Raw genomic sequence first — 72089 nt, forward strand, 5'->3', positions numbered from 1 at the left:
CCTGTAACCCTGTAACTGAGGTGGCGGAGGCCTAGGTGGCCGTCCGAAGTACTGGGTCCTATAACTACCCTGAGATTGCTCCTGAGACCTGGGAAATCTCATCCTCTTACGTTGCCCTTGCTCAGCCCTCTCTGTACCCTGCTGCCGACGCCTACCCCTTTCTATATTCTGGGCGAATGCCTGAATCCGAGAGATATCCATACTATCCTGCAATGCAGCGGTGGCACATGCCTCGGTTAACTCTGGGGCTAACCCTGCTATAAACCTGTGAATCCTGTCTCGCATAGTAGAAACTATGGATGGTGCATATCTGGCCAATGAGTCAAAATGGAGACTATACTCTCGAACACTCATATTACCCTGCTTGAGGGCTAGAAACTGATCGACTCGAGACTGTCGGATCTCCCGCGGTAAGTACTAGTCAAGGAAAGCATCTGAAAAATTCTCCCAAATAGCTGGAGGTGTATCACGTCCCGTGGACCTCTCCCATCCCTCATACCAAAGGATGGCTATATCTCGGAGTCGAAAAGCTGCTAGCTCAACTGCCTCTTTCTCCGTGGCATGCATAACACGAAAGATCCTGTGAAGCTGATCTATGAAATCCTGCGGGTCCTCCCTCTGATCTGTCCCCGTGAACTCTGGGGGACTCAAAGCAATAAACTCTCGGACCCTTGAACTCCCAGACCCCTCAGAAGTTCCTGCACTAGCTGATGCCCTAGCATGTTGCTGGGTAGCTACCAACTGTGTCAACAAATGCACCGCACTCCTTAAGTCCTGATCTGATGGAAGTGGAGGGGGAACTGGATGTGCGGTTTCCCTAGGAATCTCCGTAGTTGGTGGAGGAGCCGGTAATGGCTGAGTAGGGGTCTCCCCTTGAGCCTCAGACTGGGCCCCATCTACTGGGGGTACCCTGCTGGTCCCCTCACCTACTACTGTATCTCTCCTCTGGCTAGCCGTAGTCTTCCTAGTCACCGTCATCTGTGCATGCAAACACCAACACATAAGTTTAATTCAAATTTCCTATAACTCAGTTCTATAGCACGATTTAGATTTCAAAGAAGTGTAACCAACTCCTAAATGCCCTGTAGTTCCTTGCTTATATAATGTGGTGCACAACACATCTATAAACAAGACCCTACTAGACACGGCTTGTAGACTCCCTAGGACAGAACTGCTCTGATACCAAGTTTGTCACGCCCCGAACCTAGGAGCGAGACAAGCACCCCGTGCCTCACCTAACCTGGCGTACCAAATTGCGACTAAGGGACTCTGAACACATAATGTCATACTTTGGCCATGGGGCCACCTTGCAAGACAATTTGCGAAGCAAAATATAAAACTGAATGGAAACTAGCACTAACTAAATATCAATATAAAGCTAGGCCGACAAGGCCGTCATAGCTACTACAGCTGACAAACCACCAATTTATACAAACCCAACATACTGCACTAACCAACAGGATATGCCTACAAGCCTCTACTGATAGATGTACTGTGATCGGAACAGGGCCCCGACCTACCCATAACATATATACAGATATACATAAGATGTACACAAAACTCTAGTCCTGGCAACTCCGAAAGACGTGGAGCTTACCGATCAGGCGGAACTCGGAAAACACCTACTGAGGAGGTCTACCCGTCTGTCTGTCTGAACCTGCACGCATGAAATGCAGCGCCCCCAAAAAAGGGACGTCAGTACGAAATAATGTACCGAGTATGTAAGGCAATAAAATAACTGAAATCTGAAACTGAACTGATAATATGATAACTGAAATTAACTGGGAGTCAAAGATGATCTGGAGATATACTTACCTGCTGATACTGACTCAACTCCTTCAATATAGTAAGTAAAATAATTGTACGGCCTTATAAGGCTCGGTATATATAACTGCTCTGCCATAGTAGGCTCGCTCATAGGCGCTCGGCCATACTAGGCTATGTATCTCGACCATGCTGGGCTCGCTCATAGGCGCTCGGCCACAGTAGGCTCGGTATATAACTTTCCATCTGATCAGAGGTTGCCCAATAGGGGCCTGCCCACCGATTATAGCTCGATGGTGGTGAAAATAGTGCAATACTGTACATATATATAGACCCTCTGCTCTCTTGACTGAATAAAGACAAAACTAAACTGAAATGAAGTCCCGATAAGGAATAATATTGTAACTTATGAGACTAGAATAATATGAATAAATTCATGAATATGAACTTCTCTTTTTGTCTCATTACTAACACATGTAGCTACGAGATCATGCCAAAATGAAGGAAGGCTTAGCCTTAACATACCTTATCACAATCTTTCCAATCACCAAGTTGAACTCACCTCTTCGCACCTTAATCTACAAGAATGATAATAATACTATCGTTAAGTTACGAAAGGTACAACTATCGCACAACGAACGACAAACCTATTTTGTATTAAAACGGGCAGCATCTCCCCTATAATATGCCCTTCCTCCAAATTCAAGATAACACCAACAATACAAGAACAGAACAATAACAACATATATACATCATTTTCCAGCCCTATATACACCATCAAATACTACAAAATAGCCCAACACACCCCAATCTCTTCGTACACAAAACGACCACCGTAGTAGTGTCAAACGACCCGAAAATGTTATGACGAACGACCAGCCAACCACCCTACATTTATATGGTATTTATAAACCCCCTTCCTCCTCCAAAACTCCACAAAATAGTAGCAAAAAACACGCAGCCCAACAGCAATACAAAACAGTCCACAAAACAGTCCGCTACAAGTGAATAACTCGAACTCATGGCTTCCGATCACCGTCCCGTGAGTTCTTACAAGTATAGAACAACTTACCATGAATTTACAGCAGAAAAAATGGATGAAAGAGAGCAGTAAACTCACCTTATTTGTTGGATAACTCAGCTCCTATCTTGGTTCTTCAAACTCTAAGTTTTACCTCCAATTGGAACTTGAAAGGGAGAGAAAATCAATTAGGGTTTGTGGGAAATTTTTGGGAGGATTCTTTGCAGAGCTTATGTCTGGTTATTATGCTCTATTTTAAGTCTAATATATGAAGAAAATAGGCCCTTAAAAGGCCTCTTTGGACGACCCGAAATGGCCCATTTTTGGGCTTTCATTTAAGCAAGTAGGTGACACACCTACTTGTCACCTAGCAGCTTGCGCAGTATCGCAAAAATGCACATATCTCTCTACTCCGATGTCGTATTGACAAATGGTTTAATGCGTTGGAAAATAGACTCATAGATCTTTAATTTGATGGGTGGAACACCCCATAACTCTAAGTATATTGGGAGAAAATTGCAGTTACATTTGACCCAAAGTTTCAGTAAAACTTATGAATGTAACTTGTGATGACTTTCATCGACTTTTGTTCCACAACTCGCTTGACTTCAAAACATAACACACGGATGTCATACGACTAATATAAATCATAACATAATCTCCTTATCATGTTAATCACCCTAGTCTCACCCCAAAGGTACATGTTATAACATTCCCAACTTGTCGACTTTCGACGAAACATTGTTTTATTCAATTGCTTTAGCTTCTGAACTGTCCAACCCTCTTTGTACTTGTTGTTCATGATCTTCAATATTTGTAATCTCAGAGGTAACATTATTAACTTACTTTATACACTTTTAAATATTATCTCATTTTTGGTCCTACATTAGTTTGCTTACGACGCATTTTTACGTATGAAAATATAGGGTGTAACAGTTTTGTAGGTAAAATTAAATATTAAAGAGGATCAAACGAATGTATGGCTGACAAGGTCACATACAGAAGTAGCCTAGAACACATTGGCTAAGCAGACTTGAGTCCAGATTATTCAAATTAAACATAAGCATGTTTCGGAACTGACAACATGCTAAAGAGACTTAAACAAGTGTAAAGCTAACAGAGTTGCACGCAAACACATCAAGCCATGAATTTTAGAAGTGAGAATACATGCAAGTCACAAGCGCATAAAAATGAAATTGAAAAAGTCAAGTGACTTACCAGTTAAACGGATAACAGTAAAGAACAAAATTCCACAAGAATCCAGAAGCTTAATGCGTCAAAGTTCCCATGGGCTTCAAAGGAACCCTGTGTAATGCTCGCACCAAGAAAAGGTTGAATAATCGAATCTTAGCGGCTTTGGCTTCCAGCCGGCCAAGAACCCAGGTATAGAACAAGAGAAAAAGAGAACAATAAGGTGATAACTCTAGTTTTTAGTGAAAGACTAGCGATTCCGGTATCTCTCAAAGGAAAATGGGAAGGGGTTTATATAGTAGCAAAATTAAACACTTGCAAAAAAGGAAAAACAGTCAATCAATCATAAAAAGGGAAAGAATTGCATGCGAAATTGATTGAGAGTCAATTTAGGAGAAGTCAAGCAAACCCTAAATGGAGTCGGATTTAGGGCAAATCGTTCACAAGCCTCAATCTCGCCAGAATCACTGGAGATATACCATATACAAGAGAAATTTATCTTTTTTAAGTGTATATAACCACAATCGCACCCAAAATTAAGAACCAAAACCAGATCTGGCTTACCATAAGTGAAGTGGTAATGAAAGTTACCATAAAACGAGTAATGGTAACAAGAAAAGGCAAGTAAATCCCACGTATGGATGCGTATAAGGAAGGAATAGGTAAAACTTTCCATGGTCGGCTAGGGTTTAGGTTTGGGAGATGATGGGGGGGGTGCTGAAAGAGTTTAGGGGAGACGATTTAGGAGGAATGGTATAGGGTTTGGGTTATGGTGATATAAGGGGATGGGTTGGTTTATTTTGGGCCGTTGATCATTGAAGATCAACGGGCAGGATTGAATAAGAAATGGGGTGGGTTAAATGCAATGGGTCGCGATCGGATTTTAAAGGGGTCGTTTGGTTGGGCTCCTGAAGAGTGAAGTGGAGTGGGCCAAAGTTTTGGGTCTGATTTTGGTCCGTTTCGTCCGAAAATTAGCTTAAAATTGGGCCAGATTTTAAATAAGAGATTAAAGGGAAATAACGTAATAAATGGTTAAACAAAAAATATAAAAAATGATACTTATGCAACTTAATAATCTAAAAAAATAGTATAAGATTATAAAAAATGTAAAAAAAATATTTTGACCTTGAATAAAATGACAAATACAATAAATTACAAAATAAAGGCTATTATTGCAAGATTGTGTAAATAGCCTAAAAATACTAATATAACTATATGAAATAAAGTAAAATATTTAAAACATATGCAAATAATAATATGGATGATTAAGTCATCACAAAAAATAGTTGGTGAATATTCAGGTAAATTAAATGCAATAAAATTAATTTTAAATCTCTCAAAATTATGAAAAATTTATAAAACTGCTCATATATATCTTGTAAATTAAATAGTGATGCAGAATGATATTTTGAAAGTATACATGCTATTTGAAAAATATGAAGGAAAATTGGGTATCAACAGGGGTCCCGGAGGCCTCGAGTGAGTTTCGGATGCTTAACGGATCGATTTTTGGACTAAGGAAAATGCTAAGGCAATTAGTATCTGGTGTAACCCCACCTGCGAGGTTTTGTCCACAGGTGCGGAGCCGCAGAAGCGGCCAAGAGGGTCTCAAAAGCGGTTCTGGCTGGGACCGCAGATGCGGTCAAGTTCCTCAGAAGCAGGACCGCACATGCGCACGAAGAGCCGGAGAAGCAGAGACGCAGGAGCGTTGCTGGGTCGCAGAAGTGGGAAATGTTGGGCTGAGCTTGAACCTCACCTGCGATGGAATTTCCGTAGTTGCGGAGCCGCAAAAGCGGCTATTGGACAGCAGGTACGGAGATCATGGCTGGGGCAGTGTTTTCTTTAAAACGAGAGTTGGTTTCAATTTCACTTCATTTTGTCCATTGGAGCCAAATTTGGAGCAGGTTTGGAGTGCCATTTTCATCCTCTATTATGGGGTAAGTGACTTCTTCTCATTTTGGGTTAAATACATGGATTATATATGGATTTAAACATGGAAATTAGTAGATATTTAGGATTTTGAAGAAAAATCTAGAAATTGGTATTCTTGAATTTTGATCACTAATTTGGGCATGAAATTGAGAATAAATTATATATTTGAGCTCGTAGTGCTATGGGCAGTGATTATTTTCAAAATTTTCGGAATCCGGGCACATGGACCCGAGGGTTGCTTTATCGATTTTTCGAGCGGAGTAGGAAATTGTTATAAATTGATTAATTATGAGTATTAGAATATGTTTCGATTGGGTTGCATCTTATTTGACTAGTTTTGGATCGGCGGTCACCGGTCCAAGGTGTTAGGGCTGTGTTGGAGCCGGTTTTAGAACGCCGAAGTGAGGTAAGTCTCCTGTCTAACTCTATGAGGGGGGAGCTACTCCTAGGTGGTATATTTGATGTGTACAACTTGTTGCGGTCACAACCTATGCACGAGAAGACGAGAGTCTGTACATAGTTAAATTCATGCTATTGTCCGGGTAGACTTAGGTTCACACCATGCTGTACTTGTACTATAGGGATTATCCTTGCTTGTTTAATTCCTTATTTTACATTTCTACTTGAGACTATACTTGCTATTGTAGAAACTTCACAATTTCACGATTAGTCACCGAATAACTTTACTCCCCCTACGGTATGTTTTTATATATATATATATATATATATATATATATATATATATATATATATATATATATATATATCGTGAGTGGGGTCAAGGACCCATCAAAGCTTTTTATTCTAATGGGATCGGGTCGTTCGCCTCGCCAGGATTATGTATTTTACTCTTATGGGATCAGGCTGTTCGCCTCGGCAGGATTTATGTACCACACTCTACCACACTCTCATGGGAGCAGGTCATTCGCCTCGGCAGTTTAATAGATGTATCTATGGTTTGGGCTGTTTGACCCTCGACAGTGCACAGTTCAAATATTTATATTGGATCGGGTCGTACGCCTCGACATTACCTATATCATATTCTCATGGAAATCGTGTGTAATATTTGGCAAGAAGTCGGGGTATCTGTAAATTTCCCCCTGATTCGAATTATAACAACCTGCTTGGTGAGATCCAATATACATATATATATATATATATATATATATATATATATATATATATATATATATATATATATGCTCCGGTTGAGGAGGAATTTGCTAGTTAAGAGCTTGAGTTTATTGTAAGGAGGATAATTGTACCACATATTTATACTTGTTTATTTCATTTATTTACTTTGCCTCGTATTTGCTCACCTCCTTACTGTACTTAATATTGTTGGACCACTAGTGAGTGTCGATGTCGACCCCTCATCATTACTTCTCCGGGGTCAGGATAGATACTTACTAGGTACACGTTGATTACGTACTCATACTACACTTGTTGCACTTTTTTGTGCAGGTACATATGTGACTAGTGGCCTTGTGAGAGTAGAGGCACGTATGCATGCGGGGACTTATGTGAGCTGCATTCCATATTGCGACCCGCAGCGAGCAGAGTCTCCTTCAGAGTTATTTGTATTCTTCCTGTCTAAGTTATATTTCGGACAGATAATGTACTTTATTTTTACTTCTTAGTTGATGCTCATGCACTTGTGACACCAGGTTTTGGGGTGATTATGGGTTGTTCTGTATTGAAATTGTTAAGAATATTATTATTTACACTGTGAATTCCATCTTTTACTATTTAATTGAAGGAAAATATGATTTCAAAAATATTAAAAATGAGAACCAAATCAAGTATTTATTTTTGACTTGCCTGATGGCGGTGTCTGACACCATCACGACCTTAATGGATTTTGGGTCGTGACAATATGGTATCGGAGTGCTAGGTTCACTTAGGTCTCACGAGTCATGAGCGAGTCTAATAGAGTCTTGCGGATTGGTACGGAGACGTATGTACTTATCTTCGAGAGGCTACAAGGCTGTTAGGGGCACTTCCCTTATTTATTCCTCATCGTGCGAAATGATTTTTGAGGCTTGTACCTTTATTTATTTCCTATTCAATCTTATGCGACGTTACGAGCTTGTTATAAATTGGGAATCGAGGAATTGTAATGGTACTACAGATGTGGTGCAGGATGTGTCTCCCTGCGTATTTGATTGGGCTAGAGTCGTCGCGTGGCGGAAGGCCGTTCTGTCGTTTCAGCTCAGTACCAGTATTATCTAAGGTTTTGAGATTTGGCATTGATTGTTATGACAATTTATGTGTTGCTATCGCACAGTATTTGTGTATTGGTAGGACGCTTGCCTATGCGTCGAGGCAACGAATAACTTGAAAGGAGGTTTTACTCAGTGCATGATTCAGAGATTCAGTATTTTATTTCCAGCGGAGGAAAGGCAATCAAACTGATAATGTTCAGGTTTGGGTTGATGGAGTGACGAGACTTGGTATTTTTGAGCGTGGTGGAATTTTCATCTGTGATGTGGTGTCATTGTCCGTGTTGAACGCGCTAAGGTTCACTGTTGTTATGGTCTTCTTCAATTTTCCTTCAAGGCAGGGTGTTGTGAAATGGTGCCTGAGATGCGGTTGTCAGAGATAACGGAGTGTAGCGATTTCGGAATCGAACTGGTTCTTCTAGTATTGATGGCTCGAGAAAGATGATCTTCTAAGAGGTTTAGAGTTGGTGGCGACTCATGTGATCGAATGTTACAGAAATGGATTCAGGTTTGGAGCAACAATTAGGCAGTGAAGGATGAGGAAGGACATGTGGGAGGTGTCTTACGGTCGTTGAATTGTTAGGAGGTCTAGTGTGAAAAGTAGAAGTCGAGGAGTTGCCTAAGGGAGAGGGTTTGACCAAAGTGGGAGAGTGGCAGAGTAGCATATGGGTTATGTGGTAGGATAGCCACACTCCTTGAGAGAAGCTTTGAGCAATTTGGGAACCGTGACGGGCAGTGACTAGGACCATGGATTTTATTTGGATGCAACATGACTTTGAGTTTGGAATGTGTTGTTAGACTTTTAACTGATGTCAATGGGGAAGGAGAAACCTTGGCGGGTCCCAGGGTTATGTAATTGTAAATTCAAGCTAAGTGGGAGAGCCCCACCGTCTATGATTGGATTGTGTAGTTGTCAACTTGTGCAGTTTCTGGTTATCGGTGTATTGGTGGGTTATTAGGACTAAAGAAAGAAAACATCAGTGGTAACTTAAGCAAAGGATTTGAGGAATGTATGCTATCTTTGGCCTTATCGTTTCATGTTCATGTCTTGGGTAGACTCAGAGTCTATGCTTCATGTGGATGTAATGTATAAGGAAAGGAATTCAACCGGTTGCTTCTTCGAGACGGTGTTCATGTGCTAGCAGATCCTTGGAGTTTGATTATATTCGGGGACAAGTCAGAGTGGGTGACTCTCAATAATGGTTCTAGTAGGTTCAAAAATTCAAAGTGCGGTGCCTAAGGATTTCGAGTCCGTGGTATGGTTAAGTATCGAGTTTTGGCAGCAGATTATGGAAAAAGGGACTTGGAATGTTCTATGTTGTCTATAGTCTGCGGTGAAGCATCGGAGGAACAAGAGAAAATAACTTCGGATTCATGGAAGAATTTTCAGAATAGGTGTACCAGTTGAAGATGCGAATATGCGCATAAGGAGGGTGTGAGATGGCTCGTGGTTTTTGGAGACAACGTGGTCTCGTGAAATAAGGTCACTCGGGATGAGTGCATAATTGGGTTCATGATGTTTTGAATGGAGCTATTATTATTCCTAAGGCAAGTCTAGAGTAAATTAGAAGAAGTTGGATTCGGTTAGCAATGGTTGAATTGGCATGATGGTGGCAATGATCAGTTCCTTCAGTGTGTTAAGTATACATATGATTTGTGGCGGTACGTGCGAGGTTTGATGGTCGCCGTAATTGATCTTATTTGGAGGCATTCGAGTATTATGGCCTATTATGTGTAGATGGAGCCCGAAAGAATTATGGTGGTTTAGGCCACCACTCGAGGTTTGTATTTTCTGCGGTTATGGGAATTCAGTCACGTGTGGCAATGGTTCTCCTGAAATGAGTTAAGTGAAAAGTTTCTATATGATGAAGTGTGTACCATATTGGTGGTTTGGGAGTTATGATGAAATTCTTGTACTCTTGCGTATTGGTATGTTAGGTGCAGTGAGCGGCATGGGAATTGGAAAGTTGAGGATCAAGGTTGCAGTTGATGTCGACAAGAATGTCACGAGCTCGGATAAGCAGGGAAGAATTCAGATGTTTAGCGTAAGCTGGTATTGTCCTTTGCTTCACTGAGATCGGTGTCCTATGTAAGAGGCTTTCCGTACTGATTTGCAGCTTCTTGATTTACTTTACAACATTAGTGTGGTCGGTGGTATGGGTGTGCATACTTGTTACCTGATGCGGAGGGTCGTGGGAGTGTATCCCACAGGAAGATTGTATAAGTGTGACATGTAGTCACTTGACTGGTTAAAGATTTAAAACCAAGTATGGAGATTGTGGTACTATCGCTAATGTGAGAATTTATGACTGAAGGGCGCTCGATTTATTTGGTTGTGGAATGTGTAAATTTGTTCCGGATTTGATGGTTGTTCATATGTATCGTGAATAGGTCATTGTGGGTCCTTGAGAGGCTATTTAGCCAAGCATGGTATGATCAGAATCGGTTTGAGGTTAGTGGATGGATCTAAATGTAAATGTGGGCTCTATATCAGGCCGGATGTGCTCATCTCAGCATAGCATTGTTTACGGAAGGGTCTTCGGGCCTTGGATGTTATTTCTGTTGTCAGCTATTCCGTGTAATCTATATTATACCAGGTGGGTTGTGAGGTGATTTGATTATTCGAACTCGTATTGAGGTCCCGTATGGTTTGTAGTATTATGTGAGCAGGAAGGCTCTCGAGATGCAGATCATATATCGCACCTTAGTTGTGCTTACGTTTTATAGCGCGCTACGCTACCCGTCTCCCCAGGATTTGTATTATGCACTTGGCGTGCTTGTGGTTGATATTCGGGCATTTCATGAGTATAAGCGTTACGGCCCGATGTATGTTTTCTTTAGATTATTATGTGTGGATCGGGTGGCACGCCGCCACGGGTATATAGTTGGATCGGGTGGCACACCGCCACGGATATGTTGTTTGGATTGGCTGGAATGCCTCCACGGGTATCATGGTTGGATCAGGTTGTGCACCGCAATGGTATCATGTGTGGATCGGGTTGAACGCCGCAACAGTATGATATTGAGTACATATTCCCATATCTATCATTGTGTGTTTTGCTTCTCATTTCCTGAGAAAGGTTCATAACATCTTTTCGGTTGTTTAAATTAGTTACATGGGTTTAGTAGATCTTTCCAGAGATCGTTTCCTTATGTATCACCTTCGAGTTTGTAGCTTGTTCGCACATTGTGGCATCATATGAGACTTTTGGTTGTGTCTGAGATGGCTTACTACCTGAGCAGCTTGTATTAGGTGAGACGAGATTATTGGACCTGGGATCAGTGCGATCAGATTTATATGAAGCATATTAAAGAGTAAATATTGATATTCAGTCCAGAATGAGGTAATGGTTCTTGTCAGGAGGAGAGACTTCATAAAGTGTGATTCGGTAGGTGGTTATGAGTTCTATACATCTTCTCTGTCGTGGCAGTATTGCGAGAGTTAAAGCAAGGCTTAATTGGTCATGAGGTACACCACGGGCTTCGGGTAAGTGGAAATTTTAGTTGTTGTGCCTTGGAAAGAGTGCCTTAGGCAAATGAGTTACGTGGTGCATTGTAATAAATTAGTATGGTTATACAATCATATGTTGGTACACCATGTAGTGATGGATATGGTGTTCTTATGTTGGAAACAGACCTGGTAGAGAATTTCAGATGTTGGAATTTTGCTCTAAGGCTTATTTGACAGATAAAAGGGAGGATTTTCAGGTTTGCTCGAGCAAATGTGCTCAACTGGGTTGTGATAGCACGGGTAGGTGCACGAGGTGTTAAACAATAATTTCAGACAACTCCAGAGCAGTTCTTAGCACGTTCGAGGACAAACGTATGTTTAAGTGGGAGAGAATGTAACGACCCGACCGGTCGTTTTGAGCTCTAGCGTGCCATTCAGCGGTTTGACTTATACGTGTGGTCCGAGTAGAATTTCGGGAAGTTCGAAGTTAGTTTGGGAAGAAAATTTTAATATCAGAAACTTTAAGTTAGAAGAATTGACTAAGGCTTGATTTTTGAGTAAACAACCTCGGAATCGGGATTAGAAGGTTCCAACAGATTCGTATGATGATTTTGGACTTGGGCGTATGTCCGGATCGGGTTTTGGATGACTCGGGAGCGTTTCAGTGCCTATTATGGAAGTTGTCATTTTTGGAAGAATTTCCTAAATTTGGGTTGAAGTGCATTTCAATATTATTTATGTCCGCTTGGGATTCCGAGTCTGGGAATAGATCTGTATGGTAATTCTGGTATTAGGAGCGCGTCCAGATGTAGATTTGGAGGTCCGTAGGTCATTTGGCAAAAGTTGGAATTTGAAGGTTTTTGGAAGTTTGACCGGGAGTTGACTTTTTTATATATGGGTCGGATTTTAATTCCGAAAGTTAGAGTAGGCCCGTAATGTCAATTATGACTTGTGTGAAAAATTTGAGGTCAATCGGACGTAATTTGATAGGTTTCGGCGTTGATTGTAGAAGTTTGAAATTTCGAAGTTCATTAAGTTTGAATTGGAGGGTTATTTGTGTTTTTAGCGTTGTTTGATGTGACCAAAAGGCTCGACTAAGTTTGCATGATGTTTTTAGGACTTGTTGGAATGTTTGGTTGGGGTCCCGGGGGCCTCGGATAAGTTTCGGATGCTTAACGGATTAATTTTTGGACTTAGGAAAATGCTAAGGCAGCTAATATCTGGTGTAACCGCACCTGCGAGGTTTTTGGCCGCAGATGCGGAGCCGCAAAAGCGTCCAAGAGGGACCGCAGATGCGGTCAAGTTCCGCAGAAGCGGGACCGCACCTGTGCACGAAGAGCCGCAGAAGCGGGAAATGTTGGGCTGAGCTTGAACCGCACCTGCGATGGAATTTCCGCAGGTGCGGAGCCACAAAAGCGGCTATTGGACCGCTGGTTCGAAGATCGTGCCTAGGTAGTATTTTCTTTAAAACGAGAGTTGGGTTCAAGTTCAGTTCATTTTGTCTATGGGAGCCGATTTTGGAACATGTTTGGAGTGCCATCTCCATCCTCTATTATGGGTAAGTGACTTCTTCTCATTTTAGGTTAAATACATGGTTTATATAGGGATTTAAACATGAAAATTAGTAAAAATTAGAGATTTTGTAAAAAACCCTAGAAATTGATATTCTTGGATTTTGATCATGAATTTGGGCATGAAATTGAGAATAAATTATATATCTGAGCTAGTAGTACTATGGGTAGTGTTTGTCTTCGAATATTTTCGGAATCCGGGCACATGGACCCGAGGGTTGCTTTATCGATTTTTCGAGCGGAATTAAAAATTATTAGAAATTAATTAATTATGAGTATTAGAGTATATTTTGATTGGGTTGCATCTTATTTGACTAGGTTTTGATCGGCAGTCGCCGGTTCGAGGTGATAGGGAGGTATTGGAGCCGGTTTTAGAACGTCGGAGTGAGGTAAGTCTCCTGTCTAACTCTGTGAGGGGTAAGCTATACCTAGGTGGTATATTTGATGTCTACAACTTGTTGCGGGGACTACGTACGCACGAGGTGACGAGAGTCCATACGTAGTTAAATTCATGCTATTATCTGGGTAGACTTAGGTTCACACCATGCTATACTTGTACTATAGGTATTATCCTTGCTTGTTTAATTCTTTATTTTACATTTCTACTTGAGACTAGACTTGCTATTATAGAGACTTCACGATTTCACGATTAGTTACTGAATAACTTTACTCCCCCTACGGCATGTTTTCGTGATATATATATATATATATATATATATACACCTTATTGAAAGGTTTTTGTTAAAGAAATTAAAACTCACATGTTTATTTGTGAGTGGGGTCAAGGACCCGTCAAAGTTTCTTATTCTAATGGGATCGGGTCGTTCGCCTCGGCAGGATTATGTATTTAACTCTTATGGGGTCGGGTTGTTCGCCTCGGCAGAAATTTTTATTTCACTCTTATGGGATCAGGCTGTTTGCCTCGGCAGGATTTATGTACCACACTCTCATGGGAGGGGGTTGTTAGCCTCGGTAGTTTAATAGATGTATCTATGGTTCGGGCCGTTCGACCCTCGGCAGTGCACAGTTTAAATATTTATGTTGGATCAGGACGTATGCCTCGACATTTCCTATATCATATCCTCATGGAAATCGTGTGTAATATTTGGCAAGAAGCCGGGGTATCTATAAATTTCCCCCTGATTCGAATTATAACAATTTGCTTGGTGAGATCCAATATACAGTATATATATATATATATATATATATATATATATATATATATATATATATATATATATATATATATGCTCTGGTTGAGGAGGAATTTGCTAGTTAAGAGCTTGAGTTTATTGTAAGGAGGATAATTGTACCACATATTTACACTTGTTTATTTCATTTATTTACTTTGCCTCGTATTTGCTCACCTTCTTAATGTACGTGATATTTTTGGACCACTAGTGAGTGTCGATGTCGACCCCTCGTCACTACTTCTCCGGGGTTAGACTCGATACTTACTGGGTACACATTGATTACGTACTCATACTATACTTGCTGCATATTTTTGTGCAGGTACATATGTGACTGGTGGCCTTGTGAGAGCAGAGGCGCATATGCATACGGGGACTTACGAGAGCTGCATTTCATATTGCAACCCGCAGCAAGCAGAGTCTCCTTTAGAGTTATTTGTATTCTTCATGTCTAAGTTATATTCCGGACAGATGTTGTACTTTATTTTTACTTCTTAGTGGATGCTCATACACTTGTGACATCGGGTTTTGGGGTGATTATGGGTTGTTCTGTATTGAAATTGTTAAGAATATTATTATTTACACTGTGAATTCCATCTTTTACTATTTAATAGAAGGAAAATATGATTTCAAAAGTATTAAAAATGAGAACCAAATCAAGTATTTATTTTTGGTTTGCCTAACGGCGGTGTCCGGCGCCATCACGACCTTAATGGATTTTGGGTCGTGACAAAAGGGTAAAACTATCTTTTCGTATTAATTTAATAAAGTAGTGGCTATTTTTGCTCACATTAAAAATATTGAATAAAAACTAAATAGCACATTAAAAAGTGGCTACCCCACACCATTTCCACTCATGAGTATGACCATAGGCCCAAGTCTAATATATCTTGTTAAGACGAACACACTTCTTTAATTTGGGCGGGTGCATCTCATCTAGATGTTGCTATTTAAAAAAAGGGGGCATTTGCACATATATTCACTTTTGGGACAATCATTGAACTTATACTCGTATTATATAATAAATTGCAAAATTTACCCACCGGAATCTAAAGTAGTTTTGTCTCTTCAATTCAATATCAGAAATCAAATCTTAGGTTCTTCCATCTTTCGAATGCAACTTCATAAATTCAAATCTTAAGTAGTACAATCTCTTTAATGCAACTTCAGATTTCGAATCTTAAGTTCTGAAACATAATATGTTCTGAAACATAAATCTGTTCTTCGAATTTCAACAATCCAATACACATTCAATACCCAAATCTATTCCAAATGAACTCAAATTCGAAAAGTAACTTTTAAATATCATAAAGAACAAACCCCAATCATCAAATTGTCAAAACAACAATAAATCTAACAAACCTATTTTGCAACCAAGAAGAAGAAAAAAGCATAAGCACAACCAACAGTGGTGTTTTGCAATTAAGAAGAAGAAGAAGAAGAAACCAAAAGTCTCCTGGATACATTGGACATGAATACATGTATACGGTAAAATTGGTTTATATTAAATGCTCGAATGATTACATGACACATGGAACCAGAGGGGGGGGGGCAAAAGATGAAGCAACTAGGAGCCAAGACTGAGGACAACAACTCCGGTTGGTATCGGGTAGATCCCGAAGGGAACGCAGTCAACATAGGCAAACAAATGTTTGTCATCGTATGACATTTAATGAAGAATATCCTTATGTATTAAATATGCAGCTGTTGCAGAGAATTTTGGCATTCATGGCCTGCCGTTACACATTCGTCAATGGCCCCCATTATTGTCATTTAAGAGGGGTTTGATCCTAGGATCTTGTTCCCTAGGGATAGCTATAAAAAGGTACTTGAACAACCATTGTAACATATGAAATCCTAGCAAAACTTATGCTACATTTTACTATCAAGCTAAATAATACTCCCTCTGTTCCAATTTATGTGAATTTGTTTGACTGAGCACGGAGTTTAAGAAAAAATGAAGACTTTTGGAATTTGTGATCCTAAACAATTCAAAAAGGGGTCCAGAGTATTTGTGTGGTTATAAAAACTTCTCATTAAGGGTAGAATTGTAAGTTTAAGCAAAATTATTTCCAAATTTAGAAAGGGGTCATTCTTTTTGGAACGGACTAAAAAAGAAATAGGTTCACATAAACTGGAACGGAGGTAATATAAATGTATTTTTTGTCTAGTATTGCTCTTATAGCGCTGCCTTTGGAAGCCTTTGGAAGTCTTGCTCCCGGAACCTGGCTTGCTATTTCTTTAGATTTACAACGCTAAGTCTTATTTGCAAAGAGTTGAACACCATACAGATAAACTATAGACTAGCTTGAAACTGAAAACATAGTTATTAGATAAATTCACCAGCTTAGTTGTCGATTATGTTTGTTTCGACGTAAGAAAATTTATAGACATTTTATTGTCCTTTAACCTCACAATCCTACAACTACGGTGCTCCTAAATTTATCACTAAATTATACTACTGGTATAACTTCTTGTTGAAGAGACCATAGAACATATAATACTTTTGTGCAATATATATCCATAAAATGGCTAGAAAAGTTAACAAAAAAGGATTAAGAGGACTAGAAACAAAAAGGAAATAAAGAAGATGGAAAAAAAACTCAGGATTTTCAGGAGTGGTCTTCCCACAGCATGCTTTCCCTTGACTTGAAATCTATTGGATTATACTGACCTGTAAACACCACAGAAAAGGAAAGACAAAAAGTAAATCATCAGTTTCTGTGTTTTTTCACAATATATATAGTTACTTACTTTATCTATTTTATTTTACGCGACACTTGTTCCTTTTTAGTAGGTTACAAAAAGAATAACATATTTTTATATTTGAAAAAACTTAAATAAACTTCCTATGTCATCTTAAACGACAAAATTATTTTAATAGCCATACAAATATCATGACATGTTTAAGACCATAAATTTTAAAAGAATTTTTTTTTTCCCAATAAATCTGTGCAGTCAAATAGGTTGCATAAAATGAAATGAGAAAATAAGAGTCAATTACAGATAACTTTTTCTATCAAACATTATTTTGTGACCGAGTAATAACCTAAAGTTAAAATTACACTGATAGCTTAAAAACCTTTAAATTATCGTTGCATATATATTATTTAAAACGTTTTAAAAAACAAAAGGATATGTTAAGGTGCTAGGAATAGATACCTGCCAGAAAATATTGTTGGTTGAATTCATTATAGGCCTGTGGTTGAGGCACAATAACTATAGAACCATTATTATTTTCTGTTCTTAATTTTTCAATATTCTGGACGTGATGATGTAATGGATTATTCTTATTGTTATACGATGACCAAGATTCCACAGTGGAATTCTCATTTATATATAACAAGTTATTCTCATTCCTCTTATTAATATTCCATCCATTAATCAATCCTTGTGCTGTTGTTTCATATGCCATGCCATTATTATTACTCCCTTGGCTAATTGGCATTTGCAGAATTTGTTCATATTGGCTTTTGTACAACTTGAGTTCCTCATAAATCCTTTTGTACTCTCCATAAGGACCAAAAACTGGATCTTTTTGCCTGCAAAATGCTTCCCAGATTAGGGATTCGACGGCTTTTCTCCGATCATGATCTTCCTTTAGATTTTTCACTATTTTTGTGATGTTGCTGACACCAAAAACCTTATGTACTGCCTTGAATTCTCGGCTTTTTTCAGCTGGGAAATAAGGAGCTAATACGCATTTTTCTGTACATTTCTTTCTTTGATGTTTGCATGATGCACATGCAGCTGTTCCACTAGTCTTTTGCATCTTATATATATCAAAATGAATTCAATCAAAAAGATTTAAATTTAGTTTGATAGTGTGCTTTAATTATATAATGATATGAGGGAAGATTACAAAAAGGTATTAAAGACTGCTTATATATGTAAATTGTTGTAAAGGTGCAAGAAGAAAATTTACAAGTAGTTAGGAGCACGAAAAGATGGCCATAATAAAAGAATAGAATAAAAAGGACACTTGGTTGATATATAGGGTTGTATATAGGTAAATCACATGAATAGTAAGTGTCACCAAGTTATTTACATTTGAAAATTTGCAGACTAATCTTGATTTGTATTAGTAAATTACTTCTTAAACAAGATTCGTAGTTAGAGATCTCCTTTTCATGAGAGGGAGAAGTATACTAGATATTGTTAGTGAAATTTGATGAAGAGATGACTTTGTTAGGGAGGAAAACTTCTTCCATTCACTGGATACCAAATGATAAATACAATTAGTTAGGTGCCAAAGGTAATTCTGAACTTACTTTTCAATTAGACTTATCACCTAGAAAATACAAAAGATAATTTTAGATTAGGGATAAAATCAAGAGTTACCAACAATGCTTGCATGTATAGAAAAAAATATAAAAGCTTATCATACAAGCCATGTGGACTCACTACGTAAATGCAATTTAGACATTCGAATGTAGTATCTTACAAAAACAATTTAGCATTTTTGATGACTGGCTGTGCTCCTAAGTCTGTTTCAATTCTCCTTGGAATTCCTTGCTTAAAAAAAAATCTGTTTCAATTTATACGGTGAAGAGTATGAAATTTAAGAAAAGAATAATAACTTTTAATATCTATATTCTTAAATATGTCATAATATTTGTGGGCTGTAAAAGTAAACTTGGGAGTTTAAGTTAAGTTGATAACAAATTTAAAAAGATATCATTCTTTTTAGAATGAAATAATAAAAATAATATGGAAATGAAATTACTTATTAATTAAATAAACTGATTCCGTTACAACTTATATTAAAGTAGTAGCACAACAAAATGGGCCACATTATCGGATATAATATTCCACGTCCATTAGTAGTATGATGCGCCAAAATCTTGAATTTCAGGTGTAGCAACGCATGGATATCTGATCCCATCCAATCCATAGCTTTGTTGCTGCAGTCTTGCAGATGAATATTGGTATCTTGTGCGAGTCATAACCCTAATAGCTGGACTCCTGATCAAATCCATTATTCTTATACTGTTTTTACATGTTTGTGTGTTTCTATACATGTTCATTTCATCACACAAAGGAATAGTTTAGAAGAAACTCAACGCTTTATGCCTTACTACACTTAGCTTAAAGTTGAAGTGACGGAGACCAATTGGTTTAGTAGAAAACTAAATTTCTTGTTAATTATCATATCTAGTGCACCTATGTTTATTAAATGATAACAAAAATAAGAGATGCACGAAGCATCTTGCATTCATGTAGGATTCGGGGAGGGCTGCACTCGGTATGATGTAGATAGCCTATTCTAATATTGTAACGACCCGACCGGTCGTTTTGAGCATTTGCACTTCGCTCGGTAGTTTATGGGACGTGAGTAGCTCTGTATGATGTATTTTGACTTATGTAAATCGTCGGTTTTGATTTTTCAGGTTATTCGGAATCGAATTGGAAGAACGGATGTCATGGTAGAAGCTTTAAATTGGGAGAGTTGACCAAGTTTAACTTTTTATGAATTTAAACCCGGAACAAAGTTTTGATGGTTCCCGTAGGTCCGTTGGGTGATTTTGGTCTTAGGAGCGCGTCCGGATTGTGATTTGGAGATCCGTAGTGGAATTTGGCCTGAAATGGCGAAAGTTGGATTTTGGAAAGTTTGACCGGGAGTGAACTTTTTGATATCGGGGTCGAATTTCGATTCCGGAAGTTGGAGCAGGTTCGTAATGTCGAATGTGACTTGTGTGCAAAATTTGAGGTCAATCGGACATGATTTGATAGGTTTCGGCATCGGTTTTGGAAGTTTGAACTTTCAAAGTTTATTTGAGTTGCGATTTATCGTTTTGATATTTTTATGTGTGTTTTGAGGCCTTGAGTAGGTCCGTATTGTGTTATAAAACTTGTTGGCATGTTCAGAAGGGGTCCCGAGGGGCTCGGGTGAGTTTCGGATGAGGCTCGGATCATTTCATTGCATTTTTGGATTTTTGCGAGCTGCTGGTGTGGGTGTGATATCACATGCGGCTGGTTTGCAGGTGCGATGGTCGCAGAAGCGACAAATGAGTCGCAAAAATGTGAAGGGGAGCTCGGCATGATGATCGTAGGTGCGGGTGATTGGACGCACCTGCGCAACCGCAGATGCGGTTCAAGTGCGCAAAAGCGCGATTAGAGAAGCGGCTTCAAGACCATAGGTGCGAGGGATTGCTGGGTCAGTTGTTTTCGCAGAAGAGAAGATTTACCGCAAAAGCGGTGGTCGCAGATGCGACGAATTATCCGCAAATACGGAATCGCTCAGGCATAAGCTATATTATCGAGGATTTTGGTTCTTTCTTCATTTTGAGAGCTATGGAGCTCGGATTGAGGCGATGTTTGAGGTACATTTCAACATATGAATTGGGGTAAGTGTTCTCTACACGGTTTTGGTTATATTTCATGAATCTACCTTCGTTTTTTTATAATTGGATTGTGAATTTTATAGAGGAAATTGGGGGTTTTGGCCTAAGGTTTCATAATATGAATATTTGGGTTTTGAATATCAAATTGGGGTCGGATTTGAGTGAAACCAGTATGGTTGGACTTGTAATTGAATGGGTTGTTGGATTTTAAAAATTTTGTCGGTTTCCGAGGTGCGGGCCCAGGTTGGGGTTTTGGCCAGTTTTGGGCTTTTGATTCAAGCTTTGATCTTTTTTGATCGGGATTGATTTCTCTAGCATTGTTTGAGGCATTTGAGTTGTTTTTGGTTAGTTTCGAGCCGTTCGAAGGTCGGAACGCGCGTGATGGCATCTTTGGAGCATCACTTGGCTAGCTCGGTGTTGGAATTGGCTTGTTCGGGGTAAGTAATTCTTCTAATCTTAGTACTGAGAGTATGAAACCCCGAAATGTGTGTTATGTGATTGGTATTGAGGTGACGCACATGCTAGGTGACGGGCGTATGGGCGTGCACCATGTGAATTGGAACTTTATTATTTCCATGGCACTGTATAGTGGTCCCACTTTGTTGATATTCGTATTTTCACCATGTGATAAGGTAAATGTCAATCATGCTAGATATCATGTTTAGGCATTATGCCGACACTGTTTGGACCCATATTAGTCATTTCTTACTGTCATCTCACTGATATTTCATACTCAGTCATATCCATGCATTCATACCATATCTCAGTCTCAGATATTATTTATTGATACATCATATCATTGTTGGCGGGCTAGATTCATGACATTGTGAGCCTCTGAGTGAGACTGAGGAGATTGATGGCTGAGTGAGGCCGAGGGCCTGAGTGAGAGTGACATTTTGGGATCGGGCTATATGCCGCAACATATTATATTGATTATATTTTGTATGGATCGGGTTGCACGCCGCAACAGGTATTGTACAACGCTGAGTGATTGAGTGTGCTGAGCGTTGAACATAGTGAGAGAGAATGCGAGACAGTGAGATTGAGTACTCTGAGAGTGTGAGTACATGAGTTCATCATTGAGATGCATTGCATTTGACATGTGTACTTGAGATACATGCATAGAGATGTATTTCCTTCTACTACCCGGCGTTGGTGACATTTATGATTTTACCTGTATCTTGGCATGCAGGCATAGAGACGTACCTTCCTCATGCTATTTGAAAGTGAAATATCTTACTTATTATTGAAAGGAGTTTTGGGAAAAATCACAGTTTTCAAACTTACTCGTATTTTGGCATTTTCGGTAAAAGATTTGGTTTTTCACTAAGATACTTGAAAAGAAATGCCTATTTTTCTGGAACTGTGATCGAACTGAGCATTTTATTTCTGAGATACCTCTTTTATTACTTGTACTATGTTGTTATGAACTGTTGTGGGATACTGGTGTTGGACCCGACCTTCGTGTTAGCTCGTCACTACTTTCCACCTAAGGTTAGGTTTGTTACTTATTGAGTACATGGGGTCGGTTGTACTCATACTACACTTCTGTACCATGCGTGTAGATGTTAGTTGTTGATGGTGTTGTGTTCGATGGGAGCTGGATTGAAGATGTACCTGCGTCCCAGTTATAGCTGCCCCTTGTTCGTGGTAGCTTTATGTTTATGAAACTCTGTTTATGTACTTTTCAAACAGACGATGTATTTTTTTTATTTTAGCTTTGTAAATTCTATTCTTAGAAGCTCGTGATTTGTACTACCAGTTCTTGGGAAATATATAAGATTTAGATAATTTCTTTACTTAATTGCTTTATTTATTGTTATTGGAATTGGTTAGTGGTTAACTAGCTTACCTAGCTGGTTGGGTTAGGTGTCATCACGACTAGTTGGATTTTGGGTCGTGATAGGTGGTATCAGAGCTTTAGGTTCATAGGTTCTTTAATTCATGAGCAAGTGTTTAGTAGAGTCCTACCGATCGGTATGATGACGTCCATACCTATCTTCGAGAGGCTACAGGATATTTAGGATATACTTCCCATCTTTCATTTCTTATCATGCGACATTGACTCAGCTTGAAGCGTAACTCTTTCAATTCCTTCCACACATTTGTATGTGCATGTGAGTGCTCGGTATCAGCTGTGCATTCGCCAGCTTCTGATTCTATGAACGGTGTGTGAGATGTGATTTTAGTATACTGATGATGGGCCAGTCTGAAGGAATTGAGGCTGGGTTTTGACTGTGGCTTGAGCGCAGAGATGTTGATTGTGTGAGCATATGCTTTTGTATATATATGCATGGTAGTATCCCTATTAGTGGAATTTGTGGCTGGATGGCACGTGATGAGTATGATGTGACTATGAGATGTGTTCATGTGGTTTGAATGTGAAGAGAAGAGTTTACTTGAGATGTAGCAAGAACTATTGGGTGTTTGATTTTGGTCTTGATTTGGTGTATGGCCTCGAGTTATGGGTGTGTTGAAGGACCTCTCATGTTGTTTTGTGATGACCCAAAAGGTCATCATATGTTTTAGAACTCGAATTTGCGCTCTTAAGCTTTAAAAATCTCATTTTTACCCTTTTCGATTTGCGTGAGCAGTCCGGACATGTTTCCGGAAAGCTTTTATGATGAAAACTAATGAAAATAAAAATATTTGCCTTAAAAGTTAATTTTAGTTAAATTTGGTCAACAGTTTTGGTAAATGGGTTCGGATCCGTATTTTTATGGTTCCGGTGGGTCCGTATCAAATTGTGGGACCTGGGCGTATGCCCGGAATCTAATTCGGAGGTCTCTAGCTCAAGTTATGAATTTTTGATGAAAATTAAAAGTCTGAAAATTAATTATTTCTAAGAATTGATTGAAGTTTGGCATTGTGAGTACCGGGTCCGTATTTTGGTTCCGGAGTCCGGTACAGGTTCATTATGATATTTAAGACTTGTTTGTGAAATTTGTTGAGAAACGGAGTTGATTTGACGTGATTCGGACGTCCAGTTGAGAAGATAGGAATTTTAAAGTGTTCTTGAGAATTTTATTTGATTTGGTGCTAAATTCGTAGTTATAGGTGTTATTTTGGCTATTTAATCGCGTTAGCAAGTTCGCATGATATTTTTAGGCTTGCGTGCATATTTGGTTTGGAACCCCGAGGGCTCGGGTGAGTTTCGGATAGGCCACAGGATGTTTTGGACATTTGAAAAATCTAGTTTTCTGTAGATTCTCGTGTTTGTCATATCCTTCGTTGCGTTTGCGAAGGTCCTCTCGCAAACGCGAAGAGTAAACTGATGAGGCCAGAATTTCATCTTCACGAATGCGAAGGCTTGGTCGTGAACACGAAGTGATGGGGGCATTACCCTTCGCGAACGCGACAAGCCCATCGCGAACGCGTAGTGTTAGGCACTGGGTGGGGAGGGGGGGAGTCAGCCTTTTCTTCATCGCGAACACGAGCAATGTCTTGCTAACGCGAAGGCCCGAGGGGTAGCCTACGTGAATGCGAACACTGTCTCGCAAACGCAAAAGGCTTGGCAGCCAATGCTCTTCGCGAACGCGATAGTGGCCTCGCGAACGCGATGCACATTGTCGCCCAGCACTAAACAGAATCCAAACACGGGTTTAAGCCATTTCTTCAATATTTTTCAAGAACCAAACGAGTAGAGGCGATTTTCAAGAGTCATTTTCTTCCCCAAAGAGTTGGTAAGTGATTCTAAACCATTTTCTTTCAATTACCCATTACATTTCATGAATTATCAACCTAAAATCTAGAGTTTTCATGGTAGAATTAAGGTTAGGGTAGAAACTAGGAATTTTGGAAATTTGGGGATTTAGACCTCAATTTGAGGTCGGATTCCAAAACCAATTACATATTCGGGTTCGGGGGTGAATGGGTGAAAGGATTTTGGTATAAACCTCGGGTTTTGACCAAGTGGGCCCGGAGTCGATTTTTTGACTTTTTGGAGGAAAATTTAGAAAATTTAATTTATGCAATATAATTGATTTCTTTAGTAATATTTGATATTATTGAGTCATTTTTGAATAGATACGAGTGATTTGGAGGTGAATTCTAAAGGAAAAGCTGTGATTGAGAATTGAGTGGCCTTCCGAGCGAGGTAAGTGTTGTGTCTAACCCTGATTTTAGGAAATTAGGAACCTTAGACTATTTGCTATGTGAAATTCATGTGAGTGGCGTATATGTGAGGTGACGAGTACTTATGCGCCGCCAATTTACCTATTTTCCATGTTTCTCTATTTTTCTTATATTATCTTTTTACTATGCCTAATTGTTATGTGTTATACTAGTATTGTTCAATTTATCATTCTTATCATGTTTACTGATTTTTTGGTGATAATTAAGTATTTATTTCAAAGTTGAGATTGATATTGTGGTACCAAATGTTGAAGTAAGGTTTGTACTTGTTATTCTATCTCCTTGTTGTTAATTATGTATTGCATTATGGTAAGGGAGAGTGTTAAGGCATGAAGGGTAATGTTGTGCCATATTATGAGTGTTAATGCACGAAGGGTGATGTCGTGCCATATTGTGAGTGTTAATGCATGAAGGGTGATGTCGTATCAGATTGTGAGTGTTAATGCACGAAGGGTGATGTCATGTCATGATATGAGAGTTAATGCATGAAGGGTGATGTCGTGCCATTTCTATTGATTTTATGGTGAGATTGAGAGTAAAAGCATGAAGGGTGATGCCGTGCATTTTTCCTTCACTGTATTTGTGCTCCTGTTGATTCGTAGTATATTGGTTGTTCCAGTTATCATTCTGATGTAGTTCATTATTTCGTATTCTCCCCCAGTATATTTCTCCCTCCCGATAATTCTTGGCTAGCTCTTCATTACTGCTATTTGTATATACACTGTTAAATTGTACAAGTTGATTTGAATGTGCCTTGCCTTAGCCTCGTCACTATTTTGTTAAGGTTAGGCTCGACACTTACCAGTACATAGGTTCGTTTGTACTGATACTGTACTCTGCACTTTCCGTGCAGATTTTCGTACCGGCTCGGGTTGATAAAAATTCTGCTATTGGACCACTATCCGGAGACTCAAGGTAGATCTGTCGGCATTCACAGACCTTGAAGTCCCCGTCTATCTTTTCTGTTCTACTATTTCTTTCATTCAGACAGATGTATTTCTTCAAACTATTATTTGTTGTAAAATTCTAGAATGCTCGTGAATTGTGACTCCAGATCTGGATGGTAGTAAATAATACAGTTTTTATATTATTCCGCACTTATCATATTTCATCTTAGTTAATTATTATTATTTACTAAATGAAAATAAGGAATTGATATGATTTTCTAACGTTGTCTTGCCTAGCAAGTAAAATGTTAGGTGCCATCACGGTCTCGTCGGTGGAAATTTTGGGTCGTGACATGTTTAGTTGTGGAGTGCAATAGATTTCATGTCCTGTTATGAGTTCAGACTCATGAAGATTAAGTGATTTCGTAATAGTTATGACTCTGGAAAAGTGTAGAGAGATGTCAGCTTGAGACAAAGCAGGTGGGTTATAACCTGCGAGGTAATCTACGGATGTGTGATTTTATAATGTTGTGTGGAGGCTTTCTTTTCTACCAGTGGGTTATATTTGTTCGATTTGAGGTATTATATGGTTTGTGTTCCACGAGTTTATGAAGGATTTAGTTGAATCCTATTGCGGCATTATGCCAGTATGGGGGTGACTATTGTAAGTTATTAGATGCTTTATTCCTTGGCTTTGAGCCAAGTGAGGGAGTCTGCTATTGAAAGTTGATTGCACAACTATGTGTTGTATTGGTTTCGGTTTGAGGTATGCTGGTGAATCAGCTATGACTGCAGGGGTTGAGATTTAGGATGACTTGGGTAAAGGAATTCATGATTACGGGTTGTATTACACTCTATGGGTATGTGGGAATTATGGAATGATTGAGTGGTTAGTCGTGAAAGATGTAGTGTGCATGGAGTAGGAATTTGCTTGGTTGCATTAAGGTGGGGTTACTCCTTTGGGTGTCGTCGTGCCAATGGGGAACCAATCGTTTGGCCCGTCTGGGGCGGTGTAATTAAGTTTTGAGCAGAGTGGGTGACTCTCGAGAATGGTTCTAATGGATCCAAGAATTATATATAGCGATTTGGAATTTTCAAGATTGGTATATGGCTAGAAACTAAGAGTTACATTGGACGGTGTCGAGACTTGTGGCATTTTATATCATTATGGATTATGTATTTCGGTATCAAGAAGGTGAAGGAAATAGTATTAGGTTCACATAAGGTCCTTTTAGAGTGGGTGTCACGGTTGTGATGCTTTGGGTTGCTTAAGAGAGAAGTCAGCAGCTTATGGGCCTTAGGGCGTTGTAGTTTTATACTAGGGTCTCTTGTGTGGTGAATTTTGGTTAGGGATCGTGGTGTTCCAACAAGGAGAAGTATCAATTTGAAAGCAATTTGGAAGGGACTTGGAGAAATAGGACAACGTGGTAGTAGGTTGGATCAGCATAGTAATGGATACAATCAGTTCTTTGTGTACTTATGATATGGCTAGTCTCCACAGGTGTTTCCTAGAAATGCTCTTGGGTATTGGCGACCTGCGTGGCTGGGTTGAGTTAGAGAGATTTGGTTTTGATAGCTTGGTTGTGTGCAAATGGGTTTCAAAGAGTTCTCAATGGTTTTTACCACGGTTCGAGGAGTATATTTCCTACCGGCGTGAGGAATACATTGCGTATTGGGATTTTCTCCGGGATGAGATCAAATAGAAGGTTTCTGACTGATCGGGTATGTATTCTGCTTGTGACTCATGTGGGATTGAGATTATGATTCGGTGTATTGTATGGGATTGAGATTTGCATGTGCAAGGTCTCGGTTCAGTTTGGAAGAGAAGGGCATAGATTCGTAGGCAGCATGGACAGTTTCAAATGACTAGATAACTGACATTACTAATCGGTGTGGCTTGATGAGAGTATACATTTCAGAAGAGGGAAATGTGCTTTGGTTTATGGATACTTCATTGGCATTACGACACTCTTCTGGTTGATCGATTGCTGATATTTAAATTTTTCTAGTTGGGCACGGAAGAATTTTAGAAGTATTCCTCATGGGATGATCATGTATGAGAGATGTGTTAGACATTTTGGCGGTGGAGTTGGGATCAAATATGGTGCTTCGTGTGTTCTATGGATTTGGAGACTGAGATTTCTCAGGAGCAGATTATTTCATGGTTGTGGACTGTGAAGTCATGGCCGAAGCTAGCCCAATTAGGATGTGTATTCTACACTGAGCCGGATTGGTTGCCTCCATACTGCTATTATTGAGGGATGTGCCATTCGGTTGTTGTTGAGCTTATTCATGTTCTGAGATGATCTGTGAGTTACTCTTCTATGCTACGAGGAGTTGTGATTCGTTAGTTATATGCACATATGGTGCGGTTCTATTGGGGCCTTATAGCGGAATTTGAGCGAGAAGAGTATTGGGTATTGCTTGGTTGATGGAGTATTGGTTATGTTCTTTCGGGTTTAGTGTGATATTGTGTCATTTGCTTCTCTGTTGTTATGGTAATGCACTTTGAGTACTTGATGTCAAATTGTGCATGGTTATTGAGTTTTAGTAGGGTGGCTTGAGGTATTTCATATGGACCAGTATTTGGATAGGGTCACGCATTGCAGCGGAATTATGTGGAGATATGATCCCCCCGTGTTACATTTGTGTATCTTTGTTCTATGGTGTGTGATAGGTTCTTAGCATTGTGTTGTGGTGGTACTTGTTGAGCTTGAGGAACAACTCTCCCGTCTGAGTCAGTTTTCCATGATTTGAGTATATTTGGAATGTTGCTTATTGGTGCACGGATTGCACGGGTTATGACTTTAGATTGTATTGATGTGGCATGTCACTAGAGTGGTCGTGTTGGATGAGATGAGATCATTGGACCTAGGATGGATACTATCGGAATTGATTACAACATGTTTGGAAGGATAATATCGAAAGTTGGCTTAGAATTTGCTATAGTTCTTGTCGAATGAGAGGGAATCCCATGACTGGTTGATCTGATGAATGGTTATGAGTTCTGCGTGTTTCTTTCATCATCGGCAGTGTACGAAGGTTTTAGAACGAGGTTTTGTTTGGTATGAGGTTTATTACCGGCATTGGGTTTATTTGAGCAGCTACTGTGATTAGAAATCATTTCTTCAAACATTTGAGCTATGTGGTATTTGAATTTGAGTATTTGAGTTATGGTTACGACTTTTGGTACAACTTGTTCAGACTTATACAGTATGTAGATGCAAAATTCTGATCTTATAAGAAATTTCGGATGTTGGAAATTTGATTCGAAGGCTTGTGGGCTAGGTTGAACTGGGAAATTTCAGTTATGTTGTGTTATCAGACCTGTATGGGATAGGGTGACGTGGGATCACCCTCGGGTATGTGCATAGCAAGGTTATACGGCGGTTTTATGGCTTTGAGAATAACTCTAGACACGTTCGAAGATGAACATATGTTTAAGTAGGGGAGGATGTAACGACCCGACGGGTCGTTTCGAAAATTTGCACTTTGCTCGGTAGTTTATGGGCGTGAGTAACTCCGTATGATGTATTTTGACTTATGTGAATTGTCAGTTTTTGTTTTCTAGGTTATTCGGAATCGAATTGGAAGAATGGATGTCATGGTTGAAGCTTTAAATTGGGAGAGATGTTCAAGTTTGACTATTTGTGAATTTAAACCCGGAACAGAGTTTTGATGGTTTTGGTAGGTCCGTTGGATTTTGGAAAGTATGACCGGGAGTGAACTTTTTGATATCAGGGTCGGATTCTGATTCCAGAAGTTAGAACATGTCTGTAATGTCGAATGTGACTTGTGTGCAAAATTTGAGATCAATCGGACATGATTTGATATGTTTCGGCATCGGTTGTGGAAGTTTGAAGTTTCAAAGTTCATAGATTTTGATTTGAGGTGCAATTTATCATTTTGATGTTTTTATATGTGTTTTGAGGCCTTGAGTAGGTCCGTATTGTGTTATGGAACTTGTTGGCATGTTTGGACGGGGTCCCGAGGGGCTCGGGTGAGTTTCGGACGAGGCTTAGATCATTTCATTGCATTTTTGGATTTTGCTAGCTGCTGGTGCTGGTGTGATCGCACCTGCGGCTGGTTTGTGCAGGTGCGATGGTTGCAGAAGCAACAGATGAGTCGTAGAAGTATGAAGGGGGAGCTGGGCGTGAGGATCGCATGTGTGGGTGATTGGAAGCTGCGCAACCGTAGATGCGGTTCAAGTGCGTAGAAGCGCGATCGCAGAAGCGGCTTCAAGACCGCAGGTGCGAGGGATTGTTGGGTCAATTGTTTTCGCATAAGCGAAGATTAACCGCAAAAATGGTGGTCGCAAATGCGAAAAATTGTCCGCAAATGCGGAATCGCTGGGGCAAAAGCTATATTATCGAGGGTTTTGATTCTTTCTTCATTTTGGGAGCTATGGAGCTCGGATTGAGGCGATTCTTGAGGCAATTTTCACCATATGAATTGGGATAAGTGTTCTCTACTCGGTTTTGGTTATATTTCATAAATCTATCTTCATTTTTAGCAATTGGTTGATGAATTTAAAGAGAAATTTGGGGGTTTTGGCCTAAAGTTTTATTATATAAATTTTTGAGTTTTGAATATCTACTTAGAGTCGGAATTGAGTGAAACTAGTACGGTTGGACTCGTAATTCAATGGGTTATCGAATTTTGTGAATTTTGTTGGGTTTCGAGGTACGGGCCCGGGTTGGGCTTTTGGCTAATTTTGGGCTTTTGATTCAAGATTTGATCTTTTTCGATCGGGATTGATTTCTCTAGCATTGTTTGAGGCATTTGAGTTGTTTTTGGTTAGTTTCGAGCCGTTCGAAGGTCGGAACGCGTGTGATGGCATCTTTGGAGCATCACTTGGCTAGCTCGGTGTTCGAATTGGCTTGTTCGGGGTAAGTAATTCTTATAATCTTAGTACTAAGAGTATAAAACCCCGAAATGTGTGTTATGTGATTGGTATTGAGGTGACGCACATGCTAGGTGACGGGCGTATGGGCGTGCACCATGTAAATTGGGACTTTGTTATTTCCATGGCACTGTATAGTGGTCCTACTTTGTTGAAATCTGTGTTTTCACCATGTGATAAGGTAGTTAAGCTGTCAATCATACTAGATATCATGTTTAGGCATTATGCCGATACTGTTTGGACCCATAGTGGTCGTTTCTTACTGTCATCTCACTAATTTCATTGATATTTCATACTCAGTCATATCTGTGCATTCATACCATATCTCAGTCTCAGATATTATTTATTGATACATCGTATCATTGTTGGAGGGCTAGTTTCATAACATTGTGAGCCCGTGAGTGAGACTAGAGAGATTGAAGACTAAGTGAGGCCGAGGGCCTGAGTGAGAGTAAATTTTTGGGATCGGGCTGCACGCTGCAGCATATTATATTGATTATATTTTATATGGATTAGGTTGCACACCGCAATGAGTCTGAGGGCTGTATGTATATGGATTGGGTTGTACGCCGCAACGAGCCTTAGGACTGTAATATATATATATATATGGATCGGGTTGCATGCCGCAACGAGCCTTATGGCTATTTATATGTTATAGGATCGGGCTGCACGCCGCAGCGATATAGCGCTTGGGCTGAAGGAGCCCCTATTGAGTATGCACACCCCCAGTAAGCACAGTCGACTATATATATGTGGATCGGGTTGCATGCTGCAACGGGCCTTATGGTCATATATGGATAGGGTTGCACACCGCAACAGGTATTGTACATCGTTGAGTGATTGAGTGTGCTGAGCATTGAGCATAGTGAGAGAGAATACGAGACAGTGAGATTGAGTACTCTAAGAGTGTGAGTACACGAGTTCATCATTGAGATGAATTACATTTGACATGCGTACTTGAGATACATGCATAGAGATGCATTTCCTTCTGCTACCCGGCGTTGGTGACATTTATGATTTTACCTGTATCTTGGCATGTAGGCATAGAGACGTACCTTCCTCATGCTATTTGAAAGTGAAACATCTTACTTATTATTGAAAGGAGTTTTGGGAAAAATCATAATTTTCAAACTTACTCGTATTTTGGGATTTTCGGTAAAAGATTTGGTTTTTCATTGAGATACTTGAAAAGAAATGCCTATTTTTCTGAAACTGTGAACGAACTGAGCATTTTATTTCTGAGATACCTCTTTTATTACTTGTACTATGTTGTTATGAACTGTTGTGGGATACTGATATTGGCCCCGACCTTCGTGTTAGTTCGTCACTACTTTCAACCTAAGGTTATGCAAATGTTGGTTATTGATGTTGCTGTGTTCGATGGGAGCTGGATTGATGATGTACCTGCTTCCCGGTTGTAGCTGCCCCTTGTTCATGGTAGCTTTTGGTCTATGAAACTCTGTTTATGTACTTTTCAGACAGATGATGTATTTATTTTATTTCAGCTTTGTAAATTCTATTCTTAGAAGCTCATGATTTATACTACCAGTTCTTGGGGAATATATAAGATTAAGATCATTTCATTATTGAATTGCTTTATTTATTGTTATTGGAATTGGTTAGTAGTTAACTGGCTTACCTAGGGGTTGGGTTGGATGCCATCACGACTAGTTGGATTTTGGGTCGTGACAAACACAAACCTCAATAGCTGATACCATAACTTGAATCTGTGAGCTATAATAAGTCATACAGAATTAACTTGATTGTTGATCTAACAATCCGGTTGGAAATTAAACCAAAATTAATTATTATTCCTAAGTTGTCTAGGATTTAGTATTTACTAGGTTGCTTAATTTATATCTAGTTATGTTTTGTTAGTCTAGTCAAATTTGGTTTGTAATATTATAAATAGGGGTGCAAATTTGGTTTGTAATATTATAAATAGGGGTGCTACTACATATTTTATATTGTAGAGAGGTAACTATGATGTAGAGAGATTCAAGAGTTTATGAGTTGTGAAAAAGCCTCATACCACGTTCTCTCCCTAATTTAATAAATATTTTCTATATAATTTTTGTCAAATTTTGCTTGTGACTAAATTATCCTTGGGGTATTTCAATCCTTCAAATCCACTTCGTTAAATGACAACTACTATACATATACATAGACATACATATATTGGGAATATGGGGGAAAGGTACAAATAAACAAAGGGATAATGGCAAAAAGGGACACCTGCCCTACATGTGAAGTTAGTTTGGAGACAAAGTGAAAGAAAGCTTAGGATCGTGCATAAACCATTCACATGGCTTGACATGATCTTCTTCTTCCCCCTCCTATCCCTTCCCATTCCACAGCTCATCTTCCACACATTCAACTTTCCACACGATATTCCAATAATCGTATTCGTACCTTTGTACCCTCTTTTTTTTTTTCCTTTAAATTTTGTTGGTGAAAAAAAAAAAAAAATTCTCTGAAATTTCTGACAAAAATATATCCCTTGAAAATTTGTTCGTCGGAAATGTTTTGGGATTTTCCGTCAGAAACCATATTTTCGACGGCGTGTCCGTTGAAAATTCATAATTAATGAGATAGCGTTAAGTGGTAAAATTTCATTTTTTCCTATAAATTTCTAGTCTTCAAATTAAAGTAACCTGCTCACACATAAATGGTTTTATAGTCGGGTGAAGTATCTAACTAATTACTTTGGCATATACAATCCATTTTCTTTGAATAAAATCATCTTTATTGATGGGACGTTAGGCGGACCTCTACCCATATAAAATAAGGGAAGAGTTTTAATAATTTAAAGGGAACATGTTACCTTACCTTCTGCATATATGTGATATAAACGAGCTAACAGATTCAAATTATTAAAGATTCAAGTCGGAGGAGCTTTTTATAAGCTGCTTCTTTTTATAGAAAGTAAATTAATTAATTTATCAAGAATAAATGAGAGTTCTGAAAAACATTCAGGAGAATGATATATTGTCCTGCACCATCGAAGTTGGAACAAGCAAACTCATAAATTTTAATTCAGACTTGAATTTATCTAGGTAATATTTACCGAAATTATTGAAAATACTAAATTATAAACTTCAAACTCAAACAAAATAGTTAGTTTTATAATTAAAACTCAAGTCTATAAGCCATAAAAGAAAGATTTTGAACCCGCCTTCGAAAATAAAGACAGTAAAATGGAAAGGCATTATCAATTCACGCGTCGATGATTACTTTGGGTATATAAATAATGAGAAAGTTTGTGGATTGATGCCCTAAAGCTGATGGTAGCATGTGATGACATCTAATCTCATTGATCAAGCGGTGCTCAATAGCACGTGCACGACAATCTGCTTTGTATACGGAGGAATTATTTTATTTTTCCACCCGGTGTTCGTATTGAGTCCGACTATATCCGAATTCGCACAGTATAGGGTCCCATTCGGAAGGAATCGCTCTCTACCAAGGATTTTTTCATATCGAAAGCTCGAATTCGAGACCTCTGATTAAGAGAAAAACAGTCTCATTCACTACATTACATTCTTTGGTGGTGTATACGGAGGAATGTTCTTTCTCAATTCTGTTTAATTCTAATGCATGTAAATTAGGATAGGGAGGTAAATTCATGGATATCATCGTACTAAAGTTTCATTAGTATTTTACTAAGTATTCGGTACCACGAGCACGACTAATCCAAATTTACGTTGAAAGTTTTACTTTGGAGAAAAGTAGGTAAAAGTTTCTTAATTATGACAACTCTATGCGTGAGATTCAAACCTAAACCTCTAATTAAGGATAAAGACGTATTTATTATTTAACCATATATTACTTTTAGTGGTGTCCTACTAAAGGTTTGTTATGGCAACGTTATAAATTTGGATGTCTTTTTTAGTCCTTTTAATTCTAGTGTATGTAAATTTGGATGTCCGCGTATCAAACTTATATTCCTTATGGGTTTCGATTAATATGGATTTCTGTCAAGAAATCCTACTTTAAAGGCAAAGTACTTCCTATCAAACGCCAACATTTGGTATACTTACCAAGTCTCTGTTGAGGTTTTAATTTAAGATGTAATATTCTTAAAATGAGGGTGAATGGGAAATGGAGGGAAAATGAAATTTTGAGTAAAATTTTAAGTTTCCCTCTTAACAATGAGACATTGTCCCATATTGGAAGTGGAAGACATTTTTGGTGGGTATATATATAATTGCTCTTCTTGTAGCTCTTAAAGAGTTAAGAAGAAAGCAAGCCTCGCGCCGTCGTCGTCGTCGCTCGCTCGGCTCGGCTACGGCTACGGCTTCGGCTTCGGCTTCGGCTTCGGATTAATTTTTTGGACCAAATTTATTTGTTAATAGTAAATATTAACGTAAGATTATCCGTATTTGTAACGGATATTTTCCAATCCGTGTATTTGATCATTGGCAGCCGGATAATGGTCTTCCCACCATGAAGTGCTTGCTCCACCATGAAGTGCTTGCTCCACCATGAATGTAATGCTTGCTCCACCATGAAGGGTGGACGTTTGGCTTGCACTCCCTCTTGGTTGCTATAAATAGGAGCAGCAAATGTTGAAGTGAAACACTCGGAACTCAACTGAAATTACCAAGAACTCAACATACAATTGGCTATACATTGCACTCCTTCCTCTCAGAACTTCCATACGTTCTTCTGAGTATATACTCCTTCGTTCTGCATTGTTTTTAACTTCAAACAAAGCAACTGTAAGTGTGATTTGCTACCGAACTTTGTGTTCGCTGAAACACTGGGGTTTGAAGTACCGCTACACCAGTGTGTTATTCGTTCTATCCTGGGAGGAAATAATCCATTACCTTGGGTACTAGGAGGGGATTAAATTCCTTAAGGAAACACTGTGAATTCAGTGGGCTCGAATTATTTACTGTTTTATTACGTAAATTTATATTTTGCAGAATTAGAATTATTATTTACAAATACAGCTATATTGACGGGAAACAACAATCTTAAGGAATTTAATATTTATTTCTGTATTTGTAGTATTCTAATTATTCTGCAAACTAAAACCTTTGTGGTTTGTGTACTCCCGTTTTGGAGAGTTAAGCCTTCGTGGCGTTTTGTTGGATATTAAAATCTACGTGATTTTTACTCCAGTTTGAAAACGTGTATTAAACGTTTGTTTGTGTCATTCTTTTACAGAAAAGATGATGACTGAAAACGAGAACCAAGCTGTTCCGATGGCAACTGCCAACGCAACGACAAGCCGAACACCGGCATTGGCACCGGCAGAAAAACCCGGAAAATTTTCCGGGATTGATTTCAAGCGCTGGCAGCAGAAGATGTTCTTCTACTTGACTACGTTATGTCTACAGAAGTTCATCAAGGAAGATGTTCCTGATCTGCCGGATAAAACTCCAGATAATGAACGCTTTCTCGTGATTGAAGCGTGGAAGCATTCTGATTTTTTATGTAAGAATTATATTCTTAGCGGACTGGATGATAATCTGTATAATGTATACAGTAGCATGGAGACATCCAAAGAATTGTGGAATGCGCTTGAAAAGAAATATAAGACTGAAGATGCCGGGATGAAGAAATTCGTTGCCGCAAAATTTCTGGACTACAAAATGATAGATAGCAAGTCTGTTATTACTCAAGTCCAGGAATTGCAAGTGATTATTCATGATCTACTTGCTGAAGGTCTTGTAATCAACGAAGCATTCCAAGTAGCAGCAATGATTGAGAAGTTGCCTCCATTGTGGAAGGACTTCAAAAATTATTTGAAACACAAACGAAAGGAAATGTCCCTTGAAGATCTCATTGTTCGGTTGAGAATCGAAGAGGACAATAAAGCTGCTGAAAGGAGAGGCCGTGGAAATTCAACAATAATGGGAGCAAATATTGTTGAAGCTAACAAGAAGAGGAAGAAGGCTTCTGGTCCGAAATACAACCCAAGTAAGAAGCGGTTCAGTGGAAACTGCTACAACTGTGGGAAAACTGGACACAAGTCTACGGAGTGTCGTGCTCCGAAGAAAGACAAGAAAAGGGGTCAAGCAAACATGATAGTAAACCATGATGATGTTGATAACTTATGTGCCATGCTCTCTGAATGTAACTTGGTGGGAAATCCTAAAATGTGGTGGTTTGATTCAGGAGCCACTCGCCATGTTTGTGCAGTTAGAGAGGCTTTTGCTACCTATGCTCTTGCTGAACCCGGAGAGACAGTTTATATGGGAAATGCTTCAACAGCAAAAGTTGAAGGATATGGGAAGGTATTTCTAAAAATGACTTCTGGCAAGGTCATGACTTTGAACAATGTCCTTCATGTTCCCGAAATGAGAAAGAATTTAGTCTCTACTGGACTTCTTGTTACGCACGGTTTTAAGTGCGTTTTTGTATCCAACAAGGTTGTAATTAGTAAGAATGGAATATTTGTGGGAAAAGGTTACCTCACCGAGGGCCTTTTCAACCTAAATGTAATGGTTGTTGAAAATAATAATAATATTTCAGCTTCTTCTTACTTACTTGAGTCAAATGATTTATGGCATGTACGTTTGGGTCATGTCAATTATAAAACCTTGCGAAAAATGATTAACTTGGAAGTACTGCCCAAGTTTGAATGCGAAAAATTAAGATGTCAAATATGTGTGGAATCTAAGTATGTTAAACATCCTTATAAGTCAGTTGAAAGGAATTCAAATCCTTTAGACTTAATTCACACAGATATTTGTGACATGAAGTCAATACCATCTCGCGGTGGAAAGAAGTATTTCATAACTTTTATTGACGATGGTACTCGATATTGCTATGTTTACTTACTGAATAGTAAAGATGAAGCAATAGACGCATTCAGGCAATACAAAAATGAAGTTGAAACGCAACTTAACAAGAAAGTAAAAATGATAAGAAGTGATAGGGGTGGTGAATATGAATCTCCTTTTGAAGAAATATGTTTAGAATATGGAATTATTCATCAAACAACAGCCCCTTACACGCCCCAATCTAATGGGATTGCGGAAAGAAAGAATCGCACATTAAAGGAGATGATGAATGCGTTGTTGATAAGTTCTGGTTTGCCACAGAACTTGTGGGGGGAAGCCATTCTTACGGCTAATCGAATATTAAATCGAGTGCCCCATAGCAAAACACAATCCATTCCATATGAACAATGGAAAGGAAGGAAGCCCAACTTGAATTATTTTAAAGTGTGGGGGTGTTTGGCAAAAGTGCAAGTTCCTAAACCCAAAAGGGTAAAGATAGGACCGAAAACCGTTGATTGTGTTTTCATAGGATATGCGACAAATAGTAAAGCATATCGATTTCTGGTTCATAAATCAGAAAATCCCGACATTCATAATAATACGGTTATAGAATCAGATAATGCTGAGTTCTTTGAAAATATATATCCGTATAAAAAGGAATATGAGTCGGTTGGTGAAGGATCTAAACGATCTCGGGAAGAAACAAAAGAAAGTACATATAATCAGGAGGATCCAAGACGCAGTAAACGTCAAAGGACGTCTACTTCATTTGGACCAGATTTTGTGACTTTCTTATTGGAGAATGAGCCTCAAACATTTAAAGAAGCTATGACTTCTTCGGAATCATTGTTTTGGAAAGAGGCAGTCAATAGTGAAATAGAATCCATATTGAATAACCATACATGGGAATTGGTTGATCTTCCTCCTGGAAATAAACCTTTGGGTTCTAAATGGATTTTTAAGAGAAAAATCAAAGATGATGGAACTATTGATAAATTCAAGGCAAGGCTCGTAGTCAAAGGGTATAGACAACGAGAAGGTCTAGACTACTTTGATACGTACTCTCCAGTTACAAGAATTACGTCCATACGGATGTTAATAGCATTAGCTGCAGTGTATGGTCTTGAAATTCATCAAATGGATGTTAAGACGGCCTTCTTAAATGGAGAGTTGGAGGAAGAAATTTACATGGAACAACCTGAAGGGTTTGTGGTTCCAGGTAAAGAAAAGAAGGTATGTAGACTTGTTAAGTCTCTTTACGGACTAAAACAAGCACCCAAACAATGGCATGCGAAATTTGACCAAACAATGTTGTCAAATGGTTTTAAGATAAATGAATGTGATAAATGCGTGTACATTAAAAATGTTCCAAATCACATAGTCATTGTTTGCTTATATGTGGATGATATGTTGATAATGAGTAATGACATTGCCAACATAAATGCTACAAAGCGTATGCTCAATAGCAAGTTTGATATGAAAGACTTGGGAGTTGCTGATTTAATTCTGGGAATTAAGATCAATAAAACTCCTCAAGGTCTGGCATTGTCACAATCTCATTATATTAAGACAGTACTTGAAAAATTCAAGCACTTGGGCTTTAAAGTTGCAAAGACTCCAATTGACGTGAATCTTGCATTAGCAAAGAACAAAGGCCAAAGCATATCACAATTGGATTATGCTCGTGTATTGGGATGCTTAATGTATATCATGAATTGTACACGACCAGATATAGCTTGTGCTATAAGTAAACTGAGTCGATATACGAGCAATCCAGGCCAATCTCATTGGATGGCAATGAAACGAGTTTTGGGATATTTAGAACATACCCAAAACTTTGAATTGCACTACAGTAATTTCCCTGCGGTGATTGAGGGATACTGTGATGCAAATTGGATCACCGGTTCAACTGATTCTAAGTCCACAAGTGGATATGTATTCACTATTGGTGGAGGAGCGGTATCTTGGAAGTCGTCCAAACAAACATGTATTGCCCGCTCTACAATGGAGGCTGAATTCATAGCCTTAGATAAAGCCGGTGAAGAAGCTGAATGGCTCCGGAATTTCTTGGAAGACATTCCATTTTGGCCCAAACCGTTGGCACCAATATGCATACATTGTGATAGTCAAGCGGCAATTGGAAGGGCTGGGAGCGTTATGTATAACGGTAAATCTCGTCATATACGACGAAGACATAAAACCGTTAGGCAATTACTCTCTAGAGGAATTATCACGATTGACTATGTAAAGTCAAGTGATAATGTGTCGGATCCACTTACAAAAGGCCTAACTAGAGAGGTAGTTGAGAAATCATCAAGGGGAATGGGGCTATGGCCGAGAACAAGTCATTGTGGCGGTAACTCTACCTAGAAGACTGGAGATCCCAAGATCTAGGTTCAAGGAGATCAAACAAAGTCATTAATGACGGTTCAACATTGTCAAATAAAATTTTAGTCCATTCTCGAGATGAGACAATGTTCAGTATCAAGGATAAAGCATTAAGGCTTTTTAATGATTTCTAAATTTGATACGGGGTATATCAAATAGTGTATCTACAGGATGACACGTTTAGGAATCACCTATGTAAGTGTGAAGTGTTAGCCGCTTCAAGGAGAACTTTGTAAGGCCAGTTCTCTACGCACTTATGAAACCAGGCGGTGTTCATGGCTGAAACGAACACAACAATGAGAACCAAAGACGGTTAAGGGTTGATTGTGTGACTTATGGTTGTCTAGGTATACACCAAAGATCGACGGTTCAAAGATATCAAATCTACCGATTGACCGAGTATATCCGACATAAGTTTACTACGGAAAGTTCAAAGGGAAACCTACTTATCCAGATGCGATTAATCCTTGCTTGTAAATCACACAGTTTTTCCATGCATACTTCCATGATATAGCCATTCCCCATTCATGTGGGGGATTGTTGAGGTTTTAATTTAAGATGTAATATTCTTAAAATGAGGGTGAATGGGAAATGGAGGGAAAATGAAATTTTGAGTAAAATTTTAAGTTTCCCCCTCTTAACAATGAGACATTGTCCCATATTGGAAGTGGAAGACATTTTTGGTGGGTATATATATAATTGCTCTTCTTGTAGCTCTTAAAGAGTTAAGAAGAAAGCAAGCCTCGCGCCGTCGTCGTCGTCGCTCGCTCGGCTCGGCTTCGGCTACGGCTACGGCTACGGCTTCGGCTTCGGCTTCGGCTTCGGATTTGGATTTGGATTTGGATTTGGATTTGGTCAAATGATCGATTGATTGATTAATTTTTTGGACCAAATTTATTTGTTAATAGTAAATATTAACGTAAGATTATCCGTATTTGTAACGGATATTTTCCAATCCGTGTATTTGATCATTGGCAGCCGGATAATGGTCTTCCCACCATGAAGTGCTTGCTCCACCATGAAGTGCTTGCTCCACCATGAATGTAATGCTTGCTCCACCATGAAGGGTGGACGTTTGGCTTGCACTCCCTCTTGGTTGCTATAAATAGGAGCAGCAAATGTTGAAGTGAAACACTCGGAACTCAACTGAAATTACCAAGAACTCAACATACAATTGGCTATACATTGCACTCCTTCCTCTCAGAACTTCCATACGTTTTTCTGAGTATATACTCCTTCGTTCTGCATTGTTTTTAACTTCAAACAAAGCAACTGTAAGTGTGATTTGCTACCGAACTTTGTGTTCGCTGAAACACTGGGGTTTGAAGTACCGCTACACCAGTGTGTTATTCGTTCTATCCTGGGAGGAAATAATCCATTACCTTGGGTACTAGGAGGGGATTAAATTCCTTAAGGAAACACTGTGAATTCAGTGGGCTCGAATTATTTACTGTTTTATTACGTAAATTTATATTTTGCAGAATTAGAATTATTATTTACAAATACAGCTATATTGACGGGAAACAACAATCTTAAGGAATTTAATATTTATTTCTATGAATATGGTATGTTGCCCGTGGGTGCTTATTTGACAATTTTATCTTATCTTACAGCTAAGTCATCATTTCTAGCATTTGGTTAACGAACTTTTTTATGCAAAATATAGAGATTCTTTATTGTTGCAAAGTTTAGAATTATGATTTGACCTGTTAATTCCATGACCATCCACGAAATCTAATTTAGTATTAGGCCATTACAAAACAGTACTACGAGTTTTTTTGAAATTACAAAAAAAGAAAAGAAAGAAAGAAAAAGAAGCCAGAGGCTTTATGAGATGAGTGATGAGCACAAGGGCACATGTGGTGTAAGTCCCCTATATATTAAACTAGTCCTACTTTCCAGTAATACAGTTGAGACTCAAACTTCCTACCAGCTGTTCTATAGCTGTCTCAAACCCCCCCCCATGTGACCCCACCATCCCCTTAATTTTGGTGAAATGATCATTATTGGAGAGAAAGAAACGTGACAGTTTAATTTGCTCGTTAATGAGACAAATCAAAGTTATACATATGGTCTCATGACAATGTCGATATCATATAATTATCATGAATTAATGTCTCTGTATATGTTCTTTTCTAGTTTGGTTTTCTAGCTACATTCTTGAAACTCCCATTTTTCCAGCTAGTAAGAAAGGAAAATGGCACAGTTACCTCCAAGAGTGCCTAACATGACACCAAATTGGCCTGATTTTTCACTTCAGAAAATGGACAACTTATCTCCCAATGCAACTGCTGCTAACAATAACCCTTTATGGGCGGACGAATTCCTCGACTTTTCGACGAAACGCGGGTCCCACCGGAGATCAATGAGCGATTCCATTGCTTTCTTGGAGACTCCAATGGTGGAGGAATGCAGAAGGCTATCATCAACTCCGGGTTCGGGAGGAACCAGTACTGGTAATGAGGAATTTGAGAGGTTTGATGATGAGCAGCAGATCATGTCCATGTTTAACGACGATGAACACGACAATATGTCGTGTTCGAACCCGTCGTCGCCGTCTGATTACATCAATGTTAATGATGATAATAAAAGGATGATTGTAGGCGGCGGCGACCGTGATCAAATGCAGCAGCTTAATGAGGAAGTTCAAAGCTCATGCAAGACTACTGAGGAACCAACAGCTACTCATGCAAGTGTTGAATATTCTTGTGAAAAGGTTGTTGATCCTAAGAGAATTAAAAGGTATACCATTTATTTTTGACACATACATATCATTATTCATTATTCCTACATCATGCTTTGATATTTTCTAATTAAGGTAATTCTCATTTTTTGCTTGGAGACCGTATTATGTTACTCTCCCTCCCTTCTAATTTTTAATTATTGTGAGTTGTGACATAATTTGAGTGGCACAAATTTTAAGAAAGAATTAAAGATTTTTGAAATTTATAGTTCAAAACATGTAAGAGCATACGTGTGATTGTAAAATTCTTGAAACTTGTGATTGTAAAATTCTTGAAACTTGTGATTTTCGAAATTTTAAAATTAATTATTTTCATACTTAAAAGTATTATTCATTTTGTAATGAATTAAAAAGTACAGTGTGTCACGTAAATTAAAAATAATGAATTATTTATTTTGGAGTATTGATTGTTATGATACGTATTTTAAGCATATAAAGTACAGATATACTCGTTTATGACTAAACTGAAATGTTATGTTTGTTTGTCTCTATATCTGGCTCTCTGCATGTGGAATGGAGTATAATCATGAATAGTGGTATATTTGACAAGGTCTCTTTTTAATAGTACTAAGGTTAGAAATTGTTTACGCTATGAGATCATCTAAAGGTAACTAAACATAATTTCCCAATTATTAAAACTTAAAAGTAATAATATGAAAATAAAACAAATAACCATTTAAAGCAAGCCAAATTATTTTCAACATTTATTTATTCTATAGTAAGATAAATCTTGTATTTAATTGAATGTCAGGATATTGGCAAACAGACAATCGGCACAAAGATCACGGGTGAGGAAACTGCAGTACGTGTCGGAGCTGGAACGTAGTGTTAGCACACTTCAAGTATGTAAAATAATTCAGAGAATTTTTCTTTTCTACTAACAGTAATTCAAGTTGTTTAATTTCTTTGGAGATTTTCATTTAGAATATTTCTGAATTGGCCCCTTTTTTATTCTGTTTTTTTGAAGGCTGAAGTTTCGGTATTGTCACCAAGAGTTGCATTTCTGGACCATCAACGTTTGGTTCTAAACGTTGACAATAGTGCCCTCAGGCAAAGAATCGCAGCTCTTGCCCAAGATAAATTGTTTAAAGATGGTAAATTTTCTTCTTTTTTTTTTTTTTTCAATCTGTACAATATTTTATACTTCCTCAGTCCTAATTTATATGACACTATTCGAATTTCAGAGTCAAGTAATTTTTTTTTAATCACAATTTTTTCATATGCCTTTTAAATAGGAAAAATGACACTGTATAGCTGCTGTAAAAATAATGACCGAAAAAATAAATAAAATTTGCGTATTTTTTTTTATATATATACATTCTGTATGTTATACAAAATTATACAAGTTTTATATACTTTTTCGGTTACCAGATGTAAATAGTTTCTGGTGCAGGCTAAAAGTGATAATACCCCTTTTAAATATTTTGAATTGTTAATTATTATGACGTAGTATCTTTTACGTAGTTTTCAATTATGTAAATTGTATTTCAACAAAATTTAAAGATTTTATATCTGAATTTAAAGTCAGAATTAAAAAGTTTGACTTTTTAAATCCAAACAATACCCTTTGTTTTTGGGACATAACGAGTATCTAGGTACGTTAGCTGTTTTTTTTCTCACTGCGTCGATAGTCAACCAACGGGTAAATGATGATACAACATGTAACGAGACTAAAAATATACAATTTTGCAAATTATAAAATTAATTGCTTATAAGGCAAATATCACTAGAACCAAAAATAGAATTTGTCAGTAGTTGTGGGATCAGAAGTGAAGTTATCCTATCTATGACTAATTGATTATGAACAAAACTAAATGGATCACTAAATTTATGAAAGTTCCATAGTAAGCTATGTTTGAGTTTATGATCCTCCTAGAAAAAGACAACACTGAACCCCTCCAATTTGGAAAAAATTGTGTGTTTATAAAGTGTTAGTCGTAAAAAAAAAAAAATACTTACTACTAGTGGAGGCTTAATTAGTTTGTTACACTTCAGGGTGATCAATTGCATTATTCGATTTCCAGATCACCCTTAGATCTAATTTTCATTTTTCATGATCGATCTACACTTAATATTAATGACTGATGTTGATTTTGGAATAAGAGGGTTACTTAGTCTTCACTTATATCGTTATATTTTCCTCTCGTGAAATATATAGCTCATCAAGAAGCATTGAAACGAGAAATAGAGAGGTTGAGGCAAATTTATTACCAACAGAACCTCAAGCAGATGGAAAACGGTACACAATCAAAGTCACAACCACCCGTTGCAGATTCCAGTGCTATTGAGATGAAAGTGCAGCTTGTCAATTAATCCCTCCTTTGTAATTCTTCAGCTAGGTAAACCAACCCCCCCCCCCCCCCCTCCTTTTTTTTTTTTTTTTTTTGTAATTAAAAAGAAATTCTAATGTTTGCGAAAAGTAAATGAAAATTAAAAAGGCGAAGAGATTAGAAGAAATTACAAAAAAAAAAAGGAACATAATTGTCATGTTAATGAAGAAAGAAGATCATTTGGTCTTCATTCACTAGTCAGTACCAAAGTAAGAAATATTTTATTTGTATCGAATGTTTGCCAATTTTCGCTTTTCAAGATTTAACTCAAAATGAATTCTAACTGATTTATATTTTAAAAAGTACTCCTTGATAACTTTGATATACCAATTACAACTCATACTAAATTTTATTTAATTCTAACTAAATATCTGAGTTTCAACTTGGAAACACTAATTAACTTTAAAAAAAATTCAGATTAATCATCCATAAGCGCCAAATAATTAATTAGTGTATTAACATAATTGGTTTGTCTTACAGTGCAGAACAAAATAGACTTATGACTGATAGCAGAGGAGAGGCACTTATCATATTCATGTGTTATTGGATCCACCATGAAAATTTCCTTTATGAGGGAATCTGACAGGATAAGATCACTTGGATCTCTGAAATGATCTCTCATTTTCAGGGACCAAAAGAAGCTTGTTTTACTGCTTAATTAGGCATAGGTGTGTCATTTTTATTCTGATCTTTTCGTTTTATTTTCTTATTGTTGAATTCATTTTTCCTACAGTCGCACCTACAAGAACTTTTTATTATTGAAATAGCATGTGGAATTTTGTATTGGGTTGTGTCCAGGAAAGAAAAAAGGATTTTCGGCAGAATAGTCTTTACCCCAAAACTTCACAAACTTTTATTTAGTTTCCCCTTAAACTTCACGTTGTTTTATACACTTCTAAACTTGGCAATTTCTAGCCTCGACCCTCCTGGACGCTGACAATCCATGGGAGTGTGACACACGCGCTGCCACATAATATTTTTGAAAATGTGGCATTTTTTACAATAAAATTATATATTTTTATCTTTTTAAGTTCACCAACTATTTAAATTATTTTTTTATACTAAAATCTGTATAAATAACTTCAAATAACATTATCTTGACTATAATTTTTTATTTGACTAAAGATAATAATATTTTAATTAGGTTACTTTTACATATTTGGTCACGAAAAAAGGAATACATAGTTAGAAAATATTATCATTGCATCTTAAAAAATAAAATAAAAATTACGTGGTTGGAACTCCATTATTGGCCTAAATAAAAAATTTACTTAAGAATAGTAAAATTGCGACCAAATATTTGCGAATTTTACAAAAAAAAAAAGAAGAAAAATGCATAGTTTAAATAAATAATCATTGCATGAAAATAAAAATAGAAATACACAGTACTTGTTTCATTTTGTAAAAAATATACCATTTAAATTTCATTACTTTGGCTAAATCTTCTTCTTATGTGGCTAAAATAAATGGAGTTTCAATAACATTTTGTAGATTTGGACAGGAAGAAAAGATAAGAAATACATAGTTGAAATATATATTTATTTTGTTTAAAAAAATACAATTGGGAAAAAATATGTAATTATATTAAGAAAAAAAAAATGAGAAATACAATTGAAACAAATAAATCATTCTAGTTAATTATGTGACAATCAATATTTGAAAAATACCCCATTTGGAGGCTAATTTTTTGATTTTCTTCCCGCCCACGCACCTAAAAGAGATTGTATTCACGTTCTTTACCACATTAGCATCTAGGAGGGTCAAGACTATCAAATGTTTTCATGGGGGTATTAAAAACCACGTGAAATTTAAGGGGGAACTAAATAAAGTTATCAAGTCTAGAGGGTCGTGAATATTTTTGCCAGGATTTTCACTTGTCAAGAGCTAGAGGAACAAAATCAGAAGAGTTAATACCCTAAAGACCTCCTAATGTCACGACCCAGAATCCGCTAAAGGTCGTGATGGCACCTAACATTGCCGTCAGGTAAGCCAACAGTGATCTATCAACTTACTTACTCATTTTAGTAATTTGAAATAATAACTTTTCATTAATTAGATAACATGAAATAGAATTTAAAGGGTGAATGATAATATATCACGAACTACAATGATGAACAACCTGTAGGAACCTCCCAAAATCGGTGTCACAATTGCATGAGTATCAACTATGAAATATAATAAAATACAACATCTATCTGGAATATAAGTTAGACAGGAGTGTCACACCCCTTTTATACCCCCAAAGGATATATGTGTTTTATGGATTGTTGTGGGTTATAGAGTTTTTCCAATTAAATTGACAAATTTGAGTATGGGTTATTTTATTTACAGAGTCGCCACTTGCAATTGATTTTTGGGGTGTTCCAAGGCACCTTTTATTTGAATCCCTAATCAAAGGAAGATTTGATTGGTCTGTGAAAATAAAGTCCGGGTAAGAAATTTTATTGACCGGGGAGAAGGTATAAGGCATTCCCCGAGTCCCGTGGTTCTAGCACGGTCGCTTTATTGACTACATTTGGCTTATATTATTTTTGGATAACCTGTATTTTATTGGTTCTCATGTTTTACCTATGTCCGCTTTTATTGCTTGATTATATTTATGAAAATTATCTTGAAAGAAGTCACGCGTACGTGTACTCATTTTTTTTTTGGCGTCAAGAATCATGTCATACGTACATGTACACAATCAATAACACACTTATTATTATTCGAAGTTGATTGGTCAAGTCACGTGAACGCGCACTTGTATTATTTCCCTAACTAATTTGAAATTATTGTAAGACCAAGAGTTTATGGATAGGAAATTATTTGGAAGTCGGAAAATATTTTAACTATTTAAAGTATTGACAAGTTATCCACACTTAGAAATATTTACAACTTACTACTCTATCTTTGAAATTATGAGACATTTATCTATTATGGAAGAATAGACTAATTATTAATTTAGTGACAAAAATTATTGGGCCTGACAGATTTATACTCAATCCAACCCATGTCTAATTCTTTCTTTTCTATTAAATGTCGTAACTCATTTTTTGTTAACTTACTTGAACTCACGCATGGCCCATTAATATGGCAAGATCTTTATTCTTAATTCTAAATAGCAAATCTAATTAAGATGAAATCCTATTCAAATAATCCGTTGACAAATAACTTGAAACATGTAAAAATGAAACTACAACATGACAATGTATATAAATAAAACAATACAAAAAATTATCACATGAACGTCTATAAGAACATCACACAAAATAATGAAATAATTAACAAAGAGAGGATAAGTAATGAACCTTTAAGCAAAAATTTTTTTCAGAACTTGATTAATGTAAAATTAATTCTAAGCCAAACAAGTACACCAAACCAAGGGCAAATCGCAAATGAGCAGAAAATCTAGCAATGAACCTTCTAAAATTCGAGCCCGGACCGAAACTCGACTGTATCTCGTGAGGCTGCTGGTTTTTGGCGTGAGAGAGATGACTACCAATAAATCTTCACAAGGTGTTTTTAGACTTGAATTTGAGGCATTTTGGGGTCTTAAATAGGGTGATGAATTGCTGAATTTTTCGAAAGAAAGAGGAATAAAGAATGAAACCAGTAGAAATTTCCTTAACGCAAAAGAATAAGTTTTTTTTCAATTCTCTCCTCCCTCTTCCTCTCTCCTTTTTCTCTTCACATTTTCTCTTCTATTTATAGAAAACAATATTCGGAATTTTTTCAGATTTTTATTATTTTTAAAATTATTTTATTATTTTATTATTTTTTTAATTAAAATTCCCACTATCTATTTTTCTTCTTTTTTAAAATAATAAATTCCCCACTTTTCTTTACTTTTATTTTTTAAATTTTCCACTTTTTTTACTTTACTTTTTTTTATTTTTCACTTATTTTACTTTTTCTTTTTTTTTTAATTTCTATTTTTTACCCTATATATAAAAAAGTGTAACAAAGCTAAAAAAAATATATTAAATTTCTAAAAATATTTACATAATAAAAGGTGATAAAAATTCAAATATAGTAAAACTATTAGGTGCTCACAGCTACCCCTCTTTACTTGAAAACATGAAGCGTTTTCAGGCAAAGATTAGGTGAGCCATGTGACTAATTTTTGATCAAACCGTTATTCAAAAGGAAAAGAAATAAAAGATAGAGTGCAACCGAGTACTAGTTTTGGACAACCTAAATATCCCGGGTTATAGGGGAATCATGTCGCGTGTAGTTCAAGAAGAGTGATGGAATGATGAGTTGGAGAGTTGAGTGAGGTTTCGTCGAGGCTCCAGTCTGTGGTTCTGTTATTACATCAAAATCAAAAGAAACTAAACAAACCTATCAGCTATGAGTTACAAGATTCCTATTTATAAGTCTTCTAAAACTTGATCTTGAGTCTTGACTGGTTTTTCACGCAAACTCTGATCTGAACCTTGATGCTTGCTAGCTGCAGGTGCTAGTTCATTCTTCTACTTGATCAAAACGGGAAATGTAAAGCTCGTAACTTCAGCCGTCTTGAGTAATCCACATCTTTTCATCCGCCTCTGCATTTTGGATTCACTTCCTTTTGTTTTATTTTCTTTATTCTAGATCGCGAAATTCTTCTTTTGGTCATCTCGAACCCTGTGCCTCGAGGTAAAACCTGTTCAGACACCAAAATAAACAAACAAATGAGATTTTTCTGTCCCAGTTTTCACTAGAAAAATTTCGTGAGTTATTATAACAAAAACTCTATACTAATTCATTATTAAAAACAATAAAAGGTCGGGATATGTGTACCTTGGGAAAATATGATTCTTTGGGAATGGTGTACCTTGATTGTATAAATGGTGTCTCAACTAAGGATTGGTGTACCTTATGTTGGAGAAAATGGCTAGGGAATAGTGTACCCCGTATTAACAAAGATATCGGGGATTGGTGTATCTTATACTGCAAAGGATATTAGGCAGTGGCGTACCCTACATTTCAGCTCGACTCAACTAGGGAGTGGTGTACCATATGTTGGAAAACACAACTAGGGATTGGTGTACCCTATGTAGGCAAACACCGCTAGGGATTTGTGTACCATATACTGGTAAGGAAATATAACCAGGGGTTGGCATCCTGTATTACTAAGAAGGAATGCAACTAGGGGTTAGCGCCCTGTATTACTAAAAAGGGATGTCACCAAGGGTTGGTGCCCTGTATTATTGAAAAAGAAAATGTAACTAGGGGTTGGCGCCCTGTATTACTGAAAAAAGGGATGTACCTAGGGGTTGGTGCCATGTACTACTGAAAAAGAAATGTAACCATGGTTTGGTACCCCTAGACGAAAATGTTCTACCTGGGTTAAGCTACGTAAAACAACCTGGACGGAGAGTACTTCTACCCGAAAATATGAGCTGGATCCCCCCAAGCGAAAATGTTCTAACCTAGGTTAAGCTAGCCTGAGCGAAGCCGAAAATATGAGCTGGATCCCTCTAGGCAAAAATGTTCTACCTGGGTTAAGCTACGAAAAATAGCCTAAGCGAAGAGTACTTCTACCCGAAAATATGAGCTGGACCCCCAAGGCGAAAAGGTTCTACCTGGGTTAAGCTACGAAAAACAAGCATGGGCGAAGAGTACTTCTACCCGGAAATATGAGCTAGATCCCCCTAGGCGAAAAAGGTTCTACCCGGGTCAATCTACGTAAAACAAGCATGGGTGAAGAGTACTTCTATCCGAAAATATGAGCTAGATCCCCCTAGGTGAAAAACGTTCTACTAGGGTTAAGCTAAGTAAAGCAAGCCTGGGTGAAGAGTACTTCTTCCCGTAACTATGAGCTAGATCCCCCTAAGGGAAAAAGGTTCTACCCGGGTCAATCTACGTAAAACAAGCATGGGTGAAGAGTACTTCTACCCGGAAATATGAGCTAGATCCCCCTAGGCGAAAAAGGTTCTACCCGGGTCAATCTACATAAAACAAGCATGGGTGAAGAGTACTTCTACCCGGAAATATGAGCTAGATCCACCTAGGTGAAAAACATTCTACCATGGATAAGCTACGTAAAACAAGCCTGGGTGAAGAGTACTTCTTCCCGGAACTATGAGCTGGATCCCCTTAGGCGAAAAGGTTCTACCGGGGTTAAGCTATGTATAACAACCTGAGCGACGAGTACTTATACCCAGAAATATGAGCTGGATCCCCCTTGGCGAAAATGTTCTACCTGGATTAAGCTACGAAAAGCAGCCTGAGCGAAGAGTACTTCTACCCAGAAATATGAGTTGGATCCTTTTAGGCGAAAAAGTTCTACCTGGGTTAAGCTACGAAAAACAAACATGGGCGAAAGTACTTCCTCCCGAAAATATGAGCTAGACCCCCCTAGGCGAAAAAGGTTCTACCCGGGTTAATCTACGTAAAACAGGCATGGGCGAAGAGTACTTCTACCCGGAAATATGAGCTAGATCCCCCTAGGCGAAAACGGTTCTACCTGAGTTAAGCTACATAAAACAGGCCTGGGTGAAGAGTACTTCTTCATGGGACTAGGAGCTGGATTCCCCTAGATGAAAAGGTTCTACCTGAGTTAAGATATGTATAACAACCTGAGCAAAAAGTACTTCTACCTAGAACTATGAGCTGGATCCCCCTAGGCGAAAAGGTTCTACCTGGGTTAATCTTTGTATAACAACCTGAGTGAAGAGTATTTCTACCCGGAACTATGAGCTGGATCCCCTAGGCGAAATGGTTCTACATGGGTTATGCTACTATTAAATAACCTGAGCGAAGAGTACTTCTACCCGGAACTATAAGCTGGATCCCCCTAGGCGAAAAGGTTCTACCTGGGTTAAGCTATATATAACAACCTGAGCGAAGAGTACTTCTACCCGAAACTATGAGCTGGAGCCCCCCAGGCGAAATGGTTCTACCTGGGTTAAGCTACTGTAAAACAACCTGAGTGAAGAGTACTTCTACCCAGAACTACGAACTGGATCCCCCTAGGAGAAAAAGGTTCTACCCGGGTTAAGCTACGTAAAACAGGCTTGGGTGAAGAGTACTTCTACCCGGAACTATAAATTGGATCTCCCTAGGCGAAAAGGTTCTACCTGAGTTAAGCTATGTATAATAACTTGAGCGAAGAGTATTTCTACCCGACACTATGAGCTGGATCCTCCTAGGAGAAATGGTTCTACCTAAGTTAAGCTACTGTAAAATAACCTGAGCGAAGAGTACTTCTACCTAGAAATATGATCTGGATCCCCCTAGGCAAAAAAGATTCTACTTGGGTTAAGCTACGTAAAATATCCTGAGCGAAGAGTACTTCTACCCAGAACTATGAGCTGGATCCCTCTAGGCGAAACAGTTCTACCTGAGTTGAGCTACGTAAAACAACATGAGTGAAGAGTACTTCGACCTGATACTATGAGCCGGATCCCCCTATGCGAAATGGTTCTACCTGAGTTAAGCTATATAAATGGGAGGTATGAACAGTAGTGATGCGTGCTGAAAATAAAGAAAATGGAGATTTTTATGGAGCTTACGTTTGGTGACATTCTTCCTTTGAGAATCTCCATTCTGCACTGCTTTGTTCCTACTTCAAATAAAGAAAAACTGTGAGTTTTCAAAGTGGTGGTTGGTTTGCAGGATTGATGCCCTAAGTATCTTGAAGTCACGGCCATTGCTGTAGAAGAACTGATTATGTCAGTATGGTACTTAGATTTTTGGATATTCTGTATAGCTTTCTAGAGACCTTGGCTCTCCGATGTTGCCCCCGACCGTTTCATATCCGGATATCCATGGTATCGCTAACCCTTGTCCCTAAGGCAAGGTAAATTTACTTTAAAATCAAACTTAGTTGTCTTGCACCTAGTACCCGTTTGTGTCTGTAGTGCTTATAAACTTTTCCCACGAAGCAAGTCTTGCTTAGGCGACCTTTTCAATTTCTTTGAGACGCTTTGTTCGTCTTATCAAAAGAGATCAGAGATGGATTTGTGCCTTCATCAATGTCGTATATGCCCCAAATTATGCTTGGTATTACAGGGAAACTGTAGTTAGTTTTGCATTCATGACTTTTCTTTGCTTTTGATGCAAGATTAGATAAAAAAAAGGACTCAAAGAAAAATTATGGGTTAAAATAGAAAAAATAAATTGAAAGTGAAAAAAGGAATTGTGTCTAAACAAAAGGTGTCCCTTTCGGGGGAGAGGAATATGGAGAATTATCTGGAGGTATGTGCCGACTTCAATGAATCATGACATGCATTTTGGACTGAACGCTTGATCCGTATGAGCTGTCTAATTCTCAAAATCCGTCGCAAATGTTCATTTTGAAACTGTCTTGGTTGTGCTCATACCGGAGTATCAAAGACTCTCATTCGGCTAGTAGTGCCCTTTGCGGGTTTTCGCTAACTGACCTCTCTCATTTCTTTTCTCACCATCGCCTTATAGTGCTCTTTGCAAGTTTTCGCTACATGACTCTCTCATTTTCATTTTCTCTGCTCGTCATCGCCATATGGTGCATGTGAGGGTTTTCACCAGTAAGACTCTCTCATTTTATTTCTCTCATTTTGGTTACATCAGATCCAAATGACTGTATCCTCCAATTGTTGAACATTCTCGTTGATTGATCGGAAGGACTTAAAAAGTATTTGGGTAAAAAGAATTTGGATTGAATTACAACTTTGGGACCTTTCAGGCGAAACCATCGCCAATCTATTGTAACATCTGCCCAGTTTCAACTTTTGGGGGAATGTTGATTTTTTGTTTTGGTGTGACTGAATCCTAGAGAGAGGCTGCCTACGTATCCTTTCGTAATCAAGTCAAACGTAGTTCAATGACTCAGAAGTTGTTTTTACATGGGTTCCAAAAGAAGGGAAAACCAAGAAGACCAATATAGCTCAAAAGGGTTAACAAAAAGATGACACCTATTTGGGTTAGCCTTCGTTATCTCGATCTGAGAAAATCGATGCGTCAAAGTTCTGCAGTGGGTATGTGTCAAACATAATATCTTTTTACTGCATCTGCGTTAATAGACATGTCTGGTACCAGTCCTTCTTTATCTACCAAGTGCAAAGCCCCTTTAGGTAACACTTTCTTGATGATGTAGGGTCCTTGCCAGTTCGGAGAGAACTTTCCTTTAGCTTCTATCTGGTGCGGAAGGATGCATTTTAAAACGAGCTGGCCTACCTCAAAGTTCCTCGGGCGCACTTTCTTATTATAAGTGCGTGTTTTTCTTTGCTGGTATAACTGGTCAAAACACACTGCTGCTAGCCGTTTTTCATCAATCGGCATTAGTTGTTCTAATCTGATCTTAACCCACTCGGTGTCTTCAATCTCTGATTCCACAATGATTCTGTAACGACCCGACTTGTTGTTTTAAGAATTAATGCCTTGTTCAGCGACTTAAGGTCTCGAGCAACTTCGTAATAAGTATTATGACCCGCGGGTGTGGTCGATTTGATTTTTCTAAAGATTCGGAATTATTAAAATAAACAATCCTTAATTAGAAGCTTAAATGGAAAGAGTTGACCGAAGAGTTGACTTTTGAGCAAACAACTCCAGAATGGAATTTTAATGATGTCAATAACTCCGTATGGTAATTTTGGACTTAGAAGCATGATGGATTGAATGAAGGATGGTTGGGCAGTTTCGCCAGAAATTTCTAATGCGTGGAGCCGATTTAGGAAGCTTATATCTCGAAATGTATAAGAAAAATGAAAATTTTCAAAACATGAAAGTAGTATCCCTTTGATTCTAGTTTCCAGAAAGTTAAAACCACTCATCATTTGGATATTCGTACAGTAAGTTAGGATAGATTGAATGAAGGCTGGTAGGGCAGTTTCGCCAGAAATATCTGATGCGTGGAGCCGACTTTGGAAGCTTATAGCTCGCAAATCATAAGGAATCAGAAAAATATTAAAACATGAAGTTTTAGTATTTTGATTCTAGTTTCTATAAAGTTAAACCATTCATCATTTGGACATTTGTACATAAAGTTATGATCGATTGAAAGAAGGCTGGTGCAAGCAAGTTCTGGTGTGGACTTTTAGTGACGGATGGACAGAAACTTAAGGACCAAAAATGGTCATTTCCTTCATTTCGTTTTAGATTTTTGGAGCACGGTTCTTGGGCGATTTGCACGGAAATATTTGGGTAAGTGTTCCTTATTATATATTGATTATATTTCATGATTTCATACTCATTTACATCATCAATCCGTGAATTTATGGAAGTAAAATCAAGATTTTTGTAAAATCTTCCAAAAACAAAAATTTGAGATTTGGGTGGACTCATAATTTAATGGGGTGTCGAATTTTGTGAGTTTCGTCGGATTCCGAGACGTGTGCCCCACGAACAAATTTTGAGTTAAATTTCGGATTTTGTTAAATTCCTATAATTAGTATTGACTAAATTAAATTAATTTGAATAGATTTGAGCTGTCCGGAGGATTTATCCAAGCAAGACGGCTATTCTGGAATATCTGCATAACTTCAAAAAGGTAAGTGTCTTGCTTAACCTCGAGTGGGGGGAATTAACCCTTAGGCATTGAGTCTTATGTTCCATTTGTGAAATGTGAAAAGCCGTGTACGCGAGGTGACGAGTACGTACTCGGGCTTATACGTGAAAAATTCATTGAATTAAAGTTTAGGCATTAATGTGTAGTAAATTAGGAAATTGTGGAAAATTATTAAATCATCTGTTTGCCATGCCTAACTCCTTATTGTTGAATTTGTTTTTATATGATAATTTGATGTAATTGTTACTTGAAATATTTATAAAATTTCGTGAGTATTGTTGGTTTAATATTTCTTGAAAAGTAATTCCAATATGAATTTTCTTATGCAAATAATTAATTTAAGCGAGCTTAAGAATAAGTATTAATATAATTATCTAAATCTGCATAAATGAAGGTTTTGCTTTATGCTGAGTAATTTCTATCTCTATTGATTATTTTGGGTGTTATATACATTGTGTATAGCCTTGGACTATTTGTTGTGAAATTAATTGATTTTATTACATCTTTGAAATTTGGTTGTGGCCATTGGGCAAATTGTGATATGAATTGATTTTATTATGTTGCCGTGTTAATTTTTCGTGTAAATTGTTGTGTTGTATGAGTTATTATTTTGGGGAGATAAGTGTGGCATTTCACTGTTGTTGCGTTTGTTGGAATATTATCTGGGCGGAGCGATAAGAGTGGCTATAGGAGCGATAAGGGTGGCAATAGGAGCAATAAGGGTGGCTATTGATATTGTCTGGGCGTAGTGATAAGGGTGGCTATAGGAGTGATAAGGGTGGCAATAGGAGCGATAAGGCTAGCTACTATCAGGGACGATATGTGATGATGTGGGGTTGTGGTGTTAATGATTTTCAGGTGATGTTGTGATTTTCTTGTGTCTATTTTTATACCTTGTGCAATTTGTCTTGTTGTTGGTAAATTGATAACAATCCTATTTATGTTGAAATTGAGAGCCTGTGGCTATTGCCAGGCGGATTATAAAATAAAATTTAGGCACGAGGTGCCGTGAGTAAATAATGAGGATATTTGTCACGTGAATTGTCCGTGCAGTTGTGATATGAAATATGGGCACGAGGTGCTGTGATGAAATGATAATGATGTTTGGCACGTGCATTATCCGTGCAGTTGTGATATGAAATGAGGGCACGAGGTACCGGAGAAATATGATGATTTAATTATGGGCACGAGGTGCCGTGAAAATATGAAAATGGGCTGAGACCCGTATTTACGAAAAGTATGAAAATGGGCTGAGACCCATATTTTTATGATTATGAAATGAGGTGTCACATGGTGACTTTTTAATTGAAAGAATTGTATTTGAAAGATATTTATTTGAGGAAATTATATTTAAAAATATTTATTGAAATAATTATATTTGAAAAATAATTATTTGAGAAAACTACATTTGAAAGAAAGTTATTTGGAAGAATTATATGTGAAGAATATTTATTTGAAAAACTTGAATTAATTGGGCATACATATATTTATTAATTGTTGAGTGATATTTATGGTATTCTTGTTGTCTTGCTGCGCATACCACTGGTTGTTTTATCCTGCCCTTATTGCTATCTGGTTCCTAGTAATTTGTGTATTATATTGCACAGGTTATTAGACTAGTGAGTGTTTTGACTATACCTCGTCTCTACTCTATTAAGGTTAGTCTTGATACTTATTGGGTACCGACCGTGGTGTACTCATACTACACTTCTGCATATTTTTGTGCAGAGACAGATATTGGAGATATCGGACTTGAGTAGAGTTAAAACGAGTTCGTAAGGAATTAAGGTATTACTGCTTGGCCGTCGCAGTCCCTTGGAGTCTTTTTATTTCATTGTACTATTAATTTATAATCAAACAGTATTATATATTCGGTCCTCGTGATCATTCCATGAATTCAGTTAAAGTTCGTGACTCAGTACTACCAGTCTTGGGATGCTATATATTGTAATTATTTTCGTTGTTAGTTTTAAAAACAAATGGCTTCAAAAAGTAATTGAAATCGGCTTACCTAGTCTTAGAGACTAGGTGCCATCACGACGCCTCTGGTGGGATTTTGGGTCGTGACAAGTTGGTATCAGAGCTCTAGGTTCATAGGTTCTACGAGTCACGAACAAGTTTAGTAGAGTCTTGCGTATCTGTACGGAGACGTATGTACTTATCTTCGAGAGGCTACAAAGCTAGTAGGAAAATTTCCACTTCTTTCATTCCTTATCGTGCAATATTTATTCAGCTTGAAGCATATATCTTATGTTCTTTTGCATTCACTCGTGTATGAAATTGCGCACTCGGTATCAACTATGCGCCAACGGTTCGTGATACTACATAGAAGTTATAAGGGAGCCAGGGTTGCTCAACCATTGTTACCACGTGTCGTCTAGATCGAGGATGACATGCGCCAAATAAATGGCTTAAGGTGTCTTATGACTGGTGTCGTATGAGTGGTGAAGGTTAGTATTGTGGATCATCGGAATAGTGTCATATGGCTTCGCGCCAAGTGAAGGGAGTCCACTATCAACGATCAGATTGCGGGGTCATGTGTTAGATGAGTTTTGGCCTGAGATGTATATATGTGGAATCGAAAGGTTCTCCGAAACTTGTATATGATTAATACCTGAGATTTGTATGGGATGATGCTGGGACTTGCGGTATTCCCACGTCCTTAATAATTCTACATTTCAGTATCAACAGGGTCATAGAAATAATTTCAGAATACTCGAGGTGTTCCAGTAAGTTCTTTTAATGCACCATCGGCACGGGGTACCTATAATGGTTATTCCAGTTATCCGGCACAGAATCAATATGAGCAACCAAACCCGCAGAGGGGTTGTTATGAATGTGGTGATACTAGACACATCAAGAGAAATTTGTCCCAAACTTGGGAGGGGTCGATTTCATCAGAGCACTCAAGCTACAAGCTTTATTCCAGTTAATACTCCCCGTGCACAGCCAGTTAGGGGTGGAGGACATGCGTGTAGAGGGCGCCTAAGAGGTGGAGGCCCGACCCGTTGATATAATTGCTATGATTTGGTTGAGGCTGATACACCAGATAGTGTCGTTACAGGTATGAATCAATTTACAATAAAACTATTCTTATTTTGATTCGATTCCAATTATCGAGGTGAGAACTCCTTTCATGCTCCTTATATGGTGGATTCGTGAATTTGTACTCCACTCCCGTGTTTATCCCTGTTGGGAGATTTTAATGGTGTTAACTCGTGTCTAACATTTTGTTTTGTACACTATTGAGGGCTGAGAGTCCAAAAGTGACTTTTTATTACTCACTATAGTGAGTTTTGATATAAATCCGGGATAGTTCGGTAAAAATTTATAAATTTTATGCCCTACCAGTATGGGGTTCATTATGTGATGTGAAATTTTGTTTTTATCGGAATTTATGAGAAGAAAAAAAATCAGTTGGCACAATGTGTACAATATTTGTGATTTAGAGTTGAGGACGAGATCCTTGTATTTTTATATGATGTGAAATATTTGAACCGGGCTACAAGCCGTGATGGAAGTTATATAAGGACGAGGTCCTTGTGGTGAAATATATGAGTTTAAATTCTTCCTTTGTGAAATTTAATTGTACAATAGTATTAATAAGGAGTCATGTCTGTTAGGCTTATTTGATAATTCTTGTATATTTTCTGTGCATATTCAGCCATTTTTGTACTGTAAGCATTGAGTTTTAGCCTATGAGATGAGTGCCCAGGTGGTGTTAAATGTGACTCATTAATCCGAGTAAGTAATCATGAGGTCTTCATATCTCACATTCTGTTGTCAGTGTTGTGAAAACAAAAATCGAAAGGAGGTGGTGGTTAATATGAGATTAATTGTTGATGCTGGAATTAATTATGAACAGCTTTTAAGACTAGAGATGTGCTGATGAGCATACATTTGATGTTCTTCATGTCCTGATATCATTATGATAATGCAGCGCTTGTAATGTTGAGATTAATGTTATTGATAAATACATTGTGGTATTTCGTTGGGTTGTGGATGTGTTGTTAGGAGTTGTTTTAGTGTTACTTTGGCAGGTGGATAGGCCCAATTACAGGAGAGACTCTGCCGAAATTTCAGAAAAATTTGGGAGTTAGAAAAAAGAAATTTGGGAGATTAATATGTACGACAGAAGAGTTAAATTATATTATGTGTTTGAGGGCGAATGATCCTAAGCGGGGAAGAGTATAACACCCCAGAGAAATTTTGAAGTAATTCAATACTATCAAGAAAGTTGATGTGTGCATAGGCACGAATTGCTATAGCCGGTTGAGACTAAAACCGTGCGTTGTTGTGAAAATCAAGCATTTTTGAAAAGGTTTAGAGTGTAAGAAATTAGTATTAAAGTTTACAAATATGGATAAAAGAAATAATCTCAAATGAGATGGTGTTGCCAGGCTTATCTCAAATGCGGTAGCGTGGAATCAACCATGAGTATATGTGTAAAAGTAAAATCATCAATTTGGTAACCTTAGAATAATTCTTAGAACGTTCGAGGACGAACGTTTGTTTAAGAGGTGGAGAATGTAACGACCCAACTTGTCGTTTTAAGAATTAACGCCTCGTTCAGCAACTTAAGGTCTCGAGCAACTTCGTAATAAGTATTATGACCCACGGGTGTGGTCGAGTTTGATTTTTCGGAAGATTCGGAATTATTAAAATAAACAATCCTTAATTAGAAGTTTGAATGGAAAGAGTTGACCGGAGAGTTGACTTTTGAGAAAACGACTCCGGAATAGAATTTTAATGATGTCAATAGCTCTGTATGGTGATTTTGGACTTAGGAGCATGTACGAAAAATTATTTGGAGTTCCGTAGTGGAATTAGGCTTGAAATGCCAAAAGTTGAATTTTTGGGAAGTTTGACCGGGGGATTGACTTTTTGATATCGTGGTCGAAATCCGATTCTGGAAATTGGAATAGGACCGTTATGTCATTTATGACTTGTGTCGAAATTTGAAGTCATTCTGAATTGATTTGATGTGCTTCGGTACAAGATATAGAATTTGAAAGTTCAAAGTTCATAGATTTTGATTTAAGGTGCGATTCATCGTTTTGATGTTGTTTGATGTGGTTTGAAGCCTCAACTAAGTTCGTATTGTATTTTGGGACATGTTGCTAAAATTCGTTAAGGTCCCGAGGGCCTCGGGTGGATTTCGGAAGGTTAACGGGATAGATTCGGACAAAAAGGAGCTGCTGGAATATTTCTGTTGCAGAAGCTGTTTTTGGACAGCAAGTGGTACAATCGCAGAGCTGACTTTGGAAGCTTATATCTCGAAATATATAAGGAATATGAAAATTTTCAAAACATTAAAGTTGTATCCCTTTGATTCTAGTTTTCAGAATGTTAAACCACTCATCATTTGGACATTTCTACAGGAAGTTATGATGGACTGAATGAAGGCTGGTGCAAGCAAGTTATGGTGTGAATTTTTAGTGACGGATGGACAGAAACTTAAGGACCAAAAATGGTCATTTCCATCATTTCGTTTTGGAATTTTGGAGCACGGTTCTTGGGCGACTTTTGGGCAATTTTCACGGGAAAATATTGGGGTAAGTGTTCCTTATCCTATATTGATTATATTTCATGATTTGATACTCATTTACATCATGAATCCGTAAATTTATGGAAGAAAAATTAAGATTTTTGCAAAATCTTCCAAAAATAAAAATTTGAGATGTGGAGGTCGAGTTGTTATCGGAATTTGATAAAATTTGTATGGGTGAACTCATAATTGAATGGGTTGTGAGATTTTGTGAGTTTCGTAGGATTCCGAGACGTGGACCCCCACATACAATTTTTGAGTTAAATTTCGAATTTTGTTGGAAAATTAGTATTTTCATATGGAATTAATTCCTATAATTAGTATTGACTAAATTGAATTAATTTGAATAGTTTTGAGCTGTCCGGAGGATTTATTCAAGCAAGATGACTATTTTGAAATATCGGCATAACTTTAAAAAGGTAAGTGTCTTGCCTAACCTCGAGTGGGGGAATTACCCCTTAGGCATTAAGTCTTATGTGCCATTTGTGAAATGTGAAAAACTGTGTACGTGAAGTGACGAGTACGTACTCGGGCTTATACGTGCAAATTTCATTGAATTAAAGTCTTAGGCATTATAGTGTAGTAAATTGGAAAATTGTGAAAAATTATTAAATCATCTGTTTGCTATGCCTAACTCCTTATTGTTGAATTTGTTTTTATATGATAATTTGATGTGATTGTTACTTAAAATATTTATGAAATTTCATGTGTATTGTTGATTTAATATTTCTTGGAAAGTAATTCCAATATGAATTTTTTTATGCAAATAATTAATTTAAGCGAGCTTAAGAATAAGTGTTAATATAATTATCTAAATTTGCATTAATGAAAGTTTTGCTTTATGCTGAGTAATTTCTATCTCTATTGATTGTTTTTGGATGTTATATATATTGTATGGAGCCTTCGGATATTTGTTGTAAAATTAATTGATTTTGTTACATCTTTGAAATTTGGTTGTGGCCATTGGGCAAATTGTGACATGAATTGATTTTATTATGTTACCATGTTAATTTCCCATGTAAATTGTTGTGTTGTGTGAGTAATTATTTTGGGGAGATAAGGGTGGCATTTCACCGTTGATATTATGTGGGTATAAGTGTGGCATTTTGCTGTTGTTGCGTTTGTTGGAATATTGTTTGGGCGGAGCGATAAGGGTGGCTATAGGAGCGATAAGGGTGGCAATAGAAGCGATAAGGGTGGCTATAGGAGCGATAAGGGTGGCAATAGAAGCGATAAGAGTGGCTATTGATATTGTCTGGGCAGAGTGATAAGGGTGGCTATAGGAGTGATGAGGGTGGCAATAGGAGCAATAAGGCTGGCTACTGTCAGGGACGATATGTGATGATGTATGGTTATGGTGTTAATGATTTTCAGGTGATGTTGTGATTTTCTTGTGTCTATTTTTATACCCTGTGTAATTTGTCTTGTTGTTGGTAAATTAATAACAATCCTATTTATGTTGAAATTGAGAGCCTGTGGATATTGCCAGGCGGATTATAAAATAAAATGTGGGCACGAGGTGCCGTGAGTAAATAATGAGGATATTTGGCACGTGAATTGTCCGTGCAGTTGTAATATGAAATGTGGGCATGAGGTCCTGTGATGAAATGATAATGTTGTTTGACACGTGCATTGTCTGTACAGTTGTGATATGAAATGAGGGAACGAGGTGCCGGAAAAATATGATGATTTAATTATGGGCACGAGGTGCGGTGAAAATATGAAAATGGGCTGAGACTCGTGTTTACGAAAAATATGAAAATGGGCAGAGACCCGTATTTTTATGTTTAATTGAAAGAATTGTATTTGAAAGATATTTATTTGAGAAAATTTTATTGGAAAAGATTTATTGAAAGAATTATATTTGAAAAATAATTATTTGAGAAAACTACATTTGAAAAAAAGTTATTTGGAAGAATTATATGTGAAGAATATTTATTTGAAAAACTTGAATTAATTGGGCGTACATGTATTTATTAATTGTTGAGTGATATTTATGGTATTCTTGTTGTCTTGCTGCACATACCAATGGTTATTTTATCCTGCCCTTATTGCTATCTGTTTCCTAGTATTTTGTATATTATATTGCACAGATTATTAGACTAATGAGTGTCTTGACTGTTCCTCGTCTCTACTCCATTGATGTTTGTGTTGATACTTACTGGGTACCGACCGTGGTGTACTCATACTACACTTTTGCACATTTTTGTGCAGAGCCAGGTATTGGAGATATCAGACTTGAGTTGAGTTAAAACAGGATCACAAGGATTCAAGGTAGAGCTGCTTGGCCGTCGCAGTCCCTTGGAGTCTTTTCATTTCATTGTACTGTTAATTTGTAATCAAACAGTATTATATATTCGGTCCTCGTGATCATTCCATGTATTTAGTTAGAGTTCGTGACTCTGTAATACCAGTCTTGGGAGTTTGTATATTGTAATTATTTCCGCTGTTAGTTTTAAAAGAAAATACAAAAAGTAATTGAAATCGGCTTACCTAGTCTTAGAGACTAGGTGCCATCACGACGCCTGTGGTGGGATTTTCAACTTCAGCCGGTATTACAGCTTCAGATCCATAAACCAACAGATAAGGAGTTGCACCCACAGATGTGCAAGTAGTCGTACGGTATCCCAATAGAGCAAAAGGCAAGTTTTCATGCCATTGCCTGGACCGTTGGATCATCTTCCTCAGGATCTTCTTGATGTTCTTGTTAGCCGCTTCAATGGCTTCATTGGATTTAGGCCGGTAGGGGTAGAATGGCGATGCATAATTTTAAATTTCTCGCATACCTCCTTCATTATATGACTATTTAGATTGGTTGCATTGTCAGTGATAATGCTCTTTGGGAAACCAAAGCGACAGATGATGTTGGAATGAACAAAGTCTACAACTAATTTCTTGGTGACTGCCTTGAAAGTAACTGCCTCCACCCACTTGATGAAGTAATCAATGGCGACTAGAATGAATCTATGCCCATTTGAAGCCTTTGGCTCGATTGGCCCAATAATATCCATTCCCCAAGCAATTAAAGGTCAAGGAGAGGACTTGGGATGCAACTCCGAAGGATGCGAGTGAATCAGGTCACCATGAATCTGGCATTGGTGACACTTGCGAACAAAACTAAAGCAATCTCGCTCCATAGTAAGCCAATAATACCCTGCCCACAGAATCTTCTTCGCCAAAACATATCCATTTATGTGAGGTCTGCATACCCCCGAATGCACTTCACTCATGATCTGCTCAGCTTCTGTGGCATCTATGCATCTCAATAAGTTCAAATCTGGGTCTTTTTGTACAAAATATCCCAATTCAGGAAGAAACCTCCGGTGAGACGCCTTATAGTTCTTTTTTGATCTCCCTTGGCATGCTCTAGGTATTCCCTTGTTTTCAGGAATCCTTTTATGCCATGATACCAAGGTTCACCATCTGTCTTTGTCTCAATAGTATTGCTGTAGCCGTGTTGATTCTGAATTTGAATTTGCAATAGATCAATATGGGTATTGCCTGGATAAGGGAGCATCGAGGCTAAGGTAGCCAAGGTGTCGGCTAGCTCATTGTGAAACCTGGGAATGTACCTGAATTCGACGGATTTGAATCTCTTACTCTGGTCTTGTACACATTGTTTGTATGGAATAAGCTTGATATCTTGAGTCTCCCATTCACCTTGGGCTTGCCGGATAAGCAAGTTGGAATCTCCCATAACCAATAGTTCATGCACATCCAGATCGAGGGCCATTTTTAGACCCATTATACAAGCCTCGTATTCCGCCGTATTATTGGTACAGAAGAAACGAAGTCAGGCCGTTGTAGGGTAATTTTGTCCAATAGGTGAGATAAGGATTGCCCCGACCCCAACTCCTTTGATATTGATAGCCCCATCAAAATACATTTTCCATACACTGATGTCATCCAAAACTACTTCCTCTATTGAGTTGACCTCTTCGTCTAGGAAGTATGTGCTCAGTGGCTTGTAATCATCATCAACTGGATTCTCTGCCAAATGATCTGTCAAAGCCTGTGCTCTCATTACGGTGCGAGTGACATAGATGATGTCGAACTCTGGGAGCGAAATCTTCCATTTTACGAGCCTTCCAGTGGGCATTGGATTTTGAAAAATGTACTTCAAAGGATCCATTATGGATGAGGTAAGTAGTGTAGGCCAGGAGATAATGCCTCAGTTTCTGAGAGATCCAAGTCAAGGCACAACATGTTCTTTCTAAAAGGGTATAATTAACCTCATAATTGGTGAACTTCTTACTCAAATAATAGATTGCCTGCTCCTTTTTGGCTGTCGCATCATGTTGCCCCAGAACGCATTCGAAGGAATTATCCATCACCGATAGATATAAAAACAAAGGCCTACCAGGTTCGGGTAGGACTAGTACAAGGGGGTTTTGACAGATAATATTTGATCCTGTCAAAAGCTTTTTGGCAATCGTTCGTCCACTTGATAGCAACATCCTTTTTCAGCAACTTAAAGATGGGATCGCACGTATTTGTGAGCTGAGGAATGAACCTATTGATGTAGTTCAATCTCCCGAGCAAACTCATGACTTCAGTTTTGTTCTTCGGGGGTGGCAGATCGCAAATGGACTTTATCTTAGATGGATCCAATTCGATGCCTCTCCGACTGACTATAAAACCGAGGAGTTTCCCAGATGGTACCCCAAATGCACACTTGGCTGGAGAGCTTAAGGTCATACCTTCGAAGCCGTTCGAAGAACTTTTTCAAATCGCGCACGTGATCAGCCCGTGTCTTTGATTTTATGATGACATCATCGACATATACTTCAATCTCTTTGTGCATCATGTCATGAAAAATGGTGGTCATGGACCTCATGTAAGTTGCCCTCGCATTCTTTAAACCGAATGGCATGACCCTGTAACAATAGGTACCCCATAGAGTGGTGAAAGCGGTCTTTTCTTCATCATCCTCATCCATTAGAATCTGGTGGTATTCGGCATAGCAATCCACAAAAGATTGTATCTCATGCTTAGCGCAGTTATCTATAAGTATGTGGATGTTTGGTAAAGGAACATTATCCTTTGGACTTTCTTTGTTCAGGTCCTTGTAGTCAACACAGATTTGGTTTTTCCGTCCTTCTTTGGCACAAACACAATATTTGCCACCCAGGTGGTGTATCGTACGACTCTAACTACATTGGCGCTTATTTGCTTCATTATTTCCTCTTTGATTTTATCACTCATGTACGTTTTAAATTTTCGTTGCTTCTGTTGGACTGGTGGAAAATCAGGATACGTGGGAAGCTTATGAACCACTAAATCGACACTTAAACCCGGCATATCATCATAAGACCAAGCAAACACATCTCTGTACTCAAATAAAATTTGAATCACGGCATCTATAGTTTCTTGTTCAGCGTGAATGCTTGTCTTTGTTTCTCTGACTTCTTTATGACCTCCGATATTAATTGGCTCAGTTTCATTGAGGTTGGGCCTAGGCTTGTTTTCAAATTGTTCCAAATCTCTTGATGCATTATTTCGAAATTAGACAGCTTTTAAAGATCTGGGCGTGAATTCCGCATGCATGTCATTTTATTAAAGTCGGCATTAACAAAACTGAAATGGAAACAAAATGACAAGAATTAGGTAAAAGAAAAGATACAATACTTAATACGAAATTGAACTACATTTCATTGAATTTGAAAGGATAGAAGGGTTAACATCAAAAAAATAATAATCATGCTGAGATGTTTGGATTACAACCCTGAAAGTAACCCAAAATACAAAAAAGAAGCTGCAAAAGCAAACTACCAAGACTCTTTCCTTGTGGGGAGAGGAGTTGTTTCCCAGTTGTTGAGTATGGTGTCTGGGCCAATTAGTTGCATATCAGCACAACTAGTACCTTCACCAGCCTGGATCATATTCACTTAAGAAAACATCTGGCTGAGGCCATGGCAAATTTCATCAATGTTTGCCTGTGCTGAGGAAATTTGACCCTCTTTGAGTCGTGGCTTGACAAAAGTGTTGAAAATGTGAGGGATAGGTTGCTGCAAGACCCACCCATGCTTTTTGCGATGCTTGGCTTTGTCTTCGTCTTCTTGTGTTGTCCTGAAGCCTAAACCAAAAGTACCCTTGTTACTGAACGGAGAAATGGGTTCCGAAATTCCTTGCAATGATGCCCCTAAGCCTTTTCCTGGCTCATAAGCTTGTTTCGTCATAAGTGCAACTACCATTACAGATGTGGTAGAGAGACGAGGATACAGAATCGGCTTTCCTTCCTCAACATGATCCACAACAACTACTTCGAAAGCCTGATAGACAATGGACTCGCACCTTCCTTGGCCTCAATACACAGGATTAACGGGTCTTTGTAAATGAATGACTTGTCTTCTCCGTGAACAATAATTTCTTTCCTGTCGTGTTCAAATTTGAGCATCTGATGCAAGGTCGATGGCACAGCTCGGGCCGTATGGATCCATGGCCTTCCAATAAGAAAATTATAAGAATTTTCCATGTCCACTACTTGGAAGACAATTTCAAAATCAACATGCCCAATCATCATGGTGAGGTTGATCTCCCCAATGGTATCTCTCGCTGAGCCATCAAAAGCCCGGATGCGAACATTTCTGGGTCCAATTCTGTCTGTATTGATCTTCATGCTTTGCAAGGTAGAGAGAGGTCATACATCTACACTCGAGCCTCCATCAACCATGACTCGCTTTACATAATGCCCCTCATATTTGACAATCAGGTGCAGAGCCCTATTGTACCCGGCTCCATCCTCGGGAAGTTCATCATCAGTAAAGGAGATTTTATTCACCTCAAAAAATCTGTTGGCCATCTTCTCTAACTGATTCACGGTGGTTTTCCACCTATTTTTTAATTCCACACTTCTACATTTTCTATTTTTTATTCCCATCCGAAATTTAATAAATATTTAATTTTTTTTCGGTTTTTTAATTTATTTTTTAAAAATAAAGATAAAAATAAAAATAAAAATAATATTAATAGTAATAATTGACCTTTTAAATTATTTTTAATTTTTACCCTATATATAAAAAAAGTGTAACAAAGTTAAAAAATATATATTAAATTTCTAAAAAGATTTACATAGTAAAAGGTGATTAAAATTCAAATATAGTCAAAAATTAGATGCTCGCAAGGAGAATATAAATAACTCTGATGGAGACTCTGCAGGTTGCAGATCATAACATGGAATACAGCTCACGGTGAAGTCCCCGCAATAGCTACGCCTTTGCGCCCAAAAGGCCACTAGACATATATGTACCTGCACAATAAGTGTAGCAAGTGTAGCATGAGTACGTAAATCAACGCGTGCCCAGTAAGTATTTAGCCTAACCCAGAGAAGTAGTGGCGAGGGGTCGATATCGACATTTACTAGTGGTCCAATAAGACAGATACATGAGAAGTAAACAGATGTGAGTCAGAGTAAATAAATGAAATAACAAGTGTAAATACGTGGTACAATCCTCCTCTTAGCAATAACTCAAGCTCTCAGATAGTAGTTACCTCCTCAATCGGAGTATATATATAATAGACCTCATCAGATAGGTCATCACAATTCAAATTAGGAAAACTCACAGATATACTGGCTTCTTGCCAATTATTACGCACGATTTCATAAGAGTATTTTATAGAAATGCCGAGGCCTACGACTAGATCCATCATAATATATGAACCATAGATACATCTATTTTTATTTCCGAGGTGAATGGCCCGCTCCCATGAGAGTGTGATACATAGTCCTGCCGAGGCGAATGACCCGATCCTTTTAGAATAAAAAAGCTTTAATGGGTCCTTGACCCCACTCACGAATAGGCGTGTGAGTTATAAATTTTAAGGGAAACCTTTCGATGAGAACGCATAACGCGGGAGAATTTCGTAATAGGAGTACAATTATTTCGCGGCTAGCCGTGAAGCCCGTCGAATCTCTATAATATCAAGTTTATTACTCTACACAAGTCTAGTCTCAAGTCGCAACGTAAAATAAAAGAATTTTATAAGCAAGAGACAACTCAAATACTACAGTTATAGCATGGCGGGAACCTAAGTCTACCCGGACATAATATGAATCTAGCTATATACGGACTCTGGTCACCTTATGCGTACGTAGCCCCCACAATAAGTAGCACATAACAAATACATCACCTAGGGGTAGGTTCCCCTTCACAGAGTTAGACAGGAGACTTACCTCGCTCCGAAGTTCCATAACTGACTCCAACGTCACTCTAACACCTCAAACCAATGACCGTAGCTCCGAAAGTAGTCAGACAATGTGAAAATCAATAAATATATACTGTATTACCCATAATTAATCTATTCATAACAATCCCCAACTCCGCCCTAAAAGTCAATAAAGTTAACCCTCGGGCCCATGTGCCCGAATTACAAAAATTTTGAAGATAAACTTTACCCATAACAATACGAACCCAAATATATGATTTATTCCAATTTCTATGTCCAATTTCGTGGTCAAATTCCAAAAATACCAAATTCTAGGTTTTCTACCAAAATCCCACAATTTCTACAAATTTTAATGTTTAAATCCATATAGAATCCATGTATTTAACTTGCAATAGGTGGGAATAACTTACCTTTCCATAGATGATGAAAATCTCCCCTCCAAGAGCTCCAAATATTGCCCAACCAAATGAAAAAGAAAGAAAATGGGCCAAATCTGGTTCTTAAAACAACACTGCCCAGCGACCTTTGGCACCTGCGGTCCTCAGGTCACTTTTGCGACAGCCGCTTCTGCGTATTCAATCTCGCACCTGCGAAAACCCAGGCTAGGTTGCCTACCACACCTACGGCTCCTCCAGTGTTTCTGCGCCCTCGCTTCTACGGCTCCTCATGCCCAGGTGCGGTTCCGCTTCCGCGGAACTCGACCGCATCTGCGGTCCTAGCCTCCCCCAGCAAATCCTCTTCTGCGCTCAAGGACGCCGTATTTGCGCCATCGCAAATGCGGAAATGGACTCGCACTTGGCCGCTTCTGCGGGCAAAACCTCGCAGGTGCACTTACACCAGATGTGCTACCACCAGAAAATGCCTAAGGCTAAATTCTCACTCTAATTTAATCCGAATCAAACTCGAGGACTCCAGGACCCCATCCAAACACACCAGCGCATCCTAAAACATGACACAGACTTAGTTGTAGCCTCAAATCACGCCAAAAAACATCAAAACTACGGATCGACAATCAAAACCCTTCTTTAAACTTTCAAACTTTTAAACTTTGACGAACGCGTCCAAACCATATCAAAATATTCCGGAATGACGTCAAACTTTATGTGCAAGTCACAAATCACGATATGAACCTATTCCATGGCTCGGAACTTCGAACGGACATCGCTCACACCAAAATTCATTTCAAATCAAACTTAAGAATTTATTAAACTTCCAAAATGCCAACCTTCCATAATAGGCGCTGAAATGCTCCCGGACTACCTGGTACTCAACCCGAATATATTCCCAAGTCTGAAATGATTATACGAACCTATTGGGACCTTCAAATCCCGATTCCGAAATCGTTTACTCAAAAGTGAAATCTTAGTCAATTTTTCCAACTTAAAGCTTATGATATTAGAATTTTCTTTCCATATCAACTCTGAACTTCCCAAAATTTCAATTCCGACCATACGTACAAGTCATAATACCTGAAGTGAAGCTATTCAAGGCCTCAAACCGCTGAACGACGGGCTAGAGCTCAATACGACCGGTCGGGTCGTTACATTCTCCACCACTTAAATATACGTTCTTCCTCGAACGTGCTAAGAACTGCTCTGGAGTTGTCCAAAATGACGGTGCAACACCTTGAGCACCTACCCGTTCCACCACAACCCAGTTGGGTACATTAGCTCGAGCCGGACTAAAGGTCCTCCCTTTTATTTAGTTAATAAGCCTTAGAACCAAATTCCAACTTGTGAATTGCTTTACTAGACCTGATTCTAACATATGAACACAGTATAAATCTCCACATGCTGAATTCACACATAATCATGCATCCATACTGACATCACATAATGCACCGCATAACTCATTTGCCCAAGGCAACCTCCTCTAAGCACAACAACTACAATTTCACTGACCCGGCGCCCGAAGCATACCTCATAACACATATAAGCTCAGTTCTAACTCTCGCAATACAGCCGCGATGGGAGAGATGTGTAGAAACTAATAACCACCTGCCGAATCAACAAATCACAGAATCTCTCCTCATGACAGGATCATTACCTCATTCAGACTGAATAACGATAGTTTCTCTTTAATGTACCTTATATAAATCTGATTGCACTGATCCTAGGTTCAATAACCTCGTCTCACCCAGTATAAGCTGCTCAGGTAATAAGCTATCTCATACACTGATATGACGTCCATAATGCGCCAACAAGCTACAAACTCGAATGTGATACATAAGAAAGAATGAACTCTGGAAAGGAACTATTCAGCCCGCATAATGAATAAGACAGTCGAACAGACGCTATGAACCTTTCTCAAGGAATGAGAAACAAAATATACAAGAATAGGGAACCGCACTCAACATCTCACTGTTGCGGCGTGCAACCCGATCCACACATGATACCTTTGTGGCATGCAACCCGATCCATACATGATACCGTTGCGGCGTGCAACCCGATCCAAACAACGCACCCATGGCGGCGTGCCACCTGATCCATACATAACAATAAATAAGGAAATGCCCATCAAGCCATAATGCTTATACCTGCGAAATAACGAATATCGACCACAAGCACACCAGTGCGAAAATATCACCCTAGGGAGACGGATAGCACCATACGCTACAAAACCTAAGCACAACTAATGGGCGATAAATGACCTGCATCTTGAGAGACATCTTTCTCATATAACAATACAAGCTACACATGACCTCAACACATGTGCGAATAATCAAGCCGTCTCAATCCGGAACAACTCCCACAGTTCACAACCAAAGGAATTGAGCGCCTTCCAGGCATAAACTCTCACATTAACGATAGTACCATAATCTCCATGCTTGGTTTTAATATTTTACAATCAAGTGACTAACATGTCACACTTATATAGATTTCCCCGTGATATACTCTCCAACGACCCTTCGCACCAGGTAGCAGAGTCTGCACATCCATACCACCAACCGTTCTAATTCTATAAAGCAAATCAATAATTCCCAAATCAATTCACTAAGCCTCTTACACAGAATGTCATTCTCAGGTGACACTAAAGAAATGCCAGCTTACTTTGAACATCTGAATCCTTCCCTGCTCATCCGAGCTAGAGACAATCTTGTCAACACCGAACTGCAAC

The 72089-nt window shown here is 38.1% G+C and overlaps 3 protein-coding genes across 4 annotated transcripts; 1 reads left to right on the forward strand and 2 right to left on the reverse strand.

The window, feature by feature from the left end:
* Window positions 1–16954: 16954 nt before the first annotated feature.
* LOC104111420 (LOB domain-containing protein 2) lies at window positions 16955–18114 on the reverse strand. The gene is made up of 2 exons (XM_009621117.3): window positions 17505–18114; window positions 16955–17016 (listed from the first exon to the last, which is right to left on the reverse strand). Exons 1-2 carry the CDS (start codon window positions 18112–18114, stop codon window positions 16955–16957), a joined length of 672 nt encoding a protein of 223 aa, XP_009619412.1.
* Window positions 18115–41776: 23662 nt separating this feature from the next.
* On the forward strand, window positions 41777–45629 carry LOC104090277 (basic leucine zipper 61-like). Of its 2 annotated transcripts, none has more exons than XM_009595344.4 (5): window positions 41777–42474; window positions 43227–43317; window positions 43443–43569; window positions 44634–44814; window positions 45286–45629. In XM_009595344.4, the coding sequence occupies exons 1-4, from the start codon at window positions 41930–41932 to the stop codon at window positions 44786–44788; spliced, it is 918 nt and encodes a 305-aa protein (XP_009593639.1). In that variant the 5' UTR covers window positions 41777–41929; the 3' UTR covers window positions 44789–44814; window positions 45286–45629. The 2 variants fall into 2 exon arrangements, with proteins under 2 accessions (XP_009593639.1, XP_018624287.1); XM_018768771.3 differs by having other exon boundaries at window positions 41809–42474; window positions 45291–45366.
* Window positions 45630–64077: 18448 nt separating this feature from the next.
* Window positions 64078–64539, reverse strand: LOC138893651 (uncharacterized). Its single transcript, XM_070178298.1, has one exon. The coding sequence runs from the start codon at window positions 64537–64539 to the stop codon at window positions 64078–64080; it is 462 nt and encodes a 153-aa protein (XP_070034399.1).
* Window positions 64540–72089: the final 7550 nt, after the last annotated feature.

This window comes from Nicotiana tomentosiformis, chromosome 6, assembly GCF_000390325.3.
Source record: "Nicotiana tomentosiformis chromosome 6, ASM39032v3, whole genome shotgun sequence".
Taxonomy (NCBI): Eukaryota; Viridiplantae; Streptophyta; class Magnoliopsida; order Solanales; family Solanaceae; genus Nicotiana; species Nicotiana tomentosiformis.

Bases quoted from the DNA above. Each gene is read 5' to 3' on its own strand.
- LOC104111420 (XM_009621117.3), bottom strand. From the start codon at position 18,114: ATGCAAAAGACTAGTGGAACAGCTGCATGTGCATCATGCAAACATCAA. The intron at 17,017-17,504 runs GTATCTATTCCT...TGGTGTTTACAG, and splicing joins CCAACAATATTTTCTGGCAG to GTCAGTATAATCCAATAGAT.
- LOC104090277 (XM_009595344.4), top strand. From the start codon at position 41,930: ATGGCACAGTTACCTCCAAGAGTGCCTAACATGACACCAAATTGGCCT. The intron at 43,318-43,442 runs GTATGTAAAATA...GTTTTTTTGAAG, and splicing joins GTAGTGTTAGCACACTTCAA to GCTGAAGTTTCGGTATTGTC. The intron at 43,570-44,633 runs GTAAATTTTCTT...TGAAATATATAG, and splicing joins AGATAAATTGTTTAAAGATG to CTCATCAAGAAGCATTGAAA.
- LOC138893651 (XM_070178298.1), bottom strand. From the start codon at position 64,539: ATGGCCCTCGATCTGGATGTGCATGAACTATTGGTTATGGGAGATTCC.